We start from the raw sequence: 72089 nt of genomic DNA, 5'->3' as shown, positions 1-72089 counted from the left end.
ATCTAGCAGCTCTTAGTATTGAGAAAAATGGAAATGTGTTGCTGCACAGGTCACCTTTAGCTCTCTTAAGAGATGGGTGATGTTATTTGTGTACTCAATTATAACTAAGTACTTTTACTGTACTTACAGTAAACAGAATTAGGGTATCATGAGTATGTTCTGCTGTTTTATACTATATTTGAGTTTGTTGGTCTGAACACCTTGTTTCTCTTGTGCATTAAGAACACTTGTGTTAGGGCATGATTTAACAATAAATAGGTTATATATAGAGTATAAAATACCACGTACTGTCCGCCCTCCCATGCCACCCTGGCATGACCTCTTGCCCCCCCTTTGCCACCCCATGTAAAATGTTCTAGAACCGCCATTGCCTCCAGCCTTTCCTAACACAACACATCAGCCTCAACTAGACGTTGACGCAGAGGAGTTCAGAATGGAGAATCCTGTGCAGATGTTTATGGACAATAACACTAGTGACACTCAAGAGCTAACACAAACTGTTCAGCCTGCAGACCTGCCAAATGTTCAAGAAAATGACCCTTTTGACACACAACCACGCAGGTCACAGAGAGAGAGAAACGACCCAGAGAAACACTGACTTATGAGACATTGGGTAATCCTGTTCATCATTTGGTAGGGCTTCACATAAACCCACTTTATGTTAATGCTCTTGCACCAGCATATGGAAAATACAATGTGCCCTGGCCATCTCCACAGGTGTTTGGGACGTACATGGTTCATCCTATTCCTGTTCCTGTAGGATATTACTGAGAGGATTAATATGGACTGTCTAAAATGAGGACACAGTAACATAGACTGTTTTTGAAGCAACTGGTTACTGTTAATAGTTACTGTTAAAAGGTTTGTACTATAATTAGACCCTCCAGAAAAACGCGATTCTGCGATCGCAGAATTTACCGCATAATCAGCAAAATGGCTCAGATTTTTAAAAGGCCGCATATTTATCAAAATGCCACATAATCCCCCTATTTTTCCACACAAAGTTGAGAAAAAAAAAAGTTAACTCGTCTTGACGTGAAGTAGTGATGATGATGACGCAACGTCATCAGCTCGCGCATCACAGAAGGTAAACAACACCGTAGAGTGAACATGTGGAACTCACACGAGAGAGAAAACACCAAGATGAAAAAATCTGATCCATCTCATTTACCGATGAACATTTCTGCTAAAGACCGGGCAAAGCAGTACCCCGATGTCTTTCACGAAAGTAGGGGGAAACTATTCTGCACCCCGTGCAACTGTGTGTTGGAGCATAAGAGAAAATTGACGGTGACGACCCACTTTGATTCATTCAAACATTCGAAAATGTTTTCTGCTGCTGCGGACAAGAAAGCCAAACAACTCACGTTCACCGAGGCATCAACCTCCAAAACTCTTTCGAGGGCTACAAGAAACGAAGTGAGTACAAGATTGAAGCTGGTCAGATAACGAACGAGTAAATGAAAACAGAATGAGGCGGAGAAGTGTGTGTGTGTGTGTGTGTGTGTGTGTGTGTGTGTGTGTGTGTGTGTGTGTGAGAGTGTGATTAACATAGCCCATTTGCTTTTACAATAAATAAACATTGAATTTGTTTAATTGAATAGGAAAGGGGTTTAACGTTAGTGGCAGGTTGTGTGTGAGAGAGAATAAATAAGACAGCCCAATATATAAAAAAATATCTATTATTTTTCGCAACTTTCCGCATATTTCGCAACTTCCCGCAATTTCACCGCATAAAATCACATAAAAAACCTGCATGTTTAATCGCATATTCAAGGATTTTAGCCCGCATAATCAAGGATTTTAGCCCGCATAATCAAGGATTTTTGCCCGCGTTTTTTTAGAGGGTCTATATAATAGTGAAATATGAAGGACATTTAAACATATTTACTTGTTTTCAAGCCACTGCCATACAGTAGGTAATGTGAATGTCAATGTAATGTGTTTTGATCCGAAAGTTCCATAATCAATGTTGTGCTATGAATGTTAATGTTGAGGACAACATTTAGTTTGCAGGGGAAGAATGTAGCACCCATAATGTTGAGGTTGTCTACCTGCACATGCATGTTTATACCACAAGGGGGCAGATCACCTGATGGTTCATAATTGATTAATGCTAGAGATGAACAGAAGAAGTGTGTCGGTGTGTTGTGCTTGGAGATCGTTTGAGATGCTGACATCTTGCACATGTGCCTTGTGGAAGTTAATAAATTAACGTTTTCTATAGTGATGTTACATATTGCGCCGAGGCTTCGGAGCGTGTGTCGAGTAATCCCCAAAGCTTTTTGTGAAGCATGTATCGAGGCTTATATCGTTTTGGGCCAGTGACGTCATCTATGACAAACGAAGCCTCGCTGCCTGTCGATACCGCGTGACTGCTTCAGGAAGCGATTCAGATCGGTTGAACCGTTGAACCACAATTCTCATAATACCCATGGTGACATAATAAGAACCATATTACCCTGGTTCAATGACTCGTCAATACGTCTTTTTTATTGTTTATAAAAGCTACAGCTAAATGAGATAATGTAGTTAATAAATGTATTCTTTGATATGGTTTAGCCTTTCTCAGGCTACAACATGGTTAAGTTTATGAATATTACTAAGTAATACAAATCCCTCTTTGCAATGTTTACCAGCCTCCATAGGCTTTTCAATCACAATCAACTGGAATAAAAACAATATTGTTAACATGAACATATGATTGTATGTTCGTTGTTTAGAGTTATTCAAAGGCTTTACTCATTGGGAACTCGGTATGAGATAGAGCACACTGTTGAGATGTCCAATCTGCCTGTTTTACAAACTTTGACCAACAAGGGGTTTGTGTTCAAATGAAGCCCATGATGAAGCCTCATGAGATGAACCCTTTTGCGAACCAATTGGCTGGAAAGCTTCATAAGGCTTCATCTCGCCATCACTAGTTTTCTACACCTATAATACCCTTGCGGTCTGAGGGGTGTAACATAAACAAAACTAGATAGCGAATATGGAGAAGGAAAATGATATTTAATCACTAAAAGAAACACCCTTTGAGAGGAGGACACTGGAGGGAAAGCTGAGAGTAAAAGAGCTCGGACCTGATCAGCCTGACATAGGTAAGAGTTTGAGGCCCGGTCTCAGGTCGGTTAAATGAAATCCTTGCTTCCCTCGCTTGTGTTGTTTCCCTGCGTTTAGTCCCTCCCACCAGGGAAGCATGGAAGGACGCAAGGAAACCACGAGAAGCAGGGAAATTAGTTTTAAGAGCAATGGGACGTCCTTTCCTCCGGAGCGTCACGTGAAGCGACGTCCGTTTGTGATGACGCCGCATCGGCTGACAGCAGCCAGCTCTGTCCCCTTTGTTTTCACAAACTCCGAGCTGCGGCTCGCCTCGAAAGTAGACGAGAATAGCCGATCGCAGCCTGGGGAGGTCTCAAAAAGCTCGCCTGAAGTCGGACAGCTCGGAGTCGGCTTCTTCTTCTTCTCTCGATTTTTTGGCTGATTGCAAACAACTTTAAGCTGCATACCGCCACCTCCGGAGTCGGCTTGACTCGGTTTGCATTCATAAAGAATTTGCAAATGTGTTTAATCGTTAATGTCAGATATGTACTAAGTAAATACATTTGTTCCTGCTCGAGATTAGATTCAACTTTATTGTTATTGCACAGATTATTGTGATTATCCCAATTTGTGTCAGAAGTGGGGTTTACCAAGTGAGGAGGTGAAAATGACGGAGAACCGGAGATTGATGCGAGAGCAGAAAGAGGAGCAGCTCAGGTTGCAGAGGAAGGAAGAGGAGAAGCTGAGAAAGGAAGAGGAAAATGCTTTTCTAGCGGAGGAGGAGCGGGTGAAAATGGCCGAGAAGATCCGTAAGGAGAGAGACCGCGTCAGTCAGCAGAACCAGCAGGAGCGCCGGGAGAGGAAGAATCAGATCCCGAAGAGGAAGAGAGAGAAGCTACCTTCCGACTTCACGCCCCCCCCTGAGGAAACCGTGCTGCACAAAGGGAAACACCGGGCGGAGTGGAGACACAGGGAGGAGAGCAAAATGGCCAAGATCAATAAGTGTCGCAGGAATGAGGTACTGTTCTCTTTCGGGAGAGGAAGGAGGAAATGTGACGAAGGTAACTTTGTCACTGTGGACTGAGGGCTTCAGACCTTGTAATATTGCACATGTGGTTTAGTTTTGAAAGTGTTTCCCCTCCCGTTTTGTCTGTGGCTGGTGATTGTGTTCAACTGGTGCCCTGTGTTGTCTCCTCCCCCCCACCTGTGTCTTATTGGCCTGATTTAGTGTGTGTGTGTATTTAGGCTCTGTTTTCCCTGTCAGTGGACAGGTAGTGTGGGTGTGAGATCCTGGTGGCTGCTGATCGTGTTCAGGTGGACAGCAATATTGAGACTGTGAATCATGTGTCAAGGATGAATAAATGCCCACACCGGGTTATATTTGGACGTTCTGCCTCCTTGCTTGGTCGGGCCGCTCAATGGTCAGCTTCTCAATTGATGATAAGATCAGACACTGAGACAACGAAATGCAGTTTAGCTTCTAACCAGGAGTGCAAAAAGCAGTAAAGTGAAAAGTAATGTACACAATCTACAGAATAAAATATAGAATGAAGTGAATGATGAATAAACAGTGAGGAGGGGTATGAATACACTAGATACACACAGCAGCCTTTATATATCTTAGCATATTCATACACACTGTTCATACTGCTCACAGGCTGCTGTGTATATTCATACCCCTCACTGTTTATTCATCATTCAATTCATTCTATATTTTATTCTGTAGATTGTGTACATTACTTTTCACTTTACTGCTTGTTGCACTCCTGGTTGGAAGCTAAACTGCATTTCGTTGTCTCAGTACCTGCAATATGTGCAATAACAATAAAGTTGAACCTAATCTTGAGCAGGAACAGACAGACAGTACTGTACTATTTATTTAGTACATATCTGACATGAACGATTAAACACATTTGTGCATTCTTTATGAATGCAAACCGAGTCAAGCCGACTCCGGAGGTGGCGGTATGCACCTTAAAGTTGTTTGCAATCCGCCAAAAAACCGAGAGAAGAAGAAGGCGAAGAAGTAGAAGAAGAAGAAGAAGAAGAAGAAGCCGACTCGGAGGGTTATGGCCAGCGCCGTATAGATAGAAGAGTTACGACAGCGGAAGTCCAAAAACGGTTATCGTCACGTGGTTCATGCAGACGAGAATCGTTCCCCGGAAGTTCATGGCGGGCAATGTGAATGCATTGATAACAGGAGATAGAACTTCGACTTTTGGTAATTATTAGTGAATAAAGGTTTGATTTGCAATATTTATACAACAAATCGATATGTGTATGTATTTACATCAATATGTTTTAAAAAATAAAATAGAATTTGCTAATATTAAGTGATAATATTAGGATTAGTGTGAACAACTAGTTTACATGTTAGGCTAACAGTGCCTTGGTTAAAGAGCCTGTTGCTGTTTATTTATAGCTTTGAATTCTTTCAAACCAATATTATCTTCTTAAACTTGTATAGTAGTCAGGAGCATCACTTTCTAATGTTTATTGATATATTTAGAGGGAGGGGATCTAAAGGAATGCTTCAAAATTCAGATTAGATTAATTTCTACCATTTTCTTAAATTCATGGTAGTTTCAGTAATCCCATGGTAATTGAGGACACAAGTTATCTAAATGACTAATGTCATCTTTATGGCTTTCAGAAAGGACAGGAGACAGACAGGTGACTATCAAAGGACTAGCAGCAGCAGCAGCAGCAGCAGCAGCAGCAGCAGCAGCAGCATGATGATGATGATGATGATGTTAAATGTGTTGTTTTAGGAACATCCATTGCAAATACATGGAATTCAATAAACATTGAATAGCATATCATGCAGTTTGTCTGTGCCTTTTCCTCCGTGTTGTCCTGGTTTGCTGTGCTGCCTCCTAGTCGCCACCATGGTTTGCTGTGCTGCCTGGGGATGCTCAAATCGCTCTGAGAAAGGAGTACGAATGTACGGCTTCCCCACTGACACAGAGCGGAGGAAGAAATGGCTGGCACAAGTCAGCAGGAGCAATTTCATGACCAACAGCAAAAAAATATGTGAGGTTAGGTTATTAAATACAAACACTGCATTTGCACTTTTTCACAAAACGAAAACCACACCATTGGGAAAGCTTAATGTTTTGTTTAATACAAAAAAACAGGGAAAGGCTTGAAAAACACTGAGAGTTGAGACTCAGGGTGCAGCGTGAGGGTCTCAGTGCAGGTATTCAGGCTCCATTGAATCCCCCTCTGGTTCTTGTGCTGAAAGAGGGAGTAACAGACAGGAGAAAGGGTTATACACACCTATATAGCACACCTATTGGATGGGAAATTGCCTTGGGGAGATAAGGTGTGGTCTTTGTTCCCAACTGAAGTTATGGAACTTTATTATTTGTGAGTTTAACAAAGTATGACAAATGGCATCAGTAACAGATGTGATATGAATTTCTATAAAGTTGTCTCACATTCTTGGTCATATTTTATATACAGTATGTAATGAGTATAACATGTCCAGTAAGTATAAAGTGTTTCCTAATACTGTGTATTCAACCACTATGGTATAGTGTATGGTACTATGGTATGGTATCCTAGCTTAATCTGTTATCTGTAAACGTTCCCTAAATCTACTAATTTAGGGATAATCCACTGACATCCTTTAATACACATGTTAATTTGAATCAGATGTACTGATAATATCCGCAATATAAATCTTTAAGCTTCTTCTTACCTTTAAAAGTCCGTCACGAACGGTCTATTATGCTGCAACTCTACAGCTCTGCTAGCCTTGGCGCTAACTTCCGGGGAACGATTGAGAGGCTCCACGATCCGCCATTGCTGTAAAAAAGTGGTCCATTGGAGTGAACGGAGATGACATAACAGTCTATACGGCGCTGGTTATGGCTAGAAAGGATCCGTCTAGTGTAAATATGACGTCACGTTCTCGTTGTAACTCTCGTTGTAATCGGAGCGGCTCGGAAACACATCTACAGAAGTAACATGATGCAACATACACATTAATGCAGCAGCAATATTAATAGAGAAACATCAGACATAATAGTAAAACACTGCAAGGGAACATTTTATTGCACCAGGAACTATCTTGGGACTTTTGCTGCGACAACATTGATTTGCCTGTGAATAAAAAATAAACCATAGTGTTGGTGATCTACAGTGTTGTCATTCTTCTTTGAACACCAGCAAGACCGCTAACACCCTATTTCAACAATCACACTCCCTGTAATTGACATAATTAATAGATAGTTTAGCTTCTCATCATCATTTGCTGTGGCCCACTGATGTTAACGATCGTAAATGAAAGGCTGCCTGCCAAACGTAAACATTCAGCCACGTGACATTCAGCCAAACTCTCACGAGAGTTTTACACAAGACGGATCCTTTCTAGCCATAATCGACTCGGAGCTGTCCGACTTCAGGCGAGCTTTTTGAGACCTCCCCCGGCTGTGATCGGCTATTCTCGTCTACTTTCGAGGCGAGCCGCAACGCGTCTCAAACAAGCCTAATGAATAACCCTCATGCAACGCACTAGCAAGACGTTGATCGAAATTGCGCAGGTCTGCGCAGGTCTCGCTTGTCTCAAACAAGCCTATTTACTGACACAAACATTTGTATCATCTGTTGTAGACCCCAATAAATAATATAAAATAAGAACTCATTCTCAAAAAAGATAAACACCATTCTTAAAATGTATAAACGAACAACAGTTTGATTAATATTGATTAGAATGCACAATAGAAATAAAATAATTGAGAGAAGAAAAAGAGATTATTATCTATCAAAACCCAGTTAGATTAACATTCATTGGATTGCACTGAACTGTGTTTGTTTGTGTGGATATGTAGCACTTTAACATTTTAATAGCACTTAATGACTGACTGAATGGAAATGACAATAAATGAAAATGTAAAACGAAAAAAGCGATCATGAAAATGTTTCCAATAAATGATTTTTGACCACTTTGTTGTTCAGATATCACATATTTGTAACTAAATGATACATTAATTGAAACAAAACACGGTATAAACTGAGGAGTGACTCTCGTGAGTTTCATGTATTTTCTTCACTCCGCTGGGAAACGGCTCTCATGTCAAGAAGCATCAGATCAGTGCATGCGCTGCATCGTCCAATCAGTGAGCGATACACAGTAAGGGGGCGGAGCGAGTATCGGAGGATTTCATCGGAGGATGGTCTGGTGGTTCCTCGGTTATCACTCCTCCATTATCGATCCTCGATCCTCGGTCCTCCGGCAGAAATAAGAGCCATGGGACGGTACTCAAGATGGCGCAGACAAATCAACTTCCGGTGAGACCGAGGACCGAGAAGCGAGGAAATGCAAATAGTCGACCTGAGACGGGGCCAAGGACAGAGGAAGGCAGTATCCTGCTCTTTTTCAAGGAGCTGGTTTAGCAAGAAGGCTTGGCTAACTACCTGTAGCAACACCAGTGCTATATTTTTGCTTCCTCTGCTTCCCTTTTCAAACGTCAGGATCAGACCAGTCTATGGTCCAGACCCAGCATGGATCCAGACAGATGTGAGTGACATAAAGCACATATCAGAAAAAACTAAAAAGCATGAACAGACTACAGTCCACATGGATGATGCTATGCGACTAGCCATGTTTAGGAAAGTAAACACAGCTGTCCAATCAGGGCTACAGGATAGGGATCAGTAAGCATAATAAGGAGGTTGACAAAAACAGGCACTAAAATATTAGACTGTATCAAGTGCTGTGTGCCTTTGAGCTACTGTAGCCCTGCGTTGTAATATGACACATGTTTTGAGTTTGTGTATAAGTTTGCTTACATTTTGGTAGAGCACCCCCTGGAGAAAAATGCACCAGCCGCCACTGGTGGTAACTCAGATGCTAAGGTCCTGTCAGTAATAAACAAGCAAGTCCAAACCTCTGTTTTGACCATGACACTGAAGGTTCTGAAGTCAGTAATTGGGGTGTTAAAGTGAATAGAATTCTGGCCAACGGGTACTTAGGAAGATTTTAACAATAATGAAAAATGAACAAACTGAATATGACTATTACTTCCCATAGGCTTTGATACAATAAACTTTACTCCACTTACAGTGATGCAAATTAGTCACTTTTCGGCACCTCCCGCTTTTTTAACGCTGCTTTGGGTGACTTGTGTAATTCGTGGAGAACCGAAGAGTTTTCGATTTTGGGGGGGGGGGGGGGGGGTCCGTTAGTCCGTCCGTTAGTCCGTCCGACTGACGGAGAACTTCTCACTTCAAAAAAGAAGAAGAAATCCAGATCGCAAAATAATTAAACAAGCGACTGCCTGTTTTTCCTGGCCAAGGACAGGTTCCATGAACACAACACGAGCGTAACGTGTCTTTACGTGGTTATGTCTCGTCTGAAAGAAGTGTAGACTAGACTAGAGTGCTTACGGAGAGCACCGGAACGCCGCTCCAGCTCTTCAAATATTGCAGTATCCATAAGGAGCCGTACACATGCCGCAGTGTTTGCGTGGCTGTGTCTTTAGTTGTAAGCACAGTGGCGATCTGTTGTTATTAGCATCTTGTTAGCTAGCTATGCTAACGAATTTAAAGAGCTTTTCTACAACCAGGTGGAAGAGAGCTCTCTCCTGAGAGGCTCAAATAACCTCAGCTCAGTGAGGTTAAGGCACACCTTGATATGATCATTATAATTATTAATGAGACATAGACTAAATGAAAAACAGGTATAAAATACTATTTGACAGTAACAAAACAGTTGTTAAAAATAACAAGAATATAGTTTAAAAGGAGAGTGATTTGTAAAATATCCAAAAAGAAAAATCTGCTTCCAGTTCTGTTTCAAACGGGTGTTGAAAGATGTACTCATAGATCTCCTCATGTTGCTCTCAAAGTGCACCAGATTGATGCTTTTAACTTCAATATTAAAAAAAAAATCTTCCCGGGGGAGCATGCCCCCGGACCCCCCTAGAGGACGTTAGGTCCCCCCCACTTAAATCATGTTCACATGGATACTAAATACATTTGCACTAGGGATGCAAATTATCGATTAATTCATTAATCATTAGTTGATTGACCTTATCGATCGATTAACGATTAACTGATATAAACGGCTTTTTTCCTGAGAATGTAAATTTCTCACTGTATCGATAGTGTCTTTAACATAAAAAGCTAAATATTGCTTATTTACTGAATAAAAATGCATGCTATATTGCACAATTTATGTTTTATTGTACCAGTTAGGATAATGTGCAGATAATGGCATTTATGTAGTTTAACAAAATAAATTAAGCACAGAAAATTCAAATACATAAAAAAATAATTGTGCACTGGCTCACCTGTCGCATGTGAAACATTAAGCAAAATAAAATTAATTTTAAATAGAAATCTAAACAATATGGGTAGGCCTAGCCTACACAATATTAAGCCTACACATTATAATCTGCTTAACTACATATGTAAAACTTGAAACATTAGCAGCAGCATTTATAATCCCCTTTGGTCTGAGAAAGGTAACAGTAAGATAACTAGCCCTGGAAACTTCAAATATATTCTGAACACAACTTAAATCATCCCTGAGGAAGGTGACAGTAACATTAGAGGGCGACCCTTAGAACAGTCAAATGAAGATATAGGCTACCTCTCCTGAAACAAAAACATTCCTGTCTCAATGTGTTTTGAATAGGCTCCTGACCTAGACCCCTCTATTTTTGTTCAAGAAAATAAGCATATTAACGTGGTCAGGAGTAAGTCGTGTGCGCAGCCTGTTTACAGTCAGGCCAGCTGCTGAGAATACACGTTCTGATGGGACAGACGTGCCCGGTATGCACAGATATCGTCGTGCCACATTTGCCAGCCTCGGAAATCTTCCTTCATTGACTTTCCACCATTCTGTGGGACTGGAATCAAGGAGTGGTGAGGCATCCTTCAGAAACATGTCCACTTCCTCTTTAATGTCATCGTTGCTGCTGGTGGTATAGTTTTCACCCAGTAGAAGAGTCATAGCAGAAGTGTGTCTCTGAAGTGTAGCTCCCTGGACTGGCACGTCATCTCCAGTGGTGGCTTCATTTGTTGATGTGGAGTCCACATGTTCTTCCATAGCCAGTTCAAGCAGTTTGGTATTAGCTGAGATCCTGCTTGCTGGGCTTAGAAATCCCAGGTGCTTATGCCGTGGGTCCAGCATCGTTGCTATTATTGGTGTTGTTGATGTGAGGTCTTCAGACTCAACCTGTTAAAATTAAATAAAGGAGAAAGCTAGCATTAGAGTTTTATTTAATAAGGTTTGACATGACAAGGGTACAACTGCATAAATACGCAGTTTACACTGTGACAATGTGTTGGTGATAAGTGATTCACCCCATAATCTGTTATATAGCTCAAATGTGATCGAAGAGTTTAATTAATTAATGGCCATAGCTTACCTTCATCCGTTCCCCCAACGAAGTGCGCACTTTAGATTTGAATTCCGCCACTCTGTTGCTGTCTCCATTTGCCATCTTGAGATGCGTGTTAATCAGACTAAATGTGATGGGGTACGTGTTGGATATGGATACCTCCGTCTCTGCTGACATTACAGTAGTTGCACATTGGAGAGCCTCTAGTGCTGGCGCTATGTCCTCCATAAGCTGCCAGAAGTCGTCTCTCAATTCCAGCGTCCTCGCATCTGAAAGCTTGGTCTCTGAGCGGTCTGTTAGCACAGCACACACGGCCCATCGCTGTTCTACGAGTCTGCCAAACATCGCATGTACAGAGTTCCACCTGGTCTTACAGGACTGAATGAGCCGATGAGCTGGTAGCTGCATTTGTCTTTGTTTTGCTTCTAGCGCTTTCGTTGCTGGTGTGCTGTGATTGAAGTGCTTGACCAGCCTGCCAGCAGCTCCAATTACTCAGTTGACACCAGCAGCAGCGAATCCGTCATTGACGGCCAGATTTAAAGTATGAGCAAAGCAACACACTGATTTCCAACTGACTCGTGCGGGGTTGTTTGCTGAAACAATGTTCCGAGCGTTGTCGTGCACACAGGCTACTACACGGCCGGTGAGTCCCCATGACTCCACAGCCTGGTTCAGTTTGGCAGCTAAATTATCAGCTGTATGTCTCTCGGATAAGCTCTCCGTAAGAAGGACTGCCGACTTTACCTGCCAGTCGTTTTCAATATAGTGGCAAGTAATCGTGATGTAGCTTTCTGTAGTCAGTGCTGTCCAACAATCCGTCGTCAGAGCCACATTAGCCGCGGACAAACATGTTTTTAGCTTAGCCTTCTTAATTCCGTAGCGTGCTTCCAAGTTGGAAGTCACGGTCGCTCGCGAAGGGATGTTATATCCTGGCTCCATGAATTGTATCAGCTCCCGAAATCCCTCGGCCTCGGTGGTGCTAATTGGCATTATATCTCTTTCAATCATCCCGCAAATTCTCTGAGTAATGCCGTCTGCTTTTCTTTGGTCGCATACTCGCCTTCCCAGCACAGCAGCAATTGTAGGTTGTGAAGGCGACGGAATGGCTAACGTTACATGCAAGTTGTTCAGGTGGTATCTTAACGAACTTGTAGAGCTGTTGTATTTAAATGTAGCACCGCAAAGTTTGCATTGTGCGTCTTTTTCATCGTTAATTAATCTAAAATGCTCCCACACTCCACTCCGTTTTGACCGCCTCATCATTGTTTGTTTTAGTTTTTTTGTCGCCTCAAGTTTGTGACAGGTCTAGCTCTAGCGGCTCGCGAGAATCTCGGATCACGTTCAAGTACGTCCTGTGGGAAACGGTCTTAGATTACAATGTTCAATTAGTCACAATTAATTTAATTTAATCGAGTAAATTATTTTCGACAATTAATCGATAGTCGATTAACCGTTAACATCCCTAATTTGCACACATCTTGTGTCCATATCTTTCTGTTTTGGTGGTCATGCCAAACTGCACATGCATGGTAAGAGTCATGGTAAGAGGTTGCTTTTTCTTTGCACAGCATGAAAGAAAAGCCAAATGAATGGGCTGTGATTTTAGTTTTTTTAAGCAGAGGTTGAGTTCAATCATTTGTACGGCCCTCGGAGGATGTTGTAAAAATTGAAAGGAAAAAGGTTTCCCACCCCTGCTGTAAATAATAATAAAAAAAACTTGATTTATAACTTAACATCTCTGTCTCCTATTGATCTGAGTATATTATAAAGAATAGCCAGTTCATTGAAGCATTATAGCACAGGCCTTTGTCAGATGGTATATTACGCAATTTTTTTCCTGCTTCGAATAGTTCTCTCTTTTTTCACAATACCTGTGTTTGCATCACTGCACTTAAAGATATCTGTTCTGGACGCAGTCCGGTTGTCCAACAGATGATTTAAAAAAGTATATACTTCATATTAAAGGATAAAAGACAATAAGATTAACACATGGCTTCCATAATTAATTACTTCATGAATGTAGAGAAAAGTTGGACTACAACACATTGAGGTAGACTTTTAGCATTCAGTTTGTTTTTATTTATATTCAACAATCATTAGTCACCAGTCACATAATCAGCATAGTCTGAGTTATATTTTCCAAAGCTTCCTCCTAGGATTGCATACAAATGTCCACACCAAGCTGACCTGCACAAATTCTACACTGTGATATGATACATGTAAAGCAGAAGGAGGAAACAGTGGAAGACCAGTTTTAATGTTTTAATTAATAGTTTTTCCAAAAAGCACACATTTCAGATATATGCTGTAGTAACAGCTATTAGACATTGCGCCAGTAAACTAAGCTAATTAACAAAGTTAACCGGTGTGAAAGTACAAAAAAATGTATCTTTGATAAGAAAAAGTATTTGTATATCGTACTGGAATCCTTGAAGGCCCGAGGATCAGACTTCACTCTTTAAGCTGCAAAATACAATTTTAAAAGAAAGTCAGTCACTGTGAAATCTTACAGTCTACAATAGTTGTTTTGCTTGATTTGGTTTAAGGTTACACAAATACCGCATGTATGAAAGATTTCTGTAAAATAGACTGTATTTCCGCTTTATGTAAGCACAGATTGTTACCTGAAACACAAGGGTGTGTGTATTCTGTCTCAGCCTGGTCACCTGAGAGGAATGAAGGAAAAAGAATCAGAAGATAAGGAGACAATAATCTATCCAAACACAAAATCATTTTTAATCATTACTATTCTGATAATGTTCAGGTTGGAGCAGAGTGTATCAGTGTGGGCTGTAGTTTCTGTTAGGGGTTCTTAAGGATTTACTTGGCTGATAGTAGTCATAGATCTTGACCACGGCTGGCTTCATGTTCTGCACTGGGATCTCCAGTATGAGATCCAAGCTGTGGTTGATAGGTAGGTCTTTTGGTAACTGTTGGGATAAAAAGAAACAAAACCATGAATAACAAATGTGAAGGGCATCATCAGTTGCTGCTTGCTGAGGATAGGATTTCTCTCACCTCCCGTATGTACACCAGAACATGATCCTCCTTTTGTTCAACGCGATCCACCACCAGGGCTCCTTTGAGCTGTGAGGAGATGGTAATCAGCCGGGTGGCTCAACAACAGATGAAGATTTTTTTACTTTAATTCTTTATAACACAGTTTCAGATTTGTGAAACCTTTATTCTATAAAACCTTATACCTTATTATAACTTAAAAGCTTATCTTAATTCCAAGGGCAGCGGTCAGTGCAGCTGACAGTAATACACCTCTGTGCTGCTCACATGCTGAAGTTGATCATTATGAAGTTGTCCATGGTTCAGTGCAGAAAGGAGACAAAACAATTTTTTTTGTACTGTTTTACCCTCCTTCAAAATGCTACTGTATTTGGCCAGGTATTGTCAATTTCAAGGTGTATGGTACATGTTTTTTCATCAAAGACTGAAACTAATGGGTGCAAGAAACATCTCTCAGCACTGCAGGAGGCCATACCACAGAAGTCAGAAAATATCAATTTCAAAAATGAAGATTAAGACCACACACCTTCTGATTTTGAAGACATACAAAGATCTCTCACAAAATCATCCCCGTTCTTTGCTCCTATCAAAGAGGTGGTCACACAAGCACAGGAGGAAGCAGGGAAGGAGGATGACGCAAACGGAGCATGCCAGCCAAATCCTCATTATTGTGAGACACTTGTGGAAATAATTCTCCATTACGCTGGTACTGTGCCTCTTTGGACAGGTCTGATGCTTAAAGATCTTGGCAAAACCTGTGACAGTAATGCTGTTGTAGAGAACTGGTTCCGCACAACAACAAAAAGTGATCCTTTCATCAAAATTGCGCAGAAGAGCAGGAGACTTTCTCCAGCTACAGCAAGAGTTTGTGTTTGGAACACTCAAGGGCGTTGCAATAATGAAAAAACAGGTAGGGGTGCACCGAATGGGAAATTCTTGGCCGAAACCGATACCGAAAATAGGAAACAGTTGGCCGAAAACCGAATGCCGAAAGGCCGAAAATGATTAATAGAAATATATATAATGTATACATTTTTTACCAATGTTGTTCAGCTGCCTGATTATGGAAAAAGACATGATTATGGCAAAACTTAACTTAAATAATAATCACTATTATGGGTCCATAAAACATTTATTCAGCACTTTTGAATGCATACAGTACATTAATTCCAAGTGAAGTCCATTTTATTTTCTCTGTAGGATAACTACAACAAAGTGCATTCAAAACAAAGCCAAGGTGCTTTAAAACTGCATAAACATCTAGGCCAGTAGGCCTACAACAAAATAGTGTAAATAAAGACTGTAACAGCCAGGCCTTCAACAACAACAAATGCACCTATAAGTGCATGCATACAAATGTGCAAACTGGATAAATCCACATGAATGTAACTATTTACAAATGAAATTACAATTGAATTTCAAGAATCTATAAATAAGGCTGTCTCATAAGCAAAGTAGTAAACATTGTATAAAGATACATAAAGTGAAAACTGGATACAAAATCCACAATCAATTACAAATTAAATTACAATTTCAAAAATCTGCAAATAAGGTGGTCTGTCCTCATGAGCAATGTAAACAACATTGTATCATTTAGATACCGAAAGTACAATATATTGAACACTGTGCTGCTGTCATTTCCCCCTAATGATAACCTGAGATGGTGAATTATAACTCACAATGAGAATTGTTCAGGAAAGTGGGTATAGATTAGACATGTAGAACTAGATAAGCTTATGATAAGCCAGCCTTGTCTACTTACTAAGGAAAAGTGGGAGGTTATTTTTAATGAACAGTAGCTTCTCTGCTTTATCACCCATAAATCTGTTCCTCTTCTCATCAAGCACATGAGAGGCAGCGCCGAACAGTCTCTCGCTGTCAGTGCTTGTGATTTGATCTTACTCCGCATATTTGTCCGGGTGTTTTGATTTCAAGTGGTGGAGTAATCCCGAAGTGGTGAAAGTCTTTGCAGTTACACCCCCTCGAGAAATGTCAGCTGAACACGTTTTACAAATCGCAATCCGCGCCTCTTTCTCTGATATTTTTAAATATCTCCAAGCGGCAGACATGTTGGCTGTGAGCCAGCCGCGAGCATGGTCGCGCGCCGTGCTTGTCGCCGCGTTTTGATTATGTCATCACAACAACACGTAACCCTGTTCTCTGACATTCGGTGATATTTTTTCGGTGCTTTTTAACCATTTTCGGCCGAAGATTTTTGGCGGCCGAATATTCGGTGCATCCCTAAAAACAGGTGCATCCTTCAAAAACATACGCTGAAGACAAAAGACAATCTGAGGGACCAGAGACACTTCCTCTGTCACAAGAGGAGACATGGAGGAAGCGAAGTAAAACGCAGAAAGGAAAGTCGAAGTACTTCAGCCCCCCTACTCCAACTGCTCAGAGAAAAAAGTATAAACTGTCTGAAACAGATGCAAGGGAAAAGCAAAAGGGATGCTGTCCACATTGGGGAGGAGAGGGAACCATTGGACAGCAAACTGTGTCAATGACAAAACTTGCACAGTGGACAACCTCCTGTACACCCTGCATCTCGCAATAAAAAGGAGACATTAGATTACATTTAGCTGACACTTTTATCCAAAGCGACTTACAATAAGTACATTCGACCCGGAAGATACAACCTTGAAGAAAACAGAATCATATAAGTACATCAGGTTTCATAGAGCTAAAACATTTCAAGTGCAACTCAACTGGCTTTAGATAAGCCAGTCCTTTATTAGTATATAAGTGCTTTGTTAGTAATTCAATCGCTCGAAGTGGAGTCTAAAGAGATGAGTTTTCAGTCTGCGCCGGAAGATGTGTAAGCCTTCTGCTGTCCTGATTTCAATGGGGAGCTCATTCCAACATGTTGGAGCCAGGATAGCAAACCCACGTGTTTTTGCTGATGGGAACTTGGGTCCCCCTCGCAGTGCGGGTGCAGCAAGCTGTTTGGCTGATGCAGAGCGGAGTGCACGTGCTGGGGTGTACGGTTTAACCATGTCCTGGATGTAGGAAGGGCCAGATCCATTCGCAGCATGGTGCGCAAGTACCAGTGTCTTGAAGTGGATTCTAGCAGTTACTGGAAGCCAGTGAAGGGAGCGGAGGAGCGGCGTGGTGTGGGAGAATTTAGGAAGGTTGAAGACCAGACGAGCAGCTGCATTCTGGATGAGCTGCAGAGGTCGGATGGCACATGCAGGCAGACCAGCCAGGAGGGAGTTGCAGTAGTCTAGGCGTGAGATGACGAGAGCCTGGACCAGAACCTGCGTCGCTTTCTGGGTCAGCTGGGGACGTATCCTCCTGATGTTGTAAAGAGTGTATCTGCAGCAGCTGGTTGTAGCAGCAATGTTTGCAGTGAAGGACAGTTTGTTATCTAGGGTCACACCCAGATTCCTTGCATTCTGAGGCGGGGAAACAACAGAGGTGCCGATGTTGATTGTTAGGTCAAGAGTGGGACAATCTTTACCCGGAAGGAAAAGCAGTTCAGTCTTGTCAAGGTTGAGCTTGAGGTGGTGAGCAGACATCCACTGAGAGATGTCAGCTAGACAAGCAGAGATGCGTGCGACGACCTGGGTCTCTGAGCGGGGAAAGGACAGAATTAGTTGGGTGTCGTCAGCGTAGCAGTGGTATGAAAAATCATGCGGGCTAATGACTGCTCCGAGCGAGTTTGTGTACAAGGAGAAGAGGAGGGGACCAAGAACAGAGCCCTGAGGGACCCCTGTAGTTAATTGACAAGGGTCGGACTCTGACCCTATCCAAGTAACCCTGTAGGTGTGGTCTTTGAGGTATGAGGTGAGGAGGGAAAGTGCAGAGCCTGAAACTCCAAGTTCTTGGAGAGTGCGAAGGAGGATCTGATGATTCACCGTATTGAATGCAGCAGACAGGTCCAGAAGGATGATGACAGAGAGGGAGGCTGCTTTAGCCGTGTGCAGTTCCTCAGTGACAGCAAGGAGGGCAGTTTCTGTTGAGTGACCTGCCTTGAAACCAGACTGGTGCGGATCCAGAAGGTTGTTCTGATGGAGATAACAGGAGAGTTGTTTAAAGACAGCGCGTTCAAGTGTTTTAGACAGGAACGGGAGGAGAGAGACAGGCCTGTAGTTTAAAACATCAGATGGGTTGAGAGTGGGTTTCTTTAGGAGAGGGTTTACTCTTGCCTCCTTGAGACTGTTTGGAAAGTGACCAGAAGTTAGAGAAGTGTTGATTAAATGGGTGAGAAACGGTAGAATATCAGGAGCGATAGTCTGTAATGAGGGTAAAAACCTCACTTGGAGAGAGAGGGGAGAAGGAGGTCAGTGTGTGGGTGAAAGGTGGGTCTGGTGACCCAGCGGTGAGTAAAGGTGAGTCAGAAGAAGAAGAGCGAATATCATCAACCTTTTTTTCAAAGTAGTTAACAAAGTCGTTTGACAGAAGGGAGGAGGGGGAAGGGGCTTTGCGGGGTTCCAAGAGGGAGGAGGGGGAAGGGGCTTTGGGGGGGGTCCAAGAGGGTGGAGAAGATGGAAAATAGTTTTTTGGGATTGGAATAGGAAGATTGGATCTTATCTTCAAATAAAGTGCTTTTTGCCTGTGAGATCGAAGCAGAGAAAGAGGAGAGGAGAGCCTGATAGGTTAGGAGGTCGTCATGGTGTTTGGATTTCCACCATTACCGCTCTGCTGCCCGAAGGATGGTTCTTTTAGCACGCAGTGCGTCATTTAGCCAGGGAGCAGGAGGGGACTGACGAGCCTGCCGAGATGTGAGAGGACAGAGAGAGTCCAGAGAGGATGAGAGAGTAGAGAGGAGGGTTTCTGCAGCAGAGTTTGGAGGCAGGAGTTGGAACGAGTCAGAGGAAGGGAGGACTGAGAGCACCGATGAGGCAAAGGTAGAGGGGGAGAGGGAACGGAGGTTACGGCGGACAGGTGCAGGATGAGAAGAGATTAGAGAATGAAATGAAGAAGTGATCGGATGTGTGGAGCGGGTTTACAGAGAGGTTAGAAGTAGTGCAGTTCCTTGAGAATATGAGATCAAGGACATTGCCAGCGTTATGAGTTGGTGGGGATGGAGACAGTGAGAAAGCAAAGGTGGTTAACAGAGATGTTAGTTTGTCTATCTTCCCTGTCTGGAGGTTGAAGGTATCGTGGTTTTAGATCAGAACCTGGTGTAATGTGGTCTGAATTTTAAAAAAGCTGCAAAATCTCCCTTGTTTGTATTTTCACAAATAGAGTAAAGGTTTCACAAATCTGAAACTGTGTTATAAAGAATCTTTAGACTCTCTGGGATAATCCAGTCCAGATTTGATGAGTCTAGGTCTAGTGGTTTCAGATCAGGACCTGGTCTAATGTGGTCTACATATAAAAAAAGCACTGAAATCTCCCTTGTTTGTATTTTCACAAATAGAATAAAGGTTTCACAAATCTGAAACGGTATTATAAAGAATCTTTAGACTCTCTGGGATAATCCAGTCCAGATTTGATGAGTCTAGGTCTAGTGGTTTCAGATCAGGACCTGGTCTAATGTGGTCTAGATTTTTTTTTTAAAGCTGCAAAATCTCCCTTGTTTGTATTTTCACAAATAGAATTAAGGTTTCACAAATCTGAAACGGTGTTATAAAGAATCTTTTGACCCTCTGGGATAATCCAGTCCAGATTTGATGAGTGTAGGTTTAGTGGTTTTAGATCAGGACCTGGTCTAATGTGGTCTAGATTTAAAAAAAGCTGCAAAATCTCCCTTGTTTGTATTTTCACAAATAGAATAAAGGTTTCACAAATCTGAAACGGTGTTATAAAGAATCTTTAGACTCTCTGGGATAATCCAGTCCAGATTTGATGAGTCTAGGTCTAGTGGTTTTAGATCAGGACCTGGTCTAATGTGGTCAGGATGCGAAAAAAGCACTGAAATCTCCCTTGTTTGTATTTTCACAAATAGAATAAAGGTTTCACAAATCTCAAAAAATGTAGACTCTCTGGGATAATCCAGTCCAAATAAATCGGCTATGCAGCGATTTAAGAGGTTCAAACACGGCGGATTGTTCGCTCAGCGCTGTCAATTAAATGTCCCTTAACTTTCCCCTTAACTGCCGAATCGGATGCTCTGAATTGGAAGTCAACTTCAGCGTTGTAGACGGGCACACATTTACATATTACATATCCTGAAAACGTACATTGTTGAAAATACGTGAGGCTGATGACCTAAGAGCAATGGCTAAAAGGTCAGGGTCATATTGATGAAACAATGCTATACGGTCTTTGATACTACATACTGTATGAGATGAATGGCTTACCTTTAAATGTGTTAATGAACCTGGCCTCTCGGAAGGGTTTGTCTCTGCCCAGAATGATATGCTCTATTGCATCCTGTTCAGCAGTCTTTCTCCTGCTCCTTTGCATCATCCTTGCTAAAAAATAAAACAGAGAACAGGCTAAGTTTAATGTACATGGTTAAATCTCTTGGGGGGGAAAAAGATGCATTAGAAAAAAGAGGGGTTCAATATGAGGCATGATACACTGTTCTATTAAAGATGGTAGTTCATTAATAAGAATGCACAACATTTTTAAAGTCCCGGAACGTCGTCCTGGTGTGCTCCGACGGCAGTGCACCTCCAGTCACCAGCTACATCTGCATGTAGGTGCATGAAACCTACAGGTGCATGAAACGCTGCACGTTTCATTTGCAAAACAGGTAGTCTGCTCCTCCATGCATGCACAAATCATGCACTGAGGAGCCGCTCCGTTGTAACCGCATGACGGCTGCCCGCTGCACGGATGTGAGAGCTACACAGTAACACACAGCACACATCTGTCTTAGCAGCATTTTAAAGACGATTATTTATTCAAAAAGTAACAGGCCAGTAGTATAACTAGTAATCAACACACATGAGTGGGCATAAATAGTCAGCCTTTTAATATTACATTGCATTTAATTCAGTTGTAAAGCGGAAGTCATTACCATGTGGTTGATGCTAAGCTAAACTGTGCTAACTGACAGCAGAGCTAAAGGTTAATGTAACGTTTCCAGTCAAATGCAGTGTCTTGGTAGGATTAACTTACTAAATAACTAACTAACTAACTGACTAACTTCATCCTATTACCTTTTAAAACACACGAAAAGCGATGGGGAGCATGCCCCGTGGCGTACACTGAGCCGGACAAACAAAGTAATAAACAAACAGCTGCAGTTTTGATGCTAGGTTGTAGCTGGCCACCAAACAAACATTTAAATCCTTATGTTTTGTTTCAAATACATGACAACAAATATCACTTACCAGTTTTGGTTACAAGTCCGAATTGCCGTCAACGATCTCCTCAGCCATCTCCTCAGCCATGCATGTACTACTGTCTGCTAGTGATGGCAGTTGGACACTGAAGCTTCGAACGGAGCTTCAACCCTGGACTTCCTATTCCATAGAAGCAGTGCTTCGAAGCTTGGTTCAAATCACGTGCCATATGACGTTCGAAGCAGCAACTGCTTCAAATCATGTGACATGTGACGTCCGAACCAGCAACTGCTTCATTTCCTGAATGAATCAACTCACCTGTTCGCCGTCCAATCAGGTGATTCAATGCACTGCCTCGTCTCGATTCTGACAGGTGACAGGTTGAAACTGTTTCAAATTTGGAATCCCGGAAGAGTAAAACTTTTAATCATTGCTTTTCAACTTTAATACTTTAATAACTGATAAAAGGCCTTCTCTGCCCAAAAACATGTCCAGCACTCTCTAGTCTCTTCACAATAACCCAATTATACACACAATTATACACACAATTATCAATCTTTAATTGCAAATAGAACACGATATTCTGTCTTAGTGTGTGTGTGCATCAATTATTTTTCAAGGCAAAGATACGTTAAACCCACTGCAGCCTTGCACTTCGCCAGGAGAGGTTGCTGTAACTGAAGCTTCGAGAAATGAACCTATTTCCGACACAATTGTCCAAGTGGTTCGATGCTTCATTCAAAGCTTCATTTTGCCATCACTACTGTCTGCTACTGTTTCTTGGTGAGACATTGACCGAAAACTGAAAGACCAATCCCTGATGAGAACCTGCTCGCCTGATGACTGCTGGCCAATCCCGGATGAGAACCTGCCTGATTGACTCTTTAGCCGCCCAATCAGTGAGCAGGTGTGTCCAGCCAATGAAAAGCGCGTATTTTGTGTAAAATGAGAGGGAAATGTGTATGAAACTGCAATACCATGAATGGGCTGTACGAGCGTTTTATACACAATGAGCACACACAAATATACACTAGAAATCAGGTATAGGCGGTTTATTAGGACATACCGAGAAAAAGCGGGAGGGTTTTATTTACATGTTGATAAGTGCTTCTACACTGCGTGACTTGTGAGGACACCAGTTTTGTCTTCACAAGTCGAAATGTCCTTATAATGCTGGTGTGTATCCATGCAAAACACACACACACACACACACACACACACACACACACACACACACACACACACACACACACACACACGCACACGAGCCGTGTACAAATGTCAATACACATTTTGTGAAACCGGTCCCTAGGTTAGCATTAGTTACTACTGAGCCATCTTTGAAAGTCCTGATGGTGTATTTGCATTTAAATAGAGCAGCATGTGGTTTAGTGGAAACAAAAATGTATAACATTCTTAAGTTTCAGTTATTAACAGGTATTTTCATGAGAAGAACGACTTTGATTACCTTCATTCTGTTATTAAACAGCTTTCCTGACTGTTCAAAACAGCCATTTTCTCGTTGTTTCCTTTGGAGTCAAATCTTAGACTCTTCCATCTTTGCTGGGTCAATGTAGACAAAAGACTGTGCTTTGGCAAATGATCTCACCACAAAAGCAGTCAGCCTGAGGATATTAAAACAAAGTTATATGACTGACATAATTAAACAATCATGATCTGTTTAATTTCTCAAGATCATCACAAAAATATACAAATCATACAACTCTATTTTATGCATTAATTAGAAAGACTTGAACTTGCGTGTGTTCATATAGCACATTAGTGGTTTTATTGTGGAGAACTTATGAGTAATAAAATAAAATAAAGTACTTCTACATCATCTACTCTGTTAGCACTAGTGCTAAACTGTATGTCTTGGTGTGACATGGTAAATATTGCACAGCATGTACACATCATTATTTTGGTAGATGATCGATCAGTAGTTTTCTCACCAAGTGTTCCCAGTTCCTGTTCCAAATGTGCTGTATGCACCATCATCATGTTTGTAGTTCAGCTGTCTCTGGTAGCCTGTATCACAAAAGTAACAAGTGTCAAATTACAAAAGTGTTTTGCTAAATTAATCAATGAAGTAACACTTTAAAGCTTGCTATCAACCTGGAAACCTTAAAGTGATTCAAATGAAGAACGCAAATTAATCACATTACCAAGTTTGACTGAAACTTCCTCTCATATTTTCAGGATGTTTACCATTATTTGCATATCAGGGAAAAGCAGAAAAAAGGAATGAATCGGCACGGGCTACATAATCGTGCAATAATCTTTCTGATACTGGTTGCATTTCTGTGTGCCAGAATGTTACTCATGCTACATTTGACATATTTGACCAGAGACCCACCACTGGTCAGGAAGTTGGTAGCCTTGTCCTTGATGGCTGGGGTCAGCTGCTGAGTGTTTTTCAGGCACTGGAAGATGTAGATGTTGGGGGCCAGGAGCGCCATGTTCTGCTCACCACATCCATACGGCATCTGCAGCAGCCCATCCAGGTTGTTTAGAGCCCTGCCCAGAATGTCACCTGCACAAAAACAATGAAGCTAATACTCGAAAATGTAACTCAAAATACAACAAAAACAACTCAACAGAAATTAATGTATTACCCAAGACTGATAGCGAAGCTCGGGCAGATCCAAGAATGACGTTCTCAGGCAGCTGTATTTCCTCTTTCAAAGCCTCTCCTGTGTGAAGACAAGATACAGTCAGCTCAGCACTCAAACAAAGATAGATTTCACGGATGGTTAATGGATCATCGATTGAAACAGGACTGAGAATAAGAATTAGGTGTTCTTCCATCAGGGTGATAAAATGTATTTAAATAATGACCTTATATGAATCTGTGACTCATTGACAAATAAGTTAAGTGCTACCCGCGGGTAGTGAATGTATCTATTATATGTGACTGACCTGCTCCATCAAAATCAGTCACATGCCCCCTGAAACACATTTTGAATTATATACAATGTTGGAAGAATGAGGTTCTTGGCTTTCTTTTACAGTATGTCCTTCTTCTTTTTGTTCTCAAACAATCACAACAAATATCCCCACAAGATGCTGACTGTGATCAAGACAAAATGATGAGAAAAAGGCCTTCAAAGTTTGCAGTATCTTTTTAGCCATAGTTTTTAGTTAGTTTGCTTTTTTAAGTGATATTTTTCTTATTGCATAATATTTTTACAGGCCTCCCCTCAAAACCACCACTCGATTAGATATGATTTGTTTGTCCATAAAAAAGCTTGTCAGCAGGCCGTCCCTCTACTAATGTTCATTCAGCGGCTTATTGTTCACTGAGATTCATCTGTGTGTTGTGTGTATTTTCTGAGGCAACACACAACACACAGCGCCTGTTGTAATATCTCTGCACAAGGTTTTGAACATAAATCCACGATTAACTCGGTATTCGCCAGACTGATTTCGATAAGAGGGTCACATATTCTTGATGGGAAATCTCCTAACTTATTGGTTGTTATTTTTCTGAACAAACTGACCTTTTGGGCAGAGCAGCCAGTTGTAGGTCTTGGACATCTCAGTTCCTTCAGCCTGAAAGGAAAATATATAATGCGAGTTCCAGAGTTTCTTTCTAGTTAATGGATGAACTTATACTTTATCAATTTGTTTAAACGTCATGACCTTGACTATGAGAGAACGTTTGACCACGTCGATACGACCCCTTTCTGGCACGCTCACAATCTCATTGTCACATGAAGCTTGGGATGCCACAGCCTCAGCAGTCACTGACACATTCATAACCCCTACAAGAGAACAACAAACAAGATGTAACACTTGATCAATCAATTGTGTTATTTTATTAATAATAGTGTATAAACAGTGTGTCACTAAGTTGGATCTTAATGATGTCAAAAAGGTAAAAAAAGGTTTAATCTACCTCGGCACACTTTAACATTTCACATCAGTAGAAAAATCTTCTCTCACCTAAAGCTGAGGGGGCCATGGTCCAGCTGAGGGTCTTGCGCTCTCCACCACACAAACAGGATGTGTACTGGTCACCAGAGAGGGGGGTAAGGGTGTAATCTAAGGAGGGGGTTGGCGCCACAGTAACCTGTTGAAGAGAGACAGCAATATATTTTTAAAAAAATGTAAATTTATAGCAAAAGCAAACAAAAGAGTGGTTTAGAAATTATTCTTAACACCCAGAAATGGGTTAGAAAGATGTCTTCCCTTGGTCCACGACCATTTCTGAACTTCACCTTTTATTTAGCTCTCAAATAAATGATTAAAATCACAAACAATAAACTCTTCTGAGTAGACTTCAGCCTCCTTACCATCTTCATCCTTGATGACATAAGTGCAGCCTTTGACTCAAGCAAAACTTCCATCCTCCTCTCACACCATCGACATAACTGCCTTCTCCTGTTTTACATAATTTCGCTACACCAAAATCCGTAAATAACTGCCATTCTCCCACTGCCCAACTCCCTCATGGTGTCCCCCAGGGTTCAGTCCTCGCTCCCCTAATTTTTGTCTTGTATATCCTTCCCCTAGGAAGCATCCTCCGTCAACATGGCATCTATATACAAAAAAAACTGCCCAAATTCCCTCGCCCACTATGCCCAGTCATTTTCACTGAACGTCTCATTCTCATCGCCCCCTGCACAACTATTGCATCATCTTCGACCCCACCTTCTCATTCCTACCATATCAGCAAAACTGCTTTTTTTCCATCTGAAGAACATTGCTGTTCTTCTTACACTCCCTATCCTTGCCTTCATCATTACCAGACAAGACTTCTTCATTAGAATACTCTAATGTCACGCTCCTGTGTTCATGTCACGGTTGTAGTTTTGTAGGTTTGGGTGTTTTTGCTGTATTCCATGTCATGTTTTCCTCTGGGTTATTGTCTGGTCCTTTTCCCTGTGTTTTTCCTCTTGTCATTAGTTTCCCTGGTGTGTCTAGTTATCTGATTGTGTTCACCTGGGCCCCTGTGTTTCCTCCTCCCTCCTCACCTGTGTCTTGTTGTGTGATTAGTCTTTTGTGTATTTAAGTTCTGGGTTTTCTGTCTGTCTTTGTCGGTTCGTCTTGTGTTATGACTTGGTCTGCGGTGAGTGTTCTGTTCAGTCTTTGTTCATAGTTAAGCCTTGAAATAAAGGAGTCTTTTCAGTTTATATCTGCATTTGGGTCCTGCTTCATTCACAAACCGTAACATCTAAGTGTTCACCAAAAAAGATCACCAATGAGTTGGGTCCATGAGTATGGGACTAAAGCCTTAGTTACAAGGATTGTATCCAGATTAACTTCAGAAAGTCTAGACAACAACGAAAGGCTATTTGGAGATGTTTCGACCAACAATACAGATTTATGAAGATGGGCACATTGACAATGTAAAAACCATACGGCAAAAAGAGTTGAGCAGTATCCATTCCGCTACTGGCTATCAACGGTATGATGCACAAATAAATTATCCGTTGACATTTTGAGGGGAGGATCTGTACAGGCAAAGCTGCGAGGAACCTACCGGAACAAGACAGTTTATCAAGAGACAGAATATTTTCTGCGCTCTGACTTCACAAGTTCAATGTTTGGAGGGTGAAATGTTGGAACTTTTCTCATGCTTCCTTATAGAAATCAGCTACCTTTTACTTGGACCAAAGTCGTTACCACAGTGCAATACAAGTAAGAAAATACAGTGAAGGCATTATGTAACCATAAACTGCATAAATATTTGATGCATTTACATAACAGTTCTTACATTTTCACCAAATAATGAATTGTATTGCACCTGCTTAGCATGTTAGCAATTATTATGAGCATGCTGACGTAATAATAGGTCATGTGAAAACATGAGTTACCATGATGCAGCTGATCAGGTAGTTGAAGACGGTTGCCTTCAGTTCAAAGTGCTCCCCTCGGATGATGGAGTAGGGCAGGCTGAGCTCGAGGAAGAAGGGCTGGAAGACAGTGATCTCTTTACGAGGAGCCAAGCCAAAACCTTGAGAGGACAAACAGAATGCCTCCGTCTCCCAGGTGGTGATGGTGTCTGGGACTGTGACGGACATATCCTTCGTTCCAGACTTTCTGGATCAGCAGAAGCACACAAACAGATTCCGTGACCTTGAGAAATATACTTAAATACTAACTAATATGTGAAATTGTTTAATTTCCTTGATTTTTGAGATCTCAAAAAACTCAGAAACGATTACTTGGTTCAGTCTTTATAAATAAATTCTGGCAATATTCTAAATAAAGAACCATAACCCTAAAAATGATGCACACTAGCCCAAAATATTTTCGCACATACCGTTATTATAAAATAAACGTCTCTAAAATGATGAATATACGTTTCATAGAATCACAAATACCCTTTCATTTCCCTTCAAGCCAACATGTTAAACACGACTAGATGAGCAGCGTCATTAAGGGATTTTCTTGCTATTCATGTGTGCTGGGAGTCAGGGCTACATATATATCTGGTTTAAATGAATACACTTCCTCAATTCATGACCCTTAGAACTCTTTATTGCATATTCTTACCCAACTTCCAACAGGTCCCATATCCAGGTCTCAGGGAAGAAAGTTCGAAATGGTCTCAATTGGTGAATCATCAGGAAAATTGTTTGCACCAGCCGCTGACCCTAATGACCCTTCCATACTGGATACCACAGCAGGAAATTCATAACTTAATCCTAAAAAAATCCAAAAAGGAATCCAAAAAGCAGGAGAAAAATCTTACATGGTCACCTGTTTGATTGCTGGTAAATGTTAAGTATGTGTCACTCAATAGAACAAGAAAAGCAATTACCATAGTCATTGCCCTGGTGATATTCTCTTCCTCTGTACTTGAGGCATGTCGGCACTCTGATAACCAGGTTTGTTGCCATCTTCATACCTACATTCTAAATACAGGAATCACTGAAAAGTTTATAAAAAATGGGCTACAGCAACATATATTGCTCTATTAAACATCATTGTTTGTGGAGTTAGTACCTGGAAAACTGTATGAACATCATCTCTCTGGTTTATTTCACGATATGAAATAGCGTATCTTCTGGGTCTCACGAGCAAGCATTCTACACGATCTTCAACATTATATGGAACATGTGTTGCTTTTCTGACAGGCAACAAGTTGAATATCTGAGAAGAAAGGTATGGATCACAACTATATTCTCAAAAGAGTTTTATTGTTTTTAAGACCATCTGACAATTGAGAAACTGCGGATTACTTGGATGCATTTAACACTTATGTTGTGTTCGGGTCTCCCGTGACCCGTTTCAAGTTAAAATGATAAATAACTAGGCTCTAGTTTTTTTTTACGGAACAAGGCTTCATGATATTCTCCACGACAGCTATATAAACACTACAAAACTGATTTTGACAATTTTAGCCAAGTCTGAAGGTCTCTAAAAAAAAGTGTATCTTTTGGTGTTCGGGTCTGGGACTCTGGGTCAAATTTGTCCCACTCAAGATTCATCTTTGACTATAGACACCCCACCCCCACTCTCTTCATCCACTGTAACAATAATTGAAAACTTTTTTGGGGGAGATTTTATTCTAATATTAGTCTATTATAGTCAGATAACGTAAAGATCCACTGTCTTTACTAGAGTGAATATAATGAGTGAATTGAATCACATGTTTTACTTATATAAATATAATATAATATATTATATAATATATATGTGGTGTAATGTTTTTTGGGGCCATAAAATGCAATTACAACAGGCATAATAAGTTATGATGTAGTTAAAACAATATTGGATGAAAATCATTTTGAGTGTTTTGGACTGAGATAAATCACTGGTCAAAATTGACCCGCGGACACCATGAACGGTAACAGCTTTTGAACACAACACAAGGGTTAACAGAAAGTTGGTAACAATATGTAACTGATAGAAGAATAGAATAAAGAATGATTGACCACCATACAATGAAATATCAGAAAAATCTTGAACCTCTGCATAACGAATGCAAATTAAGGAAAATAAAATGCTATGGTAACATTAACTTTGTATCTATTTGTGGCTGATTCTAGCAGGTACCTTGTCTGCATCCAGAGTTTTCCCTGGCTCCTTGATGAGGACGCTCTGGTCGACAGCGCTGACACCACACAGAGGGTCTGGCAGAGCCTTCGCCTGTAGGGTGGTCTGCTCTCCGGGGACGGCCGAGGATGGAGAGAACTCCAGCGACACCTTACATATAAAAAAACATCTCACCTGAGACTTCAGAGGTGGTAGAGAACCTAAAATGTTTTGAACTTAACAAAAATATGTAGTTTACCTTTACTTTTCTCCATGCTCTGGTTCTGAGGGGAATGGCCCCATGCCACTCATAGCAACATTGCGAACATTTTCTCTTTAGTGGACTGACATGGCCTTGCTGTTGGTCCTACCAACGCTTATTAAATTACATATATTTTCTTTGAAGTGGTTCCATGGCCAGTTCAGAGCATGTGCCTGATTGCACATCAGTCTTTCCACTGCAACTACGTCAGCTCTCGGCCTTTGAAACTGGTTCACATTTCTGACCAACAATCTGCTATGCTGGAACTGAGAACCACATCCATGGCTATGCCACGCTTACAGTACATCATCTATCTAGGGCAAAATGCCTGTGGAGCAGTGGCAGCCGGCCCATAGGGGCGCCGCCCCACCTCTTCCCACATTACAAATTAAAATTAAAAAAATTAAAATTACAAAAAATATATATTTTTAAATATATATTTTTTTAAATATATATTTTTTTAAATATATATATTTTTAAATATATATCTTTTTAAATATATATTTTTTTAAATATATTTTTTTAATTTTAATTTTAATGAACAACGTAAATATTATACAATTGGTATCAGTAAAATGTATGATCTACAATAAAATATCGTTTAAAATGGTGTTACGATGTCTAAAGTTACTGATAAGTCACATGTTTCCTGCCTGGCCTTGCCCGTGTATCATTACCCTCTCTCGTCTGGGCGCTAAGAGAGGAGCCCTCAACCAGTGCAGCAGCAGCCACTAGCAGCTGACTGTTGCTATCTGTAAGCTATGGCTCCGAAACATAATTTCAGCCAATCAGCGTCGTCAAATCTGATGATCACCAGACGCCAATGTCAGCGCCCGGTGCAGGGTTATGGCTACATTATTGTAGTTGAACTTTGACAGCATCCATCAAACTAGATGTTTTGCCTTAATGGTCTGTTTTTATTTCTGTGTTTCTGAACCACGTCTGTGTCTGCATATAATGTTCGTATTTAGTCTCCTCAGAGTTCCCGCGGGGTCTTAAAAAGTCTTACATTTGATAATCTGAATGTAAGGCCTTAAAAAGGTCTTAAATATGACCAAAAAAATAAGAAAGGTCTTAAATATGATTTAGAAGGTCTTAAAAATGATCAGATTTGAAAGGTACTTCTGTGTTGCGATAGCGTATAAATGTGTTTTGGGGGAAATGTCCGGGCTGCAAAGTAACCAGTACGGTAATAGCCTTTCAGTTCCCCCCAACAATTTGTATTGAATTAAATCAAAATGGAACCAGTAATCACTAACTTTGTTTCCCCTGGCCCCTTATTGGAGAACACCCAGCTAGTAACCTAGCAACCAAGCTTCAGCTTGCGGCAGTCAGAAACTCATGTATCTTCGAATCTACTTAAAAATTAATATGGGGAAGTGTCAGTTCAACCGTATTTGGTTGGAAAACATCTAATTTAGTGCTTGGTTGAAACCAGTGGAGGGGAACGTGTTTGAAGCCCGCCGCACCATTTGCAAAAGAAATAAGCGTTTGTTTTGCTAATGTAGCGTTAGCTAGTGGAGCGTTAGCTAGCGCAGCAGCTCCCGCAACAACACCTGGGGACCTCCGGGCGACGTTTGGGTCTACGTCAACCCTAAAAGCGGAGGTGCTATAGACGCTAAATACCGTAGCTAAACACCAATCATACAACAGCAACGATGAAATAGTGTAGCCAATTTAATTTAGGGGTAATTTCTCAAAATGTTCCCCGTGTGGTTTATTCACAATTACAATAGCCCCACCTAAAATAATTTCCACCAGCCGTCACTGCTGTGGAGAACAAGCGGTTTACCACTCCAGCGGTCAGAAAATTGCTGCTAAATTATAGTAGCAAACTATTTAAAACATATTTCTTTCGATGAGCTTGAGAAATTATTCTTCAATTCAATCTGGCTTCGTAAAAATAACAGCAACATGGGCATGGTCGGATTGGGACACTTCATTTTACCGGGAAATTATGAGGTAGAGCTCGACGCTCGTGAATTGTCAACAGGGGGGGGGGGGGGGGGGCGAGCTCGACGCTCATGAACTGTCAACGGGAGGGGGGTGGAGCAAACGGAGCCGGCCGGCAATGGCCCGCTGACGTCCAGCCGTTCTGTGATAGACAAAAATGGGCAGTCCTCCGCTGTGCACATTTACAGCACACCAATGCCAGCTAGCAGACCACTAAAGGCAGCGGCCCACCAAAGGCAACGGCCCACCAAAGGCAACGGCCCACCAAAGGCAACGGCCCACCAAAGGCAGGAAAAGACCCAACTCTCCTGACGGCCAATCCGAGTCTGAACTTGGGCATGGGTGGATTTTCAGGTTTTGTTGATATTGTAACTCCCCAATCCCTGCTCTGCTAAGGTTATTGGCTTTCTCTTGGGAAGTGACAAGGTGGTGGGCTGGAAGCCAGAAATAAATGCTGCACTTATTATACATAACAATCCATTCCTTGTAAATTGGCTGAACTTAACACTGATTTTCACGCCATGGCTTTAGAGAAACATTATTTCTTCACCCACAAAATGAACTATCTTTTGTCTTGTGTGTGAGTAGAGCAAGGACTGCACCTGGATTATAATTCCTTAATAGTGCTTAATAAGGTTTAAGCTAATCATTGTAAAGAGATATTTGTATATGAGCGCAGAAGGATTATGCTTTTAGTCCAGTTCACAGTCCATTTGAAGACCGTTTGTAACCTAGTAGTATTGACAAATCAGGTTTGAGCAATTTGTTAGTCGAACAGACTTTGACAGGTGGAAGAGTCCGCATGGATAACAAAAGAGGTGTTGCAAAATGGGCCTAAAGAGTTATAACCAATGGTTGTGAGATTGTTAACTTGATAGCTAGTGTGATATTTTTAATTTCTCCCAAAAATTACTTTGATTGTACACTTGCATCTGAAAATAACAGAAACTTCTAAAACTGACCTTGTTACTGAAGCATTTCTCAATGGAGAAGTCGGCGCTGTTGGCGATCACAGTCTCACTGGGGAGGATGGTGTAAATTATAACCTGGATGTCTGGAGCCATGTCTGGAGACACTGTGAGCTTAAAGGACACCTGGCCCTCATTCACTGAAACACAAACCAACTGTTATGAACCACAATCATCAATCATATGATTTTGTTGGCAATGCTTATTAAAAGGGAGATTTTTAAGATGTCATTCTTTACTCACCTGATTGATCTTCCGCATCAATGCGGTTATGTCCTTGCATGACAATGGCACCTCTAGATAAGACCTGGGGAATTTCAGAGAATTGTCACAAAGAACTAGATTTGTACCACAAAGCATGGCTGGCAGTGTTAGCTCTGACTTTAAGAAACCAACTCCAACTATGTGCTTAAGCGGCAGGAAAGGAGGGGTTTGTTAAAAACAGCCAATTAAATGGAGCATCAACATATCCAGATCATCATTTATTAGATTTGCTATGAATGATTGATTCATGCAGTAATGAAATGTATAAAAAGAGGAACTCATATGATTATACTCAACTGGAAAACAACTCTACTAACGGGTGTAAGGACTTAGGGTCAGGGTTTAACGTGTTCCTTTCAGCCAGCACTCGGTTGTGAAGGTCATTATTGAAACAAAAAATGTTTTTTTTACTTACGAGATACATCATATCCACTGAGCCCTTGGCCTCTCCAACCACAGTGTATTGGATAAAGATGTCTTCTTCTTTGTCACATGGAAGTGGTTTATCCTTCTTTTTCCTCTCCAGGAAGCTGACAGTTTTAGTATCAGGAGAAGAGACTTGGGCCAACGAAACTATTTGATCTCCAGTCTCGTAATGTGCCGCTCTATAAGGAGCGTAACCCAATGTTGGTGTGTTGCTTAGCTAGACAACAGAATAAACGATGTTAACATTGGTTGGGATAGAAGAAAGCTACAATTTGTACCACTTCGGCCAGTTGCTGTATATTGAAGAATTGATTTTCGGTTGTTTTATGCTGTGACAGACAACATGTTGGATACAAGATGGTTATTTTCCTATTTACCTGGACATGGATGTCCCCATGTAGGTTAGCCGTGCTGAAATTGAAAGGGGCAACACCATTGCTGTCAGTGGTAAGATTCTGCAACCAACGTGCTGACCACCTTTTACCCTCAAAAAGATACACCGGCATGTCAGCAATGGGTGTATTGTTGTAATAAACTGCTTTAACCTGTTGTAAAGAAACAAGTTATATTACTGAGAAGGCATTTCAGAACAATTTGGTTGCATGACCCTGAAGAAGTGAAGACAAGATGCACTCACTTTTCGCTCCACAAAGGATCCTTGGTCATAAATCTTGGGTGTGTCAGTGAAGGACAGCTTTCCAACAATATATGAAATATCCATAGACTTCTCTTGTTGGTGTGAAATACCTGTAGAAGGATGCTCCATATCAAATACATGAATTCTATATTGTTTAAATTAGATATATTCATCAAGAGTAGGATCAAATTATGAAGAAATACATAAAAATACTTGCCTGTGCCTTCCTCTTCCACTTTGGCACTGAGTTTGAACTGATCTCGTAGCACTTTTTGTGCAACTTTTGTGAAAGTTGACATTGAGAAGATAAAATTGGCACAGCCTTTCTTGTTCGTCTAAAAAGCACCAAAATATAGATGAAATACAATCAAATACATCCTGGATTGTGTTTCTACTTCAACCCCCCAGGAAGTGTGCTGGCCGTTGAAGCACATTTTAGTAGTGGCCAAATGGTGGTACTACACTTATGTTCTAGTCCACGACATAATGAAGGTCTCCGCCCACTTAACAGTAAAAACAAGGCATCGGCGCCAAGCAGTATTTGGCTTCCTCTACAAAAAAAGGACAGTAAAAGAAACAAAATAATTCAGAAATCAAAGTTTAAGTGCTAGCTTGCTGCCTGCCACTCGTTCACTGGCAGACTGACCAGACATCGTTCCCCTATTGATTTATATCAACGCCCAACAAATCGACACCGTTCATCAATCTCCAATAACATTGTTTAATTATTTGCTTGTCTGAACATAATATCTGCACTCCTTGTCGATGAAAAAAGGCGCGGTATTATAGTTTTTTTGTATGTGATCGGCGAAAACTTCAGAATCTGTATTTAGCGCCAGTCAAATGATAGCGAGTGTTTTCACCCAAAAAGGGGCATGGCCTTGCGTAGAGGGAAAGTACCCAGATGTGTTGCTCTCATCTATTGACTTAGATTGGGAAAGAGACATTTTCAAATTGTCGTACAATCAATTACCCAGTAATTGTATAGCCCCTATATAAATCATAAGGGTCTTAAAGTTTTAAATGTGCTAAAAGACGAATCTAGACTTGTTTTCCTTCTGCATTAATTTGACTGAGTCGAAAGCTGGATATCAGAGGCGGGGCTTAAGAAATATCAAGTTTGCATGCTCTATGGGACCAAGAACAGATTTATTTTGTTTTTTAATCTACAGTCGTTCCATTTTGGGCCACTGAGCGCCACTGAGCAAATCTTGTAGGAATGAACGGGCTAGCTTCAGACGCTGTATCCAGTTCTCTTTATATCCATGCATTAAGAAGGAAACTCTATTTGCTGGTGAAGTTTGTGAAATGCAGCTCCCAAGATAATCAGTTAGCTTGAGTTCACTTTTTTTACAATGAAACTACTATATCCATTGTTATTAATCAGTTGACATGCTCATCAATTTGTACACTACAATGACAACATAGATGATAATATATCTAGTCCAATGTAGTGTTACAGTAAGTGTGCACGGTATGTTGTGTTTAAATAATACAACTTAATACAATATATAAACATTCTGTAGGAGGTAGATATGTAATGTCTATCTTTATGTGCACATTTTAGATGGACATGAGACTGTCGCCTCAGCAACTGTACCTGCTTGGTTTCCTCGTAGCATGGCGGATATTTCAGGGACTCCCTCTGGATTTTCCGGGGTGTATTCTAAGCTTCTTTCAATGTAGCTATTAAAATGTCTGCACATCTCTAGTTTAACACTGCCTGGCACAGGCTGTCCATATGTATACCTAATTAGGTTGATAAGAAAACTGTGTTTAGAAAAGACCCATTCACTCACCAAGCTGGAACTATTCAAGAGCAAATGAGCGAAGAGCTTCTACTTACGTTGCACAAACTTCCGCTTTGATTTCTTCCTGATCGATACTTACTTCTTCAGATGCAGTTAATTTAACATCAAATTTAGGCAAAACTGTGGACAAAATAGGATCATAAGTAAGCATTCTTGCTTCATTACTAATAGATTGTAATGGATGGCTTAAAACAATACCTTACCATATTTCTCCACTTCGAAGCTGTGATATATTTGATTAGACCAAGTCGACACAGTAACTTGGTAGGATCCTTCACGAGCCTCGGGGTTCAAGGCATAAGAAAGCTGCAATATTTTACTATCAGATGTTTCATTAAGCCACTGTCCAATCTTGTTCCTGTTAGCATCCTATACAAAAAAGGGTCAATTGGAACAACATTCAGGATTTAAGATTCAAAGGTTTTATGTCAGGGTCAGCTACAGTGTATGACAATGAAAATCTTAATTCCCCGGCTCCTCCAACAATGCAACATAAATATGTATACAAGACATAAAACACTTCAATAATACCGCCATACTGCCCTTTAACCAGCCGGGCTGTTTGATTTTGCCTAGGGCCAAAGTAGACCATTTACAGTCAGCAAACATTTGTGAACTGATGAAGTCAATACTGGTCAAGAGTTACAGCACACACAATTTGCTTAGTGTCAACAATAAAACTAAACTTTTTTGTATCTTAGGAACTGGACCCGCATATGAGAGCACTGTAAGGATAAAAAAAAAAAATGTCTTTGCTTGACACACTTCAGTTATATCTTTGGCCTGTAAACAGTAAATAAAATGGGAGTGAATTATCGGCGGTAACAGTCATGACCAACAGCAATTATTTCTTACTTGAAACTCAGCTGAAACCATACATTAAACTCATCACAGAGTATGTTGGAGCTGAAATTTTGCCATTTTAATGACCCGGTTCTTTGCGGTCTTTAAAGAAATAAGTCTTATTTATGAAAAATAAATAAGACTTATTTCGCTCTTTTTTGGATTCATGCAAGATTATTTTAGCGACGCCAGGGGCTGTAACTCAGGATAAGCCACCTGCAGAAAAATACAAAGCAGGAAGATGTAGTAGGATGTGACGGACAGCCTATTTGAGTTGACAAAACATTAAGACTTTTTTTTTTTTTTCAGTGTTCCAGTGCACCTCGAACTACAAGAGGAGTTACATTAGTCCAAATATTAATTAAATAGCAATTGTTTTCTTCTATAAGTTATCAAAGCTAGAGGGAGCCATTTCAGATGGGCTAAAGAGAAGCAGGTTGCCTACCGCTGACCAATAGGGTGATTTTTTTTAACGCTGTGATCAACTGACGTTTGTACAGGCAAAAACATTTATTTAAACCATGGTCTTAGCAGATAGTAATATTGAGAAAGAACTTTATGATTTGTGCTACCCTCTTGTTTGCGTGTACGGCGGTGGGAAAGAGCTCCCAGTACAAAGTGTAGAGGGGCAGCTCTGAAGTTGGCAGGGAAGGGTGCTTCCACAAGGCCATGGCCAATAATTTCCTTACCAGGATGGATACAGAGGAATTGTATTAATACTTTTGATTGCCAGTCTGCTAACTTCCAGCCCACTAGCCTACAACCTGCCTAATCCCCAACTCTTGCTCTTGCTCTTGCTCTTGCTCTTGCTCTTGCTCTTGCTCTTGCTCTTGCTCTTGCTCTTGCTCTTGCTCTTGCTCTTGCTCTTGCTCCTGCTCCTGCTCCTGCTCCTGCTCCTGCTCCTGCTCCTGCTCCTGCTCCTGCTCCTGCTCCAGCACCTGCTCGATCTTCTGCCTCAGCTCTTGCTTGATGCCCCAAATAAATGTACTTTAATTGGAAATGAATCATGTGTGGTCTCCTTCTTTTGTCCATCCTTGAGCCAGGGCGTGACATGGGGGCTCATCCAAGTCACATTTTGTTTAGGTTGGAGTATCACACATGGATGTAGTGGTTTGGGAGGGCTTTAAAATAATCTAGTTTGGGCCAATATTCTTTGAGGTAAATATGCTAAAATGTTTGGTGTGGCATGTGACTGGTGTCTCTGTGAGGCCTAGCAGCAGGTTCTAATAGAGAGTATGTTGTGGGGGTTTTGGTTTAGTGTGACAGAGAAAAATGGCTAGAGCAAATTGTCTCGGAATCATGTCCATGGTTTCTTGTGGGGTTGCTGTGTATACAGTTGCCTTCCAGTACCACTGGGTTTCAGTGAATAATAATTCACAAGTATCTGTACGAAGACTAGGGAAGAGCTTAGTCAGATAAGTGACATACTCTAATTAGTTAGCTGAGCATGGGGAGTCACCATTGTTGTTGCCACTAGTTGCATAGTGTAAAGGTTTGGTGTATGTTACCTCAATTTGGTTATCTAGGTTGCTAGATTTTTGTGGTTTGATATGGCTAATATTATGGAAGATTTTGTTCAGTGTCCCTCGGATGAGTTGTTGGAGCAATGTACAAAGGAGCAGTTGAGTTGAAGATTGCTCATTATTACTCAAGTATTACAAACAAAGGAAAACCTGAAAGTATTATAAAGGCTCATTTGCAAGACTGTGGGGTACTGATGGACAGGGGAGGTAAGAGCATTGTAACTAATTATGTGTCTGGCTTAACATTTGAACAACAGAAATAATTGTTGATTTTGAGGTTAGACCGTGAAAAAGAGGTAGAGCAAATCAAATACCAAAAGGAACAAATGCAACTGGATTTGGAACTGCAAAAATTTGCTTTGATTAGTTCAGGTAAAATGTCTGCATCGGCTTTGAATGAGGAACTCGTAAGTTCACGTTTTGATGTTGCAAGTAATTTACGGTTGTTGCCAAAATGTAACGAAAATGATGTAGACCCTTTTTTGTCTGTTTGAGCGTGTTGCTGATTCAAGGGCTGGCCTGATGAGGACAGCACTTTAATGTTGCAGTGTGTGTTTACAGGTAAAGCACAAGAAGCCTACATACTTACGATACGGTGAAATCGGCTGTTTTGAGGGCTTATGAGTTGGTGCCTGAAGCGTACCGCCAACGATTTAAGGACTGGCGAAAGATTGGAAACAAAACACATGTGGAATTTGCATGGGATTTGATCTTACATTTCAATCAATCAATCAATCAATCAATGTTTATTTATATAGCCCAATATCACAAATGTTACATTTGTCTCAGTGGACTTCACAGTTTGTACAGAATATCAGTATGACAATACGAGACCCTCTGTCCTTAGACCCTCACATCGTACAAGGAAAAACTTCCAGAGAAAACCCCACAGTTTAAAAGGGAACATGGGAGAAACCTCAGGGAGAGCAACAGAGGAAGGATCCCCCTCCCAGGACGGACAGACGTGCAATAGTTGCCGTGTGTAAATTGAAAAGATAATACATTTACAAGGTAGTCCAAATGTTTGGAAATGCATGTGTCTATAGTAAGAAGATGAATCCATGAGGATATCCATCCAGGACTTATGATCCAGGACCACAGCAACAGGATCCAACAGCTTCCCCAAAAAGAAAATTTGGGGAAGCTGGGTTATTCGGAACATGAGAGTACACAGGTACAGACAGAGAGAAGGAATAAGTGTGTCCCCCAACACACTAAGCCTATAGCAGCAAAACTAGGGGCTGAATCTAATCAGCCCTAACTATAAGCTTTATCAAAAAGGAAGGTCTTAAGCGCAACCTGTTAAGCCCCGAAGCTCTTTTTCAGGTCTCAGGCTCGCAAATGACATTCCCAGAACAAATGACCATATCTTCCCTTCTAAAAGGGTTACATTTAAAATCTTTTTTCTCAAAGCAAGGATACATCTGTGAGTTGGATGTAGAAGTGTCAGAATCAATATAGATGTTTTTATTTTAAAGTAAATTCAGATTGAACACAGTAAAAAAATGTATATTATTGTGTCCGTCCAAAAAAAAAAGATTACTTATAGTGAAAACCACCCTTGAATGATGGGATGCTAGACTAAAAGCTTTAGGAATCCAAACTACAACATATAATAAGTACCCTGTATCAAGATTGATGCAAAACAAGTGAAATTTGACCTTTTTAGAGAGATTTAGCAAAACAAAACCACTTCAGGGGTCATTTGGGTGGATGTTCCATATCTCTGGCCCCCCTTGGTCGATTTTGATGATTGACATCTCTTTCTAACCGTCAGAGCCAATAGAATCGAGGGGAACTCCCACATACTGCTTATTTGGTCATGTCTGTGTGTGAGAGTGACGCATAGCCAAAACCGGAAGCTGCGATAACTCTGGTGGCTACCATTAGTAGCTAACTCCGATTTTTACATAAAAATGGAATTATGGATTATAAATATTTTTTTCAAAGCTACAGTCACATTATCAACCTATGGATTAACCGATTCAGCAGCGTTTTTTCTCGTTGTAATGCTATTGAACACGTCTTTTGATCAGATTGACAGCTACGGTGCGACGATCTCCCGTAAAAGCTCCGTAAAGGCACGTGTTGTGATGTCTGTGTTTGCTTCCCCTGTCGCGAGTTCGGATCGCTCAGTGATGATACTATACCTATATAATCTGTGGAACCTCAGCTTTAATCGGATATCTTGTATGTGCAGCTACGATAAGTAATAAGGGTATCTTTATTCTGAGTTCTGTGCCAAAGTGCATTAGCATTTTTTGCTCAGGGGTCATTTAGATGCTTCTTATGAGACTTGTGTTTTGTTTTGGTAAAAATAGTTTATATCGTCAGTTAGCTGAGATTCTTCCGGTTAATCTGGTATAACACATTAATAGGTTCTTAAATATTAAGATGCCCTTAGACAAGAGATGGAGTCTCGAGTGCCGATTTTCGGGACTCGTGACTCGACTCGGACTCGCGCACTGATTGACGCGACTCAGACTTGGACTCGTGAATTTTCTGGCACGATGACTTGGACTCGGACTCGTGAATTCTCGCGTACACTGACTTGGACTCGGACTTGTGAATTCTTTGAACTCTGATGTCCTCTATCCCTATCCCTGTGCATCTCTAGACCTATTACAGTCTAGAGATGTCTAGAGACACACCCCACATCGTGCTGTATGCTTTCACACATTCTGCTTCCACATTGGAAAAGAGCAGCGCAAAATGCTCGTTATGTGGAAACAATATTGAAGAGAAGGCTCCGTAACACATTACTCTAAGGATCGAGTTCAGACATAGGCTGTCTTGAACACTATCATCAGAGTAACGTGATCTAATCAATAAATAAAGATTCAGCCATAACAAGATAGCACATGGCTACTTAACATGCAGAATGACATCATTTTGCATGCTAAGTAGCCATGTACTTTCTGGGCCTCAATCTTTATCTGTAAACCGATTTAACCTGTAAAAGTTCCTTCAAAATAAGAGTCCCGATCTTATTTCTATCAAAATAAAAGTGCAAAACGAAAACTTTACCATAGAAAAATATTGGCATACAAATATAATCAATTCTCTAAAAGGTAACTCATTTTAAATATAGTTAGACATATTAAAGGTAATTTACAATAATAATAATAATAATAATAATAATAATAATAATAATAATAATAATATTAGTAATAAGCTTTATATTTGTATCGCACCTATTACAAGAATTGTAGCCAAACTCGCTTCACAGCAGTTCAATAGACAGATTAGTATAACATGACAGGAAAAAAGCAATGTAGAGGAGCAGCTACATTTCAACACTTATATCCACGAAGATGAATACATGAAGACTTGTGACTCAGACTCTTCTTAGGTGACTCAGACTTGGACTCGGACTCGAACACAGGTAATGATGACTCGGACTCGGACTCGACTCGGACACTCCTTGGGTGACTCAGACTTGGACTCGAACACAGGTAATGATGACTCGGACTCGACTCGGACACTGCTTGGGTGACTTGGACTTGGACTCGGACTCGACTACGACTCTCCCTTGGTGACTCGGACTTGGACTCGGACTTGAAGAGTGGTGACTCGAGAGTGACTTGGACTCTTGAATTGGTGACTTGACTACAACACTGCCTGAGACACAGTGTCGTGAAAAAAAAAAAAAAAGGACCCGCCGAGGGTGTCCTTGGGGATTAACAGGTTAAAAACGGATAGGGTGTCTGCCGTCCGAACACAAACTGGAAGCTGATTCCACAAAAGTGGAGCTTGATAAGAAAAGGCTCTGGCTCCCATTGTACTTTTAGAGACTCTAGGAACAACCAACAACCCTGCATTCTTGGAACGCAATGCCCTAGTAGGACAATAGGGTATAATGAGTTCTTTAAGGTAAGATGGCGCCTGCCCATTAAGGGCTTTGTAGGCGAGAAGAAGAATTTTAAATTCTATCCTGTGTTCTATAGGGAGCCAGTGTAAGGCAACCAGAACAGGAGTAATGTGGTGCCTTTTCCTAACTCTGGTTAGTACACGAGCTGCAGCATTTTGAATCAGCTGAAGCGACTTGACTGACTTCTTGGTACACCCTGATAATAGGGAGTTACAATAATTCAGCCTTGAAGTAACAAATGCATGGACTAGTTTCTCTGCATCGTTTTGAGGCAAGATATGCCTGATTTTTGCTATGTTACGTAGATGGAAGTAGGCGGTCCTTGACATTGATTTTATGTGGGTGTTAAAGGATAAATCCTGATCAAATATAACACCAAGATTCCTTACAGTCTCACTGGAGGCCAAATTAATGCCATCCATAGTTAATATATCTTTAGATAATTTGTTTCGTAGATTCTTCGGGCCAAGTACAATAACTTCAGTTTTGGTCGTGTTTAACATCAAAAAATGTAAGGTCATCCACGTTTTTAAGTCCTTGAGGCAGTCTTGTATTTTATTTAGATGATTAATTTCATCAGGCTTGTTACGTGCCAGGCAGGCTGTACTTGTGTGGTTTTACTTCCCTCCTGTGTTTTCTCTCTTCTCCCTGTCTTCTGCACAGCTAATCAGAAGCTGATCGGTATCTGCCTGTGCACCTGAGTCTGATGGCTGATTGGATCCTCTCACCCTCAGCTGGCCTATCAGCAGCCAGGGCCGACCATAAAGGAGGCACCCAGGAAATCTTCTCTCTCTCTCACCCTGGGCCTGTTGCTGATGAGGAGCCTGCAATTGACTGCCTTGAGTAGAAAGTCATTCTACTTCGTTTGTTCTGACCTTTGTTAATGTGTGTGTGTTGAGAGGTGGGGGAGTTAGGTAAGTCTGGGGTACCCTGTACATTTCTCATCACGTAGCTAATTAATGTTAAGACACACTAGGTTAGCGGATTGTTGCCACCCCTGTATTCTGTTTTTTCCAGCTCTTGAGTAGTTTAGTTGGTGAGGGTTTTTGTTTGAGTTTTGGTTTCAAAGGATAGATGTAGAGATAGGCTTGGTTTTGTTATGCTTGTTTCTTTTGTTTGGAACAATCTCCTTTGACTCCTCCTCATGTACTAAGAGTATTTCTGTTTAAATTCTGTTCAGTTAGGTTTACAAGTAATAAACCTTTTGTCAACCTTCACTCTGACTCCCTCATAATTATTGGTTGTTGTGTGTTATTGTCTCCAGGTCCCCTAGACCTTAGTGGAGACGTAACAAGGCTTGATTGATAAATATAGTTGAGTACCATCCGCATAAAACAATGAAAATGTACAGAATGATTCCTGATAGTATTGCCTAAGGGAAGCATATATAATGTGAACAAAATAGGTCCAAGCACTGAGCCCTGTGGCACTCCATGGCTAACTTTGGTTTGCATGGAAGATTCATCGTTGACACATACAAACTGAGTGCGTTCAGATAGATAGGACCTAAACCAGGATCTTGAGTCGTGGCTGTGGTCCTGGATCATAAGTCCTGGATGGATATACTCGTGGATTCATCTTCCTATTATACACACATGCATTTCCAAACATTTGGACTACCTATGTTGCAAATGTATTATCTTTTCAATTTACACACGGCATCTATTGCACGTCTGTCCGTCCTGGGAGAGGGATCCCTCCTCTGTTGCTCTCCCTGAGGTTTCTCCCATTTTTCCCTTTAAACTGTGGGTTTTCTCTGGAAGTCTTTCCTTGTACGATGTGAGGGTCTAAGGACAGAGGGTGTCGTATTGTCATACTGATATTCTGTACAAACTGTGAAGTCCACTGAGACAAATGTAACATTTGTGATATTGGGCTATATAAATAAACATTGATTGATTGATTGATAACTGGAAAACTCTTCCCTGCAATGTTTATGTTACCGTTGACTGGCATTGCATAATCTGGCCAAACACGACCACCTGCCAGGTCATTTCCTAAAATGATGCCCTCGCAAAAGTATTCAAAGCTCCCGAGTCCCTCAAAATCCTGACTTGAACTTTCTTCTCACTCCCAACTAGTTACAAAACCATCAAACATAAACGGAGCAGAACCCGACTCCACCTCTGAAATGTCAACTGGCTTAACCTTCATTTGCAATGGAGCCAAGACTTCTGTTTCACCAACTTATATAGTAAGTAGCCTAGTAGTAGAATAGGTGTAGCCAAACCAACTGACTTCACATGAAAGTTGTTGCTTTTTCCCTTTAGCAAAGGACATTCTTTTTTTCCAATGACCCTGTTGATTGCAATAATGACACACCTTTTCTTAGGATGCTGTGCAAACCTTTGGTACAAAGAACCTGCTTTTTGGGATTCATTACTATCATAACGCTCACCAAAGATGCGCTTGTGCTCCAACACCAACGTAGGGATCCTACAATTTCAGAGGCGTTTTTGTAGAAATACTACGTCCCAAGTTGTGGACCAACGTAGTTATTACATATTTAGATGTGAGACTGGGTTGTCAACACATACTCGCCAGCCAGTGTGGCTTTGTGTTCATTAATTTGCAATGTTATCAGGGAAAGACTGTTTCAACTGCTCCAGAATGACTAAATCACATAACTGATCCAATGTTTTTACACCAGAAGAAGAGTACCAGCGCTTGAAAACTTGATAGCATGTATGTATGTAAGGGATGAAACTTATACAAAATGTACACCACCCCAAATTGATAATGTTGCTGATAGTGCTACAGATGCGCTGCGAATAAAATTAGACTCTGTTGCTCCTTTGAAAAAAATAAAAATAAAACAACATAGACTAGCTCCATGGCATAATGCCGAAACCCGCAAAATAAAGAAAAGGTTGAGACAATTTGAAAGGATATGGCGTTCCACTAAACGCGTTTACGTTTCTCGTAAGTCTCTTCAGTGTAAATGATTGGAAATGCAAAAGATGTGACAATGTTAATTGGCCTAGGATGCCAGAGTGCAGCATTTGTAACACACTGAAGTATGCCAAAGAGAGAACAGGTTATGGTGGATGTTTCAACAAAAGGGAGAAAGTGGAAAGATTATGAATTTGGTTGGAAAATGAAATGTGGGCGGTACTATGGTAGGAAGAGAGCTACTGTATCCTTGGGTAATGTGGGGCAGGCAAGGGGAGCTTTGTCCCATTCTTATTAAAGTTTTGGCCATACAGGCATTTCCTTATCCGTCCAATAAGCAGCAGTAGTTGCATTTCCGGGGGTTAGGGTTAGGCTGTAACGATTGTGGGTTTAGTGCATATTTCGGTTGTCACCTCATGTACCTTTTTTCATGTACCTGTAACTGATTTTGGTTAACTGCTCAGCTACAAGTATGGGTGCCTGAGCAGTCAGTCTCTCTCTCTCCTCTTGGGTTGCTTGGCTCTACTGGATCTTGGTTTGTTTGTCTTTGTTTTATATACTGATGCATGTTCACACACCTACTAACTTCACACATTACTGATTAACTGACTTCACAATTAACTTAGTTTTTTTTAATAAATGTACTTTAATTGGAAATGAATCATGTGTGGTCTCCTTTTTTTGTCCGTCCTTGAGCCAGGGCATGACACTATCCCTTGAATATATAACCTGAAGTTTTGAGGGTCTTTTTGTATAAGAGAACACAAGGGCAGCACCACAACATTACAGATAAGCTTTTTCTCACAGTCTAGAATCTCTATCCTAGGCGTGGCTGTTTTATTATTTCTCTTTGGGGACTGAGATCCTGGAAATGAAACCATAATATAACTCATATCCATTAGTCCTAATGCACTAATGACTGGAACACACTCATTTCCACTTACAATGTTGAAAAAACATGCAGTTGCATGAGCAACGGACAGAGCGAAGATTGTTATCCGGATATTGTGAATTCATAGAGTTTTCAAATAATGTGGTGAGACAAGTACAGCTTAGGAGTATATTGTTATTGTTTAAAAAAGCAGATCCTAAACATGTAATTCGGAAGAGCAAATACATACAACTTGCACATGTCACTGTTGAATCAGTAGAACAATAAATAAACCAGTTGTTAAAGCAGTAGCAGAAAAGATAGTCACATGGGAGATACAAACTGACTGATTGTTTAAAAAAAAAAAAAAAGAGGCCCATGCTAGTTCTTTGTTTAATAACTTGCTTCTGCCTTCCAAAATATAGTTTTGATAATAAGTTGATGACAATGTTTTGATCTAAATGTTTCCCAGTATAAGTTTATTTATCACAAAAATATTGTATGTTAATACAAATTATCAGAGGGGTTCATTGGACCTTATATTCTGCCGACATTTGGATATAACTGAAGTGCTCAAAGTTTGCCAAGTAACAAAGTGCAAAAATAAGTAACATATACATTTGTAATCAGCAATCACCCATAGAACTCAGCCGGCAACAATATGTACTGCACATTACGGCACCACTTTAACCCTGAGATGCATAAGTGGGTCTTTTTGGACCCGGTGAGGTGGTTTTCTTCGAGTATCTTTGTAATTACATTTTTTTTATCATTTCATGTTCCATCTATTCCTCAAAAAACATGTTTTGGATATCATGCCATTTCAATTTCAATTTTAAATTTTAAGAAATTTTAGTTTTTGTATGTGAGTGGGTCAAAAATGACCCATGTGCATTCTCTATGGAATTATGTTTTTTTTTCCAAATGTAAAAAAAATGTCTACAATTATAAATGGTGAAAAATGAAAAATACAATATTTCTAGTGTGAACCAAAATATAATACTACTGTAAATATTATACAAGTGATTTTTCTTAGCCAAAATGACAAAAATGGCATAAAAACACATACGTATTATTCTAATACGGGTCCTTTTTGACCCACTTATGGAAGAGTGTAGGGTCCAGTCACTCGTGCATCTAAGGGTTAAGACTGTCTTCCATCCAACCTTCCCTCCCGACTCCACCCCAGCAGCTTCCGAATCATGCCCTGCCCAGTTCATCATGTTGATTCTATCATTTCTGCCATGCACTGTTGCAAGTCACAGAGGAGAAAAGAGCAAAACACAACTCAACGGTAAGAGATTAAAAAAACCTTCACCAAGATTTTTTAAATATTGTAGAATCATTTGAGACCTTATGGAACAGCAACTGTTGTCTTATGATTGTGTTAAGTTGAAGTTTATTTACACATTACAGCATGATATTAGGGTTGGGAATGGGTTACTGCTCCAATAAAAGCGAAATTCAAGTCTAATGCTTGATCTTATTTAATGGTATTAACAAGATTTAAAAAGGTATTTTGTACTACTTGGGGCAGGCAAGGTCAAAAGGGATGATAAAAATAAACATTGCTTGTCTGTAATTGTGTCATTTACACTTTATTTATATTCAAGGAAGTATTTATGTGGATAGATAGCACATAGGCAAGGCTATGTGTTACTCTTGTCGGAATGAAAAGACATGCATTATTGTAATGGAATTATCACTTCAATTACAATTTTAAAGTGTAACGTGTAGTCTATTAATTTATGGATTTCTGTCTTCTCTCCTTAATGACTGTACAATGTTTTGTTTGTGTCAAGTGTCATAGTTGGATCAGGAAAAATGCACACCTATGTGTTTCTGCTCTTCCTCTTTATAGGTAAGCTCACTTAAAAAAATTATTTTATTTTAAACTAATATCAGAATTAAGTGTTTAAAGGATCTATTTAGACGTATCCTAATGCATGATGTAAGATTATACTGGTGGATGTGAGCAGCTGTAAGCGGTTGATTTCCTAGCTTTGAGAATCAGAAAGACACTAATAACATTTTAATGGTCACTGCTGCATGTGTAACGAGTTTATCAATCAGCAGAACCAGCCCTAATCGGATTTGAGATATTGGATTACATCACTGTTACACTGTTGAGTTGTTTCTGTTTTGCTTGTGTTTTTTTCTGTTGATGTTGTTTGTTTGTCATCCATCAAAGAGCATTTGATCAAAATGGTAATTTGCCATAACATAATGTATTCCAGTTATGATATAATAAAGGTTCTGCTGTGTGATGTTACATCATTTACAGTATGAATTCTACATTTTAGATCATTAATGCTATAATCTAAATAATGACACCACCTTCATGTGTGTGCATTAAGTACTGAGCAACATTGGGAGCTTAAAGGCGAACTCCACCAATTTCACATATGAAAGTATGTTCACCGATATTGGGGTGTGCGATTACAAATGTTGTACGTTTGTGTAAAGCCTTTTTGGCTGTTGAGGCAGCTGTGTAAAGACCGATAAATCGCCTCAGTTTATGTCACTCGAGTCAGCGTTGGTTCGGCTTGAGATTACAAGTTTTAAAAAGAAAAACAAATCTGAATGTGGGGATTAAGAAAGTTAGTGAGTTTGCCAGCCTCCTGCTACCCTGACGTGCTAATGGGCAGCGGTTCAAGGCAACATTAACATTGGCCGAGATGAGCATTACATACCCAAATCTCTGGGCAAACTGTAGGCAGAATAATTGCATTTTTTTTAAAAAGTAGGTGCCAGGTTCGCCAAGAATGAAGAATAGTAATAATAAATACCTTCTTTAAAAAAAAAAACCAATTGTGAGTTTGACAAGTTCATATAGTAGGAGTGCATCAGGATTAGACGCATGGCTCAGTCAAAACTTCAGAATTACAATTTGATGAAATGTAAAGCTTAATAATTTGCATTTTGATTGTTTACTACATGTGAGAGTGAAATTGATACAGTCAAATGTGTGGTAAAATATGATCTATATGTTGTTATTATATGTTAACTTGTAACTATTACTGTTATTTGCAATGTTTGTAGGTATGTGTCGGTGTATTTACGAGAAGTACTGGGTTAGCTGTTTGCCCCTTTTCAGTCTTTATGCTAAGCTAGGCTAATTACCACCTGGTTGTAGTTCAATACTTAAGGCACAGGCCCGAGAGTGGTATCAACCTTTTTATCAATTCTTAGAAAGAAAGCAAACGATCTCCTAAAATGCTGCACTTCTTAAGTGACCAAGCTGCTAATCCACAATAATTCCTGACTTTAACAAGAATCCAAATCCAAATACAGAAACGTGAGATTTTAGAGACAATTGTGCAAAACATTGCATAATTTGGATTACAATAAAATCACTATAATAATGTACACAAAATGTACCATTTATAACCATTTTAGTTGCAGGTGTATTGGATTTGCTGAACAGTTGGTTCAACTAGTTCTTCAACTCGTAAATGTCTATTAACTTTCACTTCAACCTTCTTTAGACTCTCACAATGTAGTGCTAAAGTACTGAAATTGGGTATATAAGGCTAAGGAACATCTTAAATCATTTATATTGTACGTGTTATACAAACATCCTGTCTATGATTGCAGGTTCAACTTTGAACAAAAAGGATGGAGATTTCGGCACTATTACCGCCTGCATCTACAAGAACAAAAGCCTCAGGTTCAAGCATCCAGTCTACTCATTAATAACACAGAGTTCTCGCATTCATTGCCATTATTTTCTATGCATTTGTTGTATGTTTTGACAACAATTAAAGTATGCCACAACATTTTGATCTATTTAAGGTTGGACTGCTCTTATCCAGATTGTAAACACTCTCCAGCGTTTGCCTGTACATTTACGGCATCGGTTGAGTTCCTGAAGGCTAACACATCAACCGACTGCAAGCCTGTTCTCCAAGATCATCGTGTGCTGCACATCAATAAAACCACAAGTTACAGCTGCATCCTGACGCGAAAAGGCACAACGTATGTGAAGAATATTACCATAGACTACGGAATAGTTAAAGGAAGAGGTTAGTAATACTTTCAATTTAAATTATTTCTCTTGGTTGAAATATTTCTGCTAGGTGAACAGGCTAATAACAATGTCACTTGTATACTTGCTGTTTACATTTTTGAATTAATTCAAAATCTACGCACAAGGTGATGGACGGAACATGATTGGTAGACAATTGGGATATCTGATACGTATAAAACTGCATTCACTATATAACTGCATTAGCATCATCATTTAGCTGTGATGAAGAGTTTCCCATAAACGTACAGTATTGATGACAGGGTCTCATTGTTTACAGTGTAAGTCCTCTCTTTGTATGGCCTGAAAACACAGATCTCTCCTTTTACTGTACTTTTTTCTAAGTTAAAGATAATGTTTGTTGTTTAACGTGCAATACTCTGCACGGCAGCTTTCAGACATGATGAAACTTTATTTACGATGGAGGTATTCTTTGTTTTCACTGGAAATTGGGTGGGGCCTTTATTTTGCCATGCAGGGACGTAGCGCTGCTCTCGTCTTTTGACAGCTGTAACGGCCCGTCCACACAGCGGCTTGCGTTAAAGCTTCAACGCTTCAGCCCATTCACTTTGAATGGGGTGACGTCACGCTTCGCCAAACTGCATTGTGGGAGCGAAGCGTAGCTTTGCTCTCTGCAAAAGTTGAGCAATGTTCAACTTTTGAAGCTTCGACGGAAGCGTCAGCCAATCGAATCATATGCCAGTGCAAGTTCTAGCCAATCAAACCGCTACTTGTGTGTCCGGGGCGGGAGATTCAGGTGATTGGTTGTTGGTCTAGCTTCAGACATGCCCGCCGGCAAGCGACAACGCACGCCGCTGTGTGGACGGGCCGTAACGCAGTGTCCACACGGCGGCGTGCGTTAAAGCTTGCCGGTGGGCGTGTCTTTAACTACCGTAAAACTCTCACACAATACAGGCTTTAGTGCACGGGTGTCCAAACTATGGCCCAGGGGCAAATTGCAGCCCGTTGTCCATTTTTTATTGGACCGCAACAAATTCTAAAAGTATAATGGAATATATGGACCTCACCTTAAAGTTGTGCTTGTCTTGTATTGTAGTTAAAAAAAAAAGAAAGTGAAACAAGATTTTAGATTTTATTAAAATATATTCATGTATCGAGCATGTACCTACATTTAATTGATTTTGCTAACTTATAACGTATGAGGCAATATACCCAGCCCTTCGTATTTGTTTCTGTATGAGGACCTCAGTGAGGAAACATTTGGACACCCCTGCTTTAAAGTTTACTATGAAGATAACTAGGAAATCTTCATTTCAGCCAAAAGCAATAAAAAAAAGACAAGTTGTTTTCAAAATTCCTTGAGTGGTCTGAAATTACAAATGTTATAATCTTGAAATAAATCAGACATATTTTTTCAAATTAGGTTTATGACAGCCCAGTCGGTCACACCAAATTCCCATACGATGTTTCAGTGCACAAAACTTGTTACGTTAAATGTTCGAATAAAGTCAACGTAACACATAGCAGCAAAAGGATTGCTTCTGAGTTAAATGTCTTTCTCTCTGTTTCCCTTCAGCATTCATCAAGGACTGTACTGACACAACAGGCTTACTGATGCATCGATCTCCAACCTTACTTTGGCCTATGGTGGTTCTGTCTTTATGGAGGGTCCTCAGTACAGACAGCTAGACAACATGAGTAGGGGCTGTCAGGGAATAATTCTGTATACATGTTTACCTTTTGCCCTCTGACACAGATGACCAAACTTGAGCAGCCACTATCTCCCTTAAAGAGCAACTTGCAGGTTAGACACACCAGTGAATAAATGTGTAGGAAAATGATGAATACACTAGATTTTCAAAAAGATACACAGAAATATACACTACAGTGTCATCTGGGGTCGTTTTTGTAAGACATTTTTACTTCCGCAGAAAAAAAGCCTCCCCACGTGACCCCATGTGACGTAACATGGGGGAGAGCGGCCGGTCTAACGTATGAATAAACATGGACCACAATGCTAGTTTTGACACAGAAGAGGTTGAAAATATATATTCGAAGGAATATGATTATTATTATTATGAGCCTGCTAGGCGTCCAAGAGGCCAGGAGCAGCCAAGGATTAGAAGAAATAACGGCCATCGGCGAGAAATTGAGCTTGGGTGTGAGGAGAACCAGTGGAGAACAGAGCAGCTGTCTTGGTGAGTGACCGGCGTTAGCTACAGACAGCTGTTACAGGCCCGGTTCTACGGGGGTGCATAAGGGTGCATTGCACCCTCATTTGAATTAAAAGTGAAAACAAAAACAAAAAAGTGAAAAATATAAAAGATATTACAAATAATAATAATAGTAAGAAGAAGAAGAAGAAGAAGAAGAAGAAGAAGAAGAAGAAGAAGAAGAAGAAGAAGAAGAGTCACCAGACAACATGAGACAACAGACTCGCCGGCTTTGCCCGCCTCGCCCACGGAGGCGGAGCAGCCGCAGCCATCTTCGTTGCCCCAAACAACGCCACCCCTCGGCGGCCCGCCAGTACCAGAGGACCTCGGCAAAATTAGAGCCTGCCCAGGTATATTAAAAAAAAGTACCCAACTTGCCTGTACAGTGGGGTAAGGCGCTCATTTTGCAGCTCATGGTTTCAAAACATAGATTGGCTGGAATATTCCTGTAAAAAAGATGCCATCTTCTGCTATGCATGTAGACATTTCGGTCTTAAAAGGGGAGTGACTTGCAAAATATCCATAAAGAAATAGTAAATCTGTTTACAGTTCTGTTTCATATGGGTGTTGAGGTGTATCCATAGATCTCTTAATTTTGCTCTCAAAATGCACCACATTGATGCTTTTAACTTCAATATTTAAAAAAAATCTTCCCGGGGGAGCATGCTCCCGGACCCCCTACAGCAGGGGTGCCCACACTTTTTCAGCTTGGGAGCTACTTTTAAAATGACCAAGCCCAAAAGATCTACCTACAGGGCCGCCCCTGCCCAATCTGTGTCGCGAGTGCACGGGGGGTGCTAGTGGACTAAACGGCGGACAAACTGTGGTGCGCTTACACTAATTGCGCCGCATAAGCGCATAATAGTGGTGAGGCCCCTCCTCATCTGAAGTGCAAATGCAGCGCATAACTGCATGAACCCATATGGCACAATATAAGTCAGTATGGTTTACCTGTACGTCCATCAAGTGGCAAATGCCATAGTAAGGATGGATGATAGGCTAACTTAAAAAAAAAAAAAAGATTCCCCTTTCTTCAATGCCATGCGATCTACCCACACTACCTTTGCGATCGACGTATTGGGCACCCCTGCCCTAGAGGGTGTTAGGTCCACTCCCAAATAGCACTTTACCACTGCACCCTCTCTAATCTCAGATGCACCCTGAGTCATTTTGTTCTGGAACCGGGCCTGAGCTGATAGCTAACGTCGGTCACATCACAACATTGTAAAGTTAGCTATCATATATCAGGCTATAACTAAAGTAGTATTGATAATATAGTAACGTTACTGGCAGGACTGTTGATAGTGATCCATAAAAGAAACAAATGCACAAGTATCAGCCGTATCTCACGTTACCTAATGCAGCTCCACGCTACGTCTTACGGTGCTGTGTACCGGAGGGGAGAGAGAGAGGAGCGAAGGGGGGAGAGAGATGTAATATGGTTTCCTGATAAACGTTTTGTTTGATAGGCTTCAGCTGTGGAGAGTATGTGCTGCAGGGAGGTGGATGCACCTCGCACAACGCACCCAGGAACCAACGCTAGCTCCGGTCCTTTTCCTGTTAGGGAAACTGTGGACTCGATGTCCTGACACTGACAGGCTTGAGTTTGTGCAACATTAAAAGTGGTGAAATGCAATGTAAAATTACCGAAAAAATACCAGCTCAATAAATCACAACCGCTCAAACCAACTACAAACTACTACCGAGGATTGGGCAGAGAAGGAGTCCGAGAAAGTGACGTAATATGACGCGTTTGACGTATGACATTAAAAAAAGCAGTTTTTAGTAGCAGAGCTCAAAAACGGCTCCTTTCCCTCTGAATTCCTGTCCTTATGTCTTGTAAAACATATCAAATCCTGCATTCACTTTTTAAATTGTAATTTTCAAGCAAGGTTAAGCATAAATGTAGTAAAAAAAAAAACCTGCAAGTTGCTCTTTAAGGAGGGGGTGACCAAGCATTTTGTTGGTTTATGACCGGGCAACTCTCGTTCAGAGATAAGCCATAAGCACTCCTCAGCTGTTTAGTCTATCTATTGAGGAATGTTGATTATTACACTCTGAACTAGTTAAAACCTGGAGCTACAGGAGGGTTCTTCTGAATTGATGTGGCATCTCAACCGTGTGGTCAACTCGTGGCCCGTGACATGTCTTGTAAATTCTCCAGCCGAAGCTCCAAATAAACCGTCAGTGTTTGCCATCAAAGCTCCAGCTCTCCTTGTGTGTCTCTGAGTCCTGTTTCCAATTGCTTCAGAGATGTCCCCCACAGGGGCTTTGAATAACATAAATATGACATTTAACTGGAGAGCACTGTTTTTAGAAGTTCATAAATGTATGATTTATTTATTTATTATGCAGAAAAAAACATTAGACTTCAGGAGATCCTTTTAGAAGGGCAGGTAGTGCCTTTGCTGTAGGCTCTAGGAAGCGGACTGCCTGTCTATATTGGGGATATGGAGTAATTGGTTTTCAGAACAATGGGCAGTCCCCGTCACTCAATCATTGATTCATCATTGTTATTGCTTAACACTCAACTCAACCCAAATACTGTGTAGAAATAAAAATGTTTTTAATGTGATTGCTATTATTCAGCATGTTATTGTAACTCTGAGTGTACATTTTGAGCTTCATAGCATTTCTTGTCATTTGTGACAGGACTGAACCGAGTGTATGTCTTTATCATTGTTTGATGTATACACGGCCTTCACCAAAGCTTATTTTTCGGTTCATAATGGTCCACTTTTTTTACCTTCAGGGCTCGGTTGCTTGCTCAAGGAAAGACAGTGAGTGTAAAGGCTTCCATTGCTGGTAATAAAAATGAAAAAATTGATGAAGTGCTATAGTTGATGGTAGAGTACATATTTTTTGATATACGTTGCACTTTATGAGAAAGGTTACATGTAATAGTTTTAGGCCAATGATATGTAAGTGATGTATACACCAAAGCATTCTGTTAAGATTGCGGAATTGTTGAAAAGGTAGGACCCAAATGCAGACTAAAAAAAAAAAGGTCTAGAAACAAAAGCGAGCTTTATTTAAAAGCTGATGAACATAAACATGGCATGAAAAAACAGGTAGCATTAACAAACAAAATTGACCGTGACCAACATGGAGGGAGACAGGAAAGACAAACAATGAACCGACAGGGGAACACAGGGAAAGACAAGACTAAATACAGAGAGGGGTAATCACGGGACGAGAAACAGCTGGGTAAGGGAGGAAGAAACACAAGGGCAACAAGTGAACACAATTACCTCATTCACACCAACGCAACTCCGGTTCAAGCTCCGTGCTCGAGCTTTTCAGGTTCAGAACCGGTTCTTCGGTTTAGATCCGGCTCTTTTCAGACCACCCAGAGTCCGACTGGTGCTGCGTCATTGCGTCATCGTTTGCATCATGACGTAACAGTTTGCGTCATGACGTAACCGCCATACCGCGCGGAAACACCTCACAGCCCACACCGACAACAACAACAATGGCCGATTGTGCTCCAGCTTCCTCTGTACCTCTTCGGAAGACCAGATTCCCAGTAGGTAGCTGGTCTCTTCAGTGGACCACTGCTGCTTGTTAAGTTTCTCCATCGTTGTGTACAAACTGGATAAAACGCCGGCTTTTTGTTGTTGTTCAAGAGTTGATCCCGCCCTTGCCCCTGCCCCAAGGCAGAGTTCATGGTGGGGATCTCGGGTGGACGGCCCGGGGGCAAGGCAGAGTTCATGGTGGGGGTCTCGGGCGGACGGCCCGGGGGCAAGGCAGAGTTCATGGTGGGGGTCTCGGGCGGACGGCCCGGGGGCAAGGCAGAGTTCATGGTGGGGGTCTCGGGCGGACGGCCCGGGGGCAAGGCAGAGGCAGAGAAGCGGCTAAGGCCGCAGCGGGCATATTCAGGGAGCCGGGCACAAGGACGGACCGGGTTCGTAGCCGACTGGACCACTGGCGGAATAGGAACCAGTGTTGTCTGGGCAGGTACCCTGGACGGGACATGGTCTGGTGTCAGTGGGACCCCGGACGGAGCAAGAGCTGGTGTCGACGGGACCTGCAATATGACAGGATATGGTGTTGGCAGGATATCCGGCGGAGCAGGTGTCGGCGGAACCCCCAACAGGACAGGATATGGTGTTGGCAGGAAACCCGGCGGAGCAGGTGTCAGCGGGACCCCCAACAGGACAGGATCAGGATCAGGTGTTGGCAGGAAATCCGGTGGAACCCCCAACGAAACAAGACATGGAGTTGGCAGGACCCTCAGCGGAACCCCCAACGACACAGGACATGGAGTTGGCAGGACCCCCGACGAAACAGGCATCGGCTGGACCCCCAACGGCACAGGACATGGAGTTGGTTGGACCCTCAGCGGAACCCCCAACGACACAGGACATGGAGTTGGCAGGACCCCCGGCGAGACAGGTGATGGCGGGAACCCAAACGGAACAGGACACAGAGTTGGCAGGACCCCCAGCGGAACCCCCAGCGGAAACCCCAGCGGAACTCCCAGCGGAACCCCGAACGGACCAGGACATTGGGTTGGCAGGACCCCCGGCAAGACAGGTGTCGGTGGCACCCCCAACAGGACAGGACTGGACATGGGGTTGGGACTTGAGAAGGGAAATGAGAAGGGATTTGAGAAGGGACTTGGAAAGGGATTTGGAAAGGGACTTGAGTAAGGACTTGAGAGAAGGGACTTAATTGGGGACTGGAGAGGGAACTTGAGAGGGAACTCAAGAGAGATAGGACTCGAGAAGAGACTCGAGAGGGGACTTGAGACGGAACTTGAGAGGCGACTCGAGAGGGAACTTGAGAAGGAACTTGAGAGGGAACTCGAGAAGGGACTTGAGAAAGAACTTAAGAGGGGACTTGAGAGGTGATTTGAGAGGGGACTCGAGAGGGGACCTGAGAAGGAACTTGAGAGGGGACTTGAGAGTTGATTTCAGAGGGGACTTGAGAGGGAACTCAAGAGGAGACTTGAGAGGGGACTCGAGAGGTGACTTGAAAGGGGACTCGAGAGGGAACTTGAGAGGTCACTTGTGAGGGGACTCGAGAAGAGACTCGAGAGGGGACCTGAGAAGGAACTTGAGAGGGGACTCGAGAGGTGACTTGAGATAGAACTTGAGAGGGGACTCGAGAGGAGACTTGAGAGGTGACTTGAGGGGGGACTCGAGAGGTGACTTGAAAGGGGACTCGAGAGGGGACTCGAGAGGGGACCTGAGAAGGAACTTGAGAGGAGACTTGAGACGGTTAGTACGCCGATAGGACACGGGGGTTTGTCGTCGGCCGGATTGCCAACCAGAGACGGGGAGCTGGAGTCGGCCGGTACGCCAACAGAACACAGGGAGCTGACGTCCGCCGGAGAGCCAAAAGGAGACGAGGTGCTGGAGTCGGGACCATGGCTGCTGGGCCCGGTACTTGAGCCGGAACCATGGCTGGAACTGGAGCTGGAACCATGGCTGCTGGGACCGGTTCTGGAGCCGGGACCATGGCTGTGTGGGCCGGTACTGGAGCAGGGACCATGGCTGCTGGGCATGGAACCGGAACATGGAACAATGGCTGCGTGGGATGGTGCTGGAGCACGGCACCATGGCTGTGTGGGCCGGCACTGGAGCACATAACCATGGCTGTGTGGGCCGGTACTGGAGTACGAGCTGGCCTCCTGACCTTGCGTTTTTTTAGAGGTATTTTGGAGGCTCCGTTGACCTCCAAACGCCAGGCGGGATGCCAAGAAAGGGTCAGAAAATGGAGACTGGCACTCAGGGCTACGTGAAAAAGCCATTCAGGCAACGAGCTCCTCAATTATGGCATGTTGGCCACCTCCATTTGTGCCTTTTTGAGGACAGCCAGACAGTATATATATATAGGTATATATATATAGGTAGGACCCAAATGCAGACCAAAAAAAAGGTAAAAGGTCTAGAAACAAAAGCGAGCTTTATTTAAAAGCTGATGATCATAAACAAGGCATGAAAAAACATAGGCAGCACAAGGTAGCATTAAAACTGACCGTGACCAACATGGAGGGAGACAGGAAAGACAAGCAAAGAACCGGGAAACAGGGAAAGACAAGACTAAATACAGAGAGGGGTAATCACGGGACGAGAAACAGCTGGGTAAGGGAGGCAGAAACACAAGGGCAACAGGTGAACACAATGAGACAATCAGACACAGGGGGAAAACAAGAGACAGGGAGAACAGAACAGCAAAACAAAACCCATTACAAGACACAAAACTAAAACCGTGACATAACACCAAGATCGTGACACATTCTGTGCATTGGCTTTTTCATTTTTTTATTTGCAACATATAAGACATATACAGTGGGGCAAAAAAGTATTTAGTCAGCCACCAATTGTGCAAGTTCTCCCACTTAAAAAGATGAGAGAGGCCTTTAATTTTCATCCTAGGTATACTTCAACTATGAGAGACAAAATGATAAAAACAAAATCCAGAAAATCACATTTTTAAAGAATTTATTTGCAAATTATGGTGGAAAATATGTATTTGGTCACCTACAAACAAACAAGATTTCTGGCTCTCACAGACCTGTAACTTCTTCTGTTGTTCTGGGGTCATTTTTGACCCCAAAAGGAAATCTATTCCTGTCAAAAATAGGATTTTAATTCATCAAATGGTCTGAAAATTATAGGGGTGGTTCAATACTATGCTCTTAACGAGTAAAATACATTTGAAGTAATTTCATTGAATTATGGGTGTTTTATTGTATTTTATAACACCTTAAGCCCTCTGGGGTCAAAAATGACCCCGCAGGACAAAGTGGAGCAATGGGGCACATTTTTTCAGCATAATGCTGCAACAACCCCCTGCCTGCTCCTCGGAGCACACACACACACACACACACACACACACACACCCCCCCCCCCCCCCCCACACACCCCCACACACACACACACACACACACACACACACACACACACACACACACACACACACACACACACACACACACACACACACACACACACACACACACACACACACACACACACACACACACACACACACACACACACACACACACACACACACACACACAAACACACACACACACACACACTTTTGATGTATAGGATCAAGCAATTTTTAGATCAACAAAAAAGATAAACGAAAAACAAACAGGCCTTTTCTCACGGTTGCTGGGGCATTTCACCTTTTAGTCCCTCCCTCCTTACGACACACACACACACACACACACACACACACACACACACACACACACACACACACACACACACACACACACACACACACACACACACACACACACACACACACACACACACACACACACACACACACACACACACACACACACACACACACACACACACACACACACCTTTGATGTATTGGATCAATCAATTGTCAAGTCAAAAACAAACAGACCTTTTCTCACAAATGTTGGGGCATTTCACATTTTATTCTGAGAGAGACAGGCAGCAAAATGAGGAGGCAGAAACATTTGACTGTGGAGGAGGTTCATGAACTAATCTTTATCTGTGTTATGGAGGAAAAATCCACCGATGAGGAGGATTCAGGGTCAGAAGAGGAGGAAACTCATGAAGAGGTGATTGATGTAAGTTACAAACCAAATTCTTCCTCTGAAGAAGCCCCCACATCGCCCACTTCTGAAATGGAAGAAGGTTTTGAAATTGAGGAAAAGGAATAGGAAGAGGTAGAATCAGAAATGGAAGAAGTGTCAGAACTGGAGGACCGCACTTATTTTGAGAAAGTGGAAGAATCCACTGATGAGGAAGAATCTGAGGAAGAGGACCCAGCTGAGATGGAAGAATATTTCCAGTCTAAGAAGGAAAAAATTATCTGGTCTTCCATCCCTCCCAGTGACGGACGTCGCATGGTAACAGCAGAGAAAGCAGGGAGAGAGACAAGCCGCCAGGGTCCAACCCTGTATGCAAGGTCTCGTATTGAGGACATAAAGTCTGCTTTTTATCTGTTTCTGCCCAAGGCCATCGAAGAGTCAGTGCTGAACATGACTAACAAGGAGGGGCAGCGTGTTTATGGGAAAAAATGGAGAAAGATGGATCAAATGGACCTGCAGGCATACGTGGGTTTGTTGGTTCTAGCTGGAGTGTACCGATCCAGCAAAGAGGCTACAGCAAGTCTATGGAATGCAGAGTCTGGTAGGGCAATTTTCCGTGCTACCATGACACTTAAAATGTTTCACAAAATCTCCAGAGTCATAAGATTTGATGACAAAGACACAAGAAAAGATCGCCGGGCACGAGACAAACTTGCTCCAATTCGAGACGTTTGGGACACGTGGGTGTCTCTCCTGCCAATGATGTACAATCCAGGCACTAATGTGACTGTCGATGAGCGCATGGTCCCATTCAGAGGTCGCTGTCCATTCAAACAGTATATCCCAAGCAAACCAGGGAAATATGGGATAAAAATATGGGCAGCATGCGATGCCAGGTCAAGCTACGCATGGAATATGCAGATATACACTGGCAAACCTGCTGGTGGGATGTCAGAAAAAAATCAGGGCATGCGAGTTGTCCTTGACATGACAGAAGGCCTCCAGGGAAAAACGATAACCTGTGACAACTTCTTTACTTCACATGCCCTTGGCCTGGCGCTGCTGAAAAGAAAGCTGTTCATGGTGGGAACAGTAAGGAGAAATAAACCTGAGCTTCCTCCTGCACTGGTGTCAAAAGCGGACAGGGCTCGTTTCTCATCGAAGTTTGCTTTCACCGAGACCCATGCTCTGGTGTCCTATGTCCCCAAAAAACAGAGAAATGTTCTTCTGATGAGCACTCTGCATCGGGATGCAGCTGTGAGCGACAGGGATGACAAAAAGCCCAAAATCATCGAAGATTACAATCACAACAAAGGGGGTGTCGATAACCTTGACAAGGTATTTCACATTTATTATTCATAATGTTAATAATATTATTTATGGAAAAGGATAATGCATTGAATTTGTGTGTAGGAAATAAACATACATTTCTGAATATGTTTTGGTTTGTTTATTTTGTTTCAAGGTTACCAGTGTGTACACTTGCAAAAGAATGACAGCCCGTTGGCCCCTAGTTGTCTTCTTCAACATTCTCGACGTGTCTGCATACAATTCCTTTGCCCTGTGGTCTGAGATCAACCCAGCCTGGAATCAGGGGAAGTGCAACAAGAGGAGGCTGTTCATGGAGGAGCTTGGACAACAACTTGTGATACCTCACATCCAGCGACGCAAGGTCAGCATTAAGCTTCATTTCTGTTGCTCTTCCTTCTGTAGTTTCCTCACAATTTGTACTTTTTGTATTTGCACTGTGATTTATTATAATAAAGTTTGACTTGACTTGACAGGTTCTTCCCGGCACGCCAGCCGCTGCGCATTTGGTTATGGAGGTCCAGCAGTTCTGCTCCAGCTCTACCTCTGCAGCAGCTACCCGTCACCCAGCTCCCACTCGCCAAGATCCCCCTCCTGACCCATCACCCAAAAGGAGCAGGTGCAAATTCTGCCCTCGCCAGATTGATGTCAAAACCAAGAAAATGTGCCAAAGATGAAATTCATACATCTGCAAAGATCACACCATTGTTACTTGCCCTGCATGCAACTGAGGGCACATTAAATGTGTAACACAGAAATGCGTGAGGTTTCCACTTTAAATTCTTGAAATAAGAGTCAAGCAAGACAGGGTCAAAAATGACCCCAGAGGGCACAAGGTATGATTATGTGTTGTCATTAAAAAAATATAAATGATTAAAAAAGGGCATCCTTACTAAACTTTGACATATACCAGTCTCTGATAAGACAAATAGTCACAATAGGATATGTTCAAATTATTAAATAGTTTCATTTATATTTTAACTCAGAAAACGGTAACATTTCATCTAAAAAAGATCTTTTGGCCCTAAATTCTAAAACAAAGGGAAAAATGTGTGGTATTGAGTTGGACTGAAGCAAAACTAAAGGTGTAACCCAAAATGTATTGACATTTCATACTTTATTCTTGAAATAAGAGTCAAGCAAGACGGGGTCAAAAATGACCCCAAAGGGCACAAGGTGTGATAATGTGTTGTCATTAAAAAAATATAAATTATTCAAAAAGGGCATCCTTACCAAACTTTGACATATACCAGTCTCTGATAAGACAAATAGTCACAATAGGATATGTTCAAATTATTAAATAGTTTCATTTATATTTTAACTCAGAAAACGGTAACATTTCATATAAAAAAGATCTTTTGGCCCTAAATTCCAAAACAAAGGGAAAAATGTGTGGTATTGAGTTGGACTGAAGCAAAACTAAAGGTGTAACACAAAATGGATTGACATTTCATACTTTATGCTTGAAATAAGAGTCAAGCAAGACGGGGTCAAAAATGACCCCAAAGGGCACAAGGTGTGATAATGTGTTGTCATTAAAAAATATATAAATTATTCAAAAAGGGCATCCTTACCAGACTTTGACGTATACTGTACCAGTCTCTGATAAGACAAATAGTCACAATACGATATGTTCAAATTATTAAATAGTTTCATTTATTTTTTAACTCAGAAAACAGTAACATTTCCTATAAAAAAGGTATTTTGGCCCTAAATTCCAAAACAAAGGGGAAAATGTATGGTATTGGGTTGGACTGAAGCAAAACTAAAGGTGTAACACAAAATGGATTGAGATTTCATACTTTATGCTTGAAATAAGAGTCAAGCAAGACGGGGTCAAAAATGACCCCAGAGGGCACAAGGTGTGATTATGTGTTGTCATTAAAAATATATAAATTATTCAAAAAGGGCATCCTTACTAAACTTTGACATATACCAGTCTCTGATAAGACAAATAGTCACAATACAATATGGTCAAATTAATTCATTGTTTCACTTCTTTTTTTTTTATCAGAAAATTGTATAATTTCATATAAATAAGGGTCTATCGGCACTAAATTCCAAACTGAGGGAGAAATGTGTGGTAATGTGTTGTCCTGAAGTAGAAATAAAGGTGTAACACAACATTTATTCACATTTTATACTTTATGCCTTAAATATATAACAAGCCAGATGGGGTCATTTTTGACCCCAGAGGGCACAAGGTGCATAGTAATCGGGAGGACATTACGAGGGTTAAGAGCCTCCTCTGTCCTCCACTTGTTTACTGTATTAATGGCACCTGTTTGAACTCGTTATCAGTGTAAAAGACACCTGTCCACAGCCTCAAACAGTCACACTCCAAACTCCACTATGGCCAAGACCAAAGAGCTGTCAAAGGACACCAGAAACAAAATTGTAGACCTGCACCAGGCTGGGAAGAATGCATCTGCAATAGGTAAGCAGCTTGGTGTGAAGAAATCAACTGTGGGAGCAATTATTAGAAAATGGAAGACATACAAGACCACTGATAATCTCCCTCGATCTGGGGCTCCACGCAAGATCTCACCCCGTGGGGTCAAAATGATTACAAGAACGGTGAGCAAAAATCCCAGAACCACACGGGGGGACCTAGTCAATGACCTGCAGAGAGCTGGGACCAAAGTTACAAAGGCTACCATCAGTAACACACTACGCCGCCAGGGCCTCAAATCCTGCAGGGCCAGACGTGTCCCCCTGCTTAAGCCAGTGCATGTCCAGGCCCGTCTGAAGTTTGCTAGAGAGCATTTAGATGATCCAGAAGAGGATTGAGAGAATGTCATATGGTCAGATGAAACCAAAATAGAACTTTTTGGTAAGAAACTCAACGAGACGTGTTTGGAGGAGAAAGAATACTGAGTTGCATCCAAAGAACACCATACCTACTGTGAAACATGGGGGTGGAAACATCATGCTTTGGGGCTGTTTTTCTGCAAAGGGACCAGGAGGACTGTTCCGTGTAAAGGAAAGAATGAATGGGGCCATGTATCGTGAGATTTTGAGTGACAACCTCCTTCCATCAGCAAGGGCATTGAAGATGAAATGTGGCTGGGTCTTTCAGCATGACAATGATCCCAAACACACCGCCCGGGCAACGAAGGAGTGGCTTCGTAAGAAGCATTTCAAGGTCCTGGAGTGGCCTAGCCAGTCTCCAGATCTCAACCCCATAGAAAATCTTTGGAAGGAGTTGAAAGTCCGTGTTACCCAGCGACAGCCCCAAAACATCACTGCTCTAGAGGAGATCTGCATGGAGGAATGGGCCAAAATACCAGCAACAGTGTGTGAAAACCTTGTGAAGACTTACAGAAAACGTTTGATCTCTGTCATTGCCAACAAAGGATATATAACAAAGTATTGAGATGAACTTTTGTTATTGACCAAATACTTATTTTCCACCATAATTTGCAAATAGATTCTTTAAAAATCAGGAAATGTGATTTTCTGGATTTTTTTTTTTTCATTTTGTCTCTCATAGTTGAGGTATACCTAGGATGAAAATTACAGGCCTCTCTCATCTTTTTAAGTGGGAGAACTTGCACAATTGGTGGCTGACTAAATACTTTTTTGCCCCACTGTATATATATACTGTATATATATATATATATATAATATATATAAGATCATCATTTAACTTGCCTAAAACAAGCACCAGTCAACAGCTTGTGGTGTTTGATCCTGTGATCTGATCACTGTTAATTTACTCAACCATTTAACCATTACTCCTGACTATTATTTTCATAAATGAGCTTCTGCGGAAAGCATCCTCTGCTGTGCCTTTTTGATGATGGAAGTGATGTTCTTCTCCTTCTTGAGGTCCAGGGTGGTGTGATGGGGGCAGGCAGGGCTGCGTTGTCTACAATTCCACAACTATCTCCACTATATTCAGAGCGTTGAGCTTTAACATGTTCTCACCACACCACGTTACCAGATGATCTATATCCCACCTGTAGTCAGACCAATCCCCGCAGAGATGAGTCCAATGAGGGTGGTGTGTGGTACCCAGCTGTACGTCCTGCTTCCTGTCAAACAGGAAATCAGGTAAGTGCTGCTGGGAGAGTCCTGTAGCAGAACCGGGATGATGGTTTCAAAGGCAGAGCTGAAGCCCACATCAGGATCCTGGCGTAGAGTGTGTTTGTAACCTGTATGCCTCTGATAACGTTATCTTCACTTAGTTTCCTGTTCAACTGACCATAGCAGTTTAGATACTTGCAGACCAGTGGCGTAGCTGTGGGTGGGCCCACCCATATGCACGTCTGGCCCACCCACAGCCAATCAGCGCGTTATAGCACGGAGCTGGGAAGCCCAGAAGGAAGTGCCACAAACTGCAGTTCCTCTAGTGGCCAACAGGGGATGGATGCAGAAAGGAGCAATTCCAATAGACCCCCATGTTAAAATGCCCAACTTTACAGCAGAAATAAACATGTTTATAGCCTGGATCCAATCAAAGTTATTCTGGATATTAGATTCCACCTTCATGACAATGGAATAGGGAGTGCATTTTTTTAACGTGAGTAAATTAGTAAGTAAAGTAAGTTTTGCCGTGAGTGAATTAAAATATTTTTTCTTCTTGAGGTCTGCAGTGAAGCGTGTACACATTTGCTGAATATGAAAAGACTCTCTCAGTGTGGGCCCACTGTGTGACTGTCAAGGATAAATAACCTGTGGCCGCCGAGCCAGTCATGTGTAGGGATGGGTACCGAGCCCCGGTATTAAACGGGCCCCAGGGCTGAATTATTAAAGACCGTGGTACCATTAAGCTCCGACGTTATCGGTCGGTACTGGAGAGAGACATGTAAAACATATCTGTCATATGTATTATTGCTACACAAACATTATATTGCAGTTTTAGTGTCGCCAACTCCGTTTCTAATATGCAAAAAGACAGCAAAATGCGTCTATGATTATTTTTTAGTATTTTAGATCTTTCCAATCCCCGCCTGCTTGCGAGGGGGCGGGGCAGTTTACACACATACAGCTGCTACATGCAGCAACACACACACACACGGAGGAGATGGCAGAGAGAACGCGCTCCATTGTGTGGTTAAACTTTACCCGTCTCGATGCTCGTTACCAAAAGTGCAATAAGAGTTTAGCATGTAAGGGTGCCGGTAACACGAGCAATTTTTCTAAACATTTAGCAAAAGTCCACCACATTCAGACGGAGAAATGCACCGGCTTCGACTGTCTTTCTGGTAGCGCTGTAGCCCCCCCCCCCATCCACGACTAACGTTTCCACGTCAGGTGTTATGAATGCTAGCAGCGACACTAGGAGTTAACTCCATTATACAAACATGGGTTGATGATTAGAGGTAACTGAGTTATTTATTTTGTTAAAGTTTCAGCTATTCTGTTTACAGTTCTATCCGATTATTTAATACGATTGTTTCTTCTGATGTGAAATATTATGTATTTAATTTAACACTAGAACCGCCAACAGGGTCAATTTGACCCAGAGCTGTTTTTTATTGTATGTAACTTTTTTTCAATAACATATTAAAGTCTCCCAGTCCGTAACTTTTCCTGAAAGTGTGTTATGTAGCACCCTATTTTGTTAAAAATGGTCAATATGAAGTCAGATTGAAGAAATCGGCAAAAGAATTGCCATTTATACCTATTTCCGCCAAGCGGGTCATATTGACCCCACCCCTTTTCGCGCTATTGATTTTGCGTGTAAACAAACATGACGTGTTCCTATAGCAACGCCTTTTGTCTACTGCAGTTCCTTATAGATTGAGAGAGAGAGAGAGAGAGAGAGAGAGAGAGAGAGATTGATAGCGGCAGTCTGTAGTGAAGGAGCGCGCTCACGGGAGACTGCTCGCGCTGTGCTCCGCAGCAAACAGCTGTTTGCTGCTCGCGCTGCCCTCCGCAGCAAACAGCTGTTTGCTTTTCACCCAACAACGACAACCGCCTCACGAAACCCTATGTTGTACCGTTAATAAACGAAACAATTGCTTGTCAAAATACCAATACCACAGGACCATTTTTCTTTTTAAAGCAATACTTTTACTTTGAAAATCAATGCATTCTACTGCTGGGTTTTGACCCCGGTGGCGGTTTTAGGTATAAAAAATCTCTGGCGGTTCGAGTGTTAAATAAAAAGCAATGCTAGTTTTGTTCACAATTTGTTTAGTTAGTTTACCTTCTTTTTTTCTCAAAAAAAACAATAAAAGTCTGTTAAAGCACCGGATCGATAAGCGGTATCGATAAAAGTAGTAGTAGGCCTACCGTTGAAACCTTAACGATACCCATCCCTAGTCATGTGGATGTCAGTATAACACAGATTCTGAGGCCGCCGTGCCTATGTTTTTGTTTTCACTGCTAGTTTATGCTTATGTTCAATTAGTGCATTAAAAAATCATTAAAATCATTAATGAAGTTTCAGCTCAGACTCCACGCTTAATAAGTCTCCCCCTGGCCCACCTACATTTCTCCAGGCTCACCCACACAATAATTCCTGGCTACGCCACTGTTGCAGACATGTTTACCTAACTAATGTTGCAAGAAATCTGTCAAGTATTTTTATTAAATATATGCAAGATCCAGAGACTCAAATCTATTTCCTTAAAGTGTGGGTCAATCACCTTTTTGGTGATCAGTTAATTTGTATTCATATGTCGAGCATAATAGCTCTCCATGAATACCCACTATTTGCTAGCTCTATATTTTGTGCGATGAGAATGATGCTTTTGTTACTCCTTTAAAGTATTTTTTTTAAATGAAAATGATACTTACTTCTGTTAGAAACACAGTTTTGGGTATAATTGTTTGATATGTACTTTTACATTGTTACTCAAGGCAACAGCTACACCAAGTGGCCAGGTGAAGGAAGATAACTTTTCAAATTAGGTGACATTAACTTTATTGATAGGCCAAACGGGAAGTTAGCATCACAAGGCGTCCCTCAACATAAAGCAATGTCATTTCCTGATTGGATTACAGTATATTGCAGAAAATAAGATTCAAGACAAGTGGGAAACATGGGGTCTATTGAGATTGCCTCTTTCAGAGCAGGCTGATTAGGCGATTTCAAGAACTGAAGTTTTCTGCACTTTTGGCCACACTGCTCAGAAGTTGCCACTGAGTCTATTCTGTATAGTCATATATTTTTGTATTGAGAATCACTTGTATTTTTCTACAGCCTTATAAAAAATAAGTTTAATAATTCAAATGCATGTTTTCAGAATAATTAAGAAATGCTGGAAATTCTAGCATGGGTATTGAGCTGCTGATGTTAAACAACTTTGTGTAATCACAAGGGGTTGGCATCAAAATTGCCAGGTGTTCTGGGTCTGTGTGGATAACTGTACATTCATGTGAGGTAAGCCTCATCAAAGTAAAACAATGATTTGAGGATTAAAGTTTTCGAGGATTTAAGACTGGAGGAACATTTATAGACAATATGCAACTGTGATGGGTCCCAAAGTTGGGCACAATACAGAAACTTGTAAAATACAGAGATAATCAAAGATTACGAAGAAAGACTATTTAGAAACACCACACAAATAGGCATCTTTAAACTAAATAATTTCTTAACTTTTTAAAATGATTTTAACAGTTCTGTAAAATGTTATCTTTCTGTTTTACCGCACGTAACAATAAAGCAATATCCATTAATTTATACCTGTAGTGGAAACAAATCTATACTTTGCAAAGTAATTCAACATAACACCTGGCGATCTGTATGGAAGCAAACAAGAGACAGAAGTATTTTAATTTTATTAGACACCAAATTTATAGCATTGAAAATAATTACTTTGAAAATCATGTATCTCAATTTCTTTGCTCCGAATGTACCTAGGTATGTGAAATAAAAATGTAAAAATTCAAGTAAAAAAAATTTGAATGTTTAAATTCAGATCCCAAAAAATTAAAGTGAAAAAAAATTGACGTCAACATTTTCGGGGTATAAAATTTGACGTCCAAAATTGCGATGCAGCATCATCCGCGCTACTCAGACAGGATAAGCAATCGAGCCCGAATGCAATCAAACCGACTTCTGGCCTATCAGAGCATGGCTTTGTCAGTCATGTGATTACAACAACCCGGGAGAAAAATGACGGAGAACAGTAGGGCTCGGGTAAGTAGTCAGTTTTACTCCGGTTCAAGCTCCGTGCAAGAGCTTTTCAGGTTCAGAACCGGTTCTTCAGTTTACATTTAGCTCCGGCTCTTTTCACACCGCCCAGAGTCCATCTGGTGCTGCGTCACCGTTTGCGTCATGACGTAACCATTTGCGTGCCTGCTTCATAAAGCCAAACCGCGCTGAAACCCCTCACAGCTCACACCGACAACAACAACAATGGCCGATTGTGCTCCAGCTTCCTCTGTACCTCTTCGGAAGACCAGATTCCCAGTAGGTAGCTGGTCTATTCAGTGGACCACTGCTGCTTGTTAAGTTTCCCCATCGTTGTGTACAAACTGGATAAAACGCGAGCATTTTGTTGTTGTTCAGGAGTTGATCCCGCCCCTGCCCTGCCTCGACGTAAGCTTAACGTATGCAGTGCTTTTGCTCTAGCCGGACAATTTTTTGGTGCTTGAAACTAACCGGATATGGAGCTAAGAGACTGCTCCGCTGCAGTGTGAACAGGAAAACCCGGTGCTTTTCAAGCTCGAGCACCAAACCGACGATTTTAAAAGCAATGTATTTCTATTGGTAGTATGCTTCGTGCCTGCAGCACATCTTTTTGTCCGTTCGGGTCTTGGAAGACCAGAAGCTGTGTGGTTCATAAAAACATGTTCTTACTCAATTTGAGGCCACGATTATTGTTTTTATTTTAAATCGTATAATGTCGGACTTTTTTTGTTGTCTGTGAGGAAAAGAAATGGGGCTCAGAGCCTCAGAATACTGAAATCTGTATTTTTTTCAATCTTTTTTTCCTTCTAATTTGTTATCCTTTTCTAAATAACACACTGTTATTTACTCACCAATAACACACAATTATCCTTGTTTTTATTTATTTAATTCCATAATCTCTGGCTTTTTTGGCATCCGTCAGAAACTGAATTTCAAAATAAAAATAACCGGAAACAGACAGCCACTGAACTGATTACCCAAGATCCTCAGCTATGGATTAATCTCGCTGATTGGATGTTTTAGCCGCAATGCGTGTAGGGATATGGTGTTCATGCCATATCAAATCTGAAAAAACTTTTTTTTTAAAGAAAATAATACTTTATTCCGAGTGTTTTTGCTTTTCTCTTTGAAAGTCATCACATAACGGCATTGTATTACACGGTTCGGCTGCATTACATATTACAGGTCTGCCGTAGTTCTTTATTTATAGAGCCCTGATGAGAAGACCTTTGGAAAAACTGGAAGAAATGCCACCGAAACTGAATGCTTGACGTGGATCATAAATATATCAACAATTAAACAACATCTTCAATTACTCTTCACACAATAGGTCTCCTCGCAGTATCAACACTAATTCGGCGGACTTTTACATTTGATCTTATTCGTAGATAGGTTATATTTAAACCATAACGGTGCACAGCTGATATAAAAGGACTATAAAAGTAGTTTTTAAAGATATTACTGATTTTCTTTGAATATAAGAATGTAAATACTGAGTCTGAAATCATATAGCAATATGCTGTAAAATTATGGGAAAACATGAATGGGCTGGGTCTGCGGCGGCGAATAATCGATTCATATTCGCCAGGGCTATCCGATTTTCGATTCAGTTTCTGGCATCCCTACACGTTGTCAGTGTTGAGAGAGGCAAGCAGGACCCAAATGCAGATTAACAGAAAATACCTTTATTTCAAGGTTTACAGACAGAACTCTTCCCAGTGAATACAGTCCAACAACAACAACAACAAACTCACAAAGACTAACAGAAAACACAGAACTAATCAAACCAACAAGAGACAGGTGAGGAGGGAGGAGAAAACACAGGGTTCTATTTCGTATATGGCTTCGCCCTCTAAGGCTATCGCTATTGGGTAATCCCCCTGCGCCCCCGCGCAGCACTGAAACACTTGTAGTCCACGCCCACCTGCAAGGTGGGCCCCACCCTCGGGCCTCCTTCCGGTATAAATAGGAAGGTGGCCCGGCAATCTGCTCCCTCTTTTTTTCAGCAAACCAGCACAGTTACTGAAGCACAGCAATTGAGAATCATCATGAGCAACAACTGCGTCCGTGGTTGTCCCTCATGTGGCTCTGGGTTCATAATGAGTTATGACCTGCAGAGATAAAAGCAGTATGCGAATCCTGCCGGGGGTCAGAGCACGCGTACGCGGCTCTAAACCAGCAGGTAGCATGCACTGCGCTCGTCTGCCCTCGGGCGACAGGAAGCGGAGAGCGGACACTCTTGCTGCTGTGGCCGAGGAGGACGATTGGCCCGTCCAGGCTTACGAGCCCGCGGACAGGGCCTCGTGTCCCTGGGGCAGAGTGCCGGGCAGGAGTCCGAAGCAACTCCTGCCCCGCCTCCCTCCACGGTTCACCGTTCGGTTCTCCCCTCCCTCCTCTCCCCCGGACGGGGGAGACAGAGTCGGAGCAGGGTGCTAGCTTGGCGGCCGAACATGCTTTCCCCCTCTCCGTCACCAAAGCACGGCGGCGTCTGTTACGGAGACGGCCAGAAAAGTGCTACTGGACGCTCCAATCAGCCCGGACGGGCTGTTCGGACCCCAGTTCATGAAGACGGCCGCGGAACAGTTGGACGACATTCGCCAGCATGTACAGCTGGCTCCAGTCGGCTGAGCTGCCACAGCGGCACCAACGCCCGCAGCAGCCGCGGCGTCCACGCCGGCCACAGGAGGCCGCAAGCGGAGAGACGCCCACAGCAACCGCCCCGGCTGCTACTAATCCGTTGATTAAGTAGGCAGCAGGGCTCCCTGCAGAAGCCTGCTGGTATTAACCCTTTCGTTAATAAACCTGCAGAGCTCGCGGCATTCCTCTGTCCGAGATACGCCTCCTACACACGGTCATAACCCATGAGCGCCGGTATAACGCCTCATGTGGACAGCACTGCACACACCTCCACTCATCCCCTGAGCGTGTACACGCCGCCTCACGATGACAGCCGGAGTGAAACGCAGCGTGTGGAGGTTTCCTCGCAGCCCTTTCGCCTCACGGGCAGCGGCGGCGAGGGCAATGCCCCGCCTCCCTCCACGGTTCACCGTTCGGT

At 41.6% G+C, this 72089-nt stretch overlaps 1 protein-coding gene and 1 pseudogene across 2 annotated transcripts; one reads left to right on the top strand and one right to left on the bottom strand.

Annotated features, from left to right (window-relative positions):
• Window positions 1-13525: 13525 nt before the first annotated feature.
• On the bottom strand, window positions 13526-37413 carry LOC307037283 (alpha-2-macroglobulin-like; annotated as a pseudogene). Its single transcript, XR_013810643.1, has 26 exons — window positions 37315-37413; window positions 36103-36268; window positions 35935-36019; window positions 35689-35837; window positions 34306-34368; window positions 34089-34198; window positions 33829-33996; window positions 33441-33668; window positions 33005-33068; window positions 32756-32901; window positions 29600-29749; window positions 28362-28455; window positions 28094-28245; window positions 27412-27637; window positions 25538-25664; window positions 25235-25356; window positions 25093-25144; window positions 24208-24285; window positions 23949-24125; window positions 23545-23620; window positions 23061-23217; window positions 20660-20722; window positions 14412-14480; window positions 14218-14323; window positions 14018-14059; window positions 13526-13856 (listed from the first exon to the last, which is right to left on the bottom strand). The product of XR_013810643.1 is annotated as an alpha-2-macroglobulin-like (transcript).
• A 9740-nt stretch (window positions 37414-47153) lies between these two features.
• Window positions 47154-54385, top strand: LOC307038055 (uncharacterized protein). Its single transcript, XM_079679354.1, has 5 exons — window positions 47154-47193; window positions 47702-47760; window positions 49497-49569; window positions 49695-49924; window positions 51464-54385. The coding sequence occupies exons 2-5, from the start codon at window positions 47724-47726 to the stop codon at window positions 51574-51576; spliced, it is 453 nt and encodes a 150-aa protein (XP_079535480.1). The 5' UTR covers window positions 47154-47193; window positions 47702-47723; the 3' UTR covers window positions 51577-54385.
• Window positions 54386-72089: the final 17704 nt, after the last annotated feature.

Source organism: Notothenia rossii, assembly GCF_949606895.1.
Source record: "Notothenia rossii genome assembly, chromosome: 4".
In the NCBI taxonomy this organism is placed as follows: Eukaryota; Metazoa; Chordata; class Actinopteri; order Perciformes; family Nototheniidae; genus Notothenia; species Notothenia rossii.
Note: the sequence above shows the minus strand (reverse complement) of the source record. Positions and strands in the feature narration are given on the sequence as shown.

Coding starts and splice junctions, on each gene's coding strand:
- LOC307038055 (XM_079679354.1), top strand. CDS start 47,724: ATGCACACCTATGTGTTTCTGCTCTTCCTCTTTATAG. Junction 49,570..49,694: donor TACAAGAACAAAAGCCTCAG/GTTCAAGCATCC, acceptor GATCTATTTAAG/GTTGGACTGCTCTTATCCAG. Junction 49,925..51,463: donor CGGAATAGTTAAAGGAAGAG/GTTAGTAATACT, acceptor GTTTCCCTTCAG/CATTCATCAAGGACTGTACT.